General features: G+C 40.4%; 1 protein-coding gene and 1 long non-coding RNA gene across 2 annotated transcripts; both read left to right on the forward strand.

Moving 5' to 3' along the window:
- The first annotated feature begins 5,324 nt into the window (after positions 1 to 5,324).
- TPH2 (tryptophan hydroxylase 2) lies at positions 5,325 to 55,099 on the forward strand. Its single transcript, XM_059472486.1, has 11 exons — positions 5,325 to 5,429; positions 8,217 to 8,369; positions 10,556 to 10,739; positions 10,848 to 10,948; positions 13,830 to 13,897; positions 20,105 to 20,301; positions 22,039 to 22,174; positions 26,630 to 26,756; positions 46,345 to 46,440; positions 54,494 to 54,627; positions 54,720 to 55,099. Exons 1-11 carry the CDS (start codon positions 5,325 to 5,327, stop codon positions 54,892 to 54,894), a joined length of 1,476 nt encoding a protein of 491 aa, XP_059328469.1. The 3' UTR covers positions 54,895 to 55,099.
- A 12,663-nt stretch (positions 55,100 to 67,762) lies between these two features.
- Positions 67,763 to 69,731, forward strand: LOC132073068 (uncharacterized). Its single transcript, XR_009418462.1, has 3 exons — positions 67,763 to 67,872; positions 68,287 to 68,339; positions 69,553 to 69,731. It is a non-coding gene; the product is annotated as an uncharacterized LOC132073068 (long non-coding RNA).
- Positions 69,732 to 72,089: the final 2,358 nt, after the last annotated feature.

Genomic DNA, 72,089 nt, shown 5'->3' on the forward strand with positions numbered 1-72,089 from the left:
GAGAAAATAAAAGGAAGGCAGGAAGGCTCATGGACTGAGGCAATGAAAGTGTAACAGGAAAAGCAAATGCTGCTCCCACAAGGAAAGCACAAAGAGGATTTCATGCACTACTGGCCATCAGCAGGCAGGTGTTGATGCACCTCCTGGAGAGCAAGATCTCACCACAGATTCCTTGGAAAGATAAAGGCCATGATCATGAATGAAATACCATGACCTGCTTCCTCCTCCCTTCCCTGAGCTGTTATTACAGAGCACAATGGCATGTGGTGTGGGATGTGCCTTTGGGTCAGCTGTCCTGGCTGTGACTGCTCTGGGGCTCGTGCCCACCCCTGGGAAGCAGCCAGAGAACCTCAGCACTGTGCAGTGGTCAGCAGCAGCTAAACCCTGCTGTGTTACCACACTGACCCAGGCACAAACCAAACACATCACCATACAGGCTGCTATGAGGAGACTGAACTCCATCCCGGCCTGACCCCTTGGGTGTGATGATTCTTGATGATGAGTGAGATCAGGTTAGGAAAAACTCCTTGCTATATTGAAGAGGACACTTTTTAAGCACCCATCCAGATCTGGTGCAAAAAAGTCGTACTACATACAACTGGTGTGGAGATGTTCTGTTTTGCTTGCCAAAACTCAGTGAGATGCAACACTAGATTTTTTCCAAAGCACTCTTGGTGTATGAATTGGTCCAGATGACCTTTAGGTTCCAACAGTACATGCTACTTTTGGGCATTGGTCTGGAGAGCTTCTACCCACTCCTCTGGCTTTACTGCTCCAGTAAGTGATGCAGGAGAACAAGGAAGTCTTTAAAGTCCAAAAGATTGGGTTCAGGGACTTAATAATTCCTCAAGCAACAAACAGTACTACTATTGCGACCAAAAGTGGCAATCCCAGCTCTTTGTGCTCTGCCCTGGGCTGCTGCACCTTTTATGCCATTGTGATTAACTTGTGCAGCATATGGTGAACCACATAAAGGAGCTGATAAATTTCAGGCCAAAATTATCTTAGCCAGATAGATCATACCACGTTTTATCATCATGTGGTAAATGCCTTGAATGCCTGTATATATGCATACAACAAGTTTGTTAAAATTCCAGATTTGTCATATTGCAAGGCATTTTTAAAAACTTGTCAATAATTGACTAGCTACAGTATCTCCTGTTGGAAGGTATTCTTGTGCTGGATGCCTGTCTAATCCATTTGCAGGATACCTTTGGAGATCCTGCACTCTATCATGCAAACAAGTTTCAGGTGTTAGTGGATTTCCAGTGCAGATAGAGTGATTGCATGCAGCTGGAGACTTTCTGTAACTTCTGACTTCCCTCACATGAGGTCAGCCTTCCCTGGGATTGTGCAGCTGCTTATCTGCAAGCAGCCCTCTCTGCTACAGCATTTGTTTAAATTTTGTAACCATTACAGCATTTGTGAGGTAGGTACAGTCTGGGACTTTACAGCTGGACTCTAAGTGCTCTACTAAATAGTTTAGGTGTGAAGGCAGTTACTTGAGGCTCTCCTGTTCTCTGCACCCTTCCATTTAACTGAACCCACCCCTTTGTATGATTTGTTACTTTCATCTGCACCTGTTTTCCTTATCTCTCTTGTGAGAATGAGAAATTATGCCAAATGCTGCACTACCATCAAGATGAATGACGTGCATTGTTTTGCCTTGGTCTACAGGACTGTCATAAGAGGAAATGAAATTTACTTGACTCAATTTGTTCTCATCAAATCTGTCCTGACTGTTTAATCATCTGTTATCTTCTGGATCGTTACAAATAATTTTGGTACTTCTGTTTTCTCAAACAAATGAAATTAGACTGGTCTGTAATTCTTCAGCCCTTCTTCCTCCCCATCATCTTCTTGGAGATTGACATAATTTTGGCCTTTTCCCAGTCTTTTGTCGCTTGTTCTTCCCCATAGTTCTTAAAACAGTTATTGATGGCAGAGGTTTAATGAGTCTCCTCTGTAAGTGGTTTCTGTGCTCTCATTTGCTATGATCAGACTCATCATGAGTATTCTTCAACATTGTTTCATGCTGTTAAAAGCAAAGAGCTTATCTCTCTGCCCTTGCTATTAGTTATGATAGACATCTGGCCACAGTTGATTCTTTACCAAAGACTGATGTAAAAAAAGTACCTTGAATACTTTTAAGGGCTTTCTTTGTTTTGTCCTTTCATTGTGTTCACTGGTCTGATAGTTCACTTCTTATAGCTGTTGCTGCAGTAAATTTTTTTAAAGTTGCTTTTGATGTCCTATATTAATGACTTTGAATTTTGTACCACAGCTTTCATCTATGTGCTATTCTACCTGTATTTGGTAGCTTGGTCCTTGTTTGCATCTCCTATAAGCTCCTCTTCTGAATTGAAGCTAATGATGAACTAAGGACTTATGCTACTACTAGTAAAAGTGTAGTAGAAGATGGCACTTCCTCTGTAATGAAATAGTTTCCTGATTAAACTATGTTTTCACTGGAACAGGGAAAGAACTGTCTTTCTGCTCTAGGTTCCCTCTTCTTGGTTCTTGTAATAACTGAATTTATTGAAATCCTTTTCCTTTTTTCTCCTGAAGTAGTTTCTGCCTTTTTCTCAGAACCTTTTTTTTGCTGAAAATTGTGAATTTGCTTCATGTTCATTATATCATCTATGTTCCCAGGTATTCCTCGCCAGTTTATCTTTTGGTAGATATCCTTGCCCAATGGTTGATAGTTGGTTAAAATCCCCTCAGTGTTAAAAGAGGATAGTTTTGATGGTTGCTTGAAAATCCATATCTTCATGACTTAAAAATTAAGTGTGCATCGTCATCATAGATTTTTCAGCAGACCTAGATTGCTCAGAGAGTTGGACTTAGGAGTGTGTGTGTGTGTGTATCTCTAGTAAACAGAAAGAGGCTGTACATCTTTCTTTGTTGAAAAGTCTCCTTTGGTTAGTCCACTTGTCAGTTGTTTCACAAAGTCCTTGTTTTACTAACAAAATTGTGATTTGAAAGGGTATTGGGACTTCTATTTTCTGCTTGTGTCAACATCTCTTACATTAATAATCAGCACATCTGTTCTCTGCCCTGCCTTTTTGATCTGAGAGTGAATAATGGTGGTTACATTTTAGATCCTTGTGGAGGCCATCTTTCTCTATGCTTTTTTGATACCTTTTCATAACTTCATTTCTTTCTCTGTTCTGCCCCATGATGACTTGAGAGTTCTTTTTCCTGCTGTAGTGTGCCTTGAGACAAAGACTTGGTGATCTGGGAGAGCCAGGGCTAAATTTGAATCGGTTTTTGGGCAATACTAGCTTCTCTTCCCTGTTAATTTCACCTTCCAGTTAATCAAGCTATGGTAAATGGTACAGTTATTTTTAAGGAAAATATGCTGAAATATGGCAGTTGATATCTCTGGTGGGGATAAAATGACGCAAACATTGAAAACATCTCATAGACTTTCTTCAGATTTCAATTTTCACTTGAGAATTCTGCAAATTTTTAAGCTTAAAAAGTGCATAGCTGAGGACTTCAGGCAACAGTGACTCTGCTATCTCATGAGAGAGAAAAAAAGAAAGTGTGTGTAAAGTAAAGAGGACCTTGCAGTTTCTGAATTCTGATTATAGGTGATGAGGTACCTTTTAGTAACAAGAGAAAGTTTATCCATTTCTTACTGTCAGCATTAACTCTGTTTCCCAAGATGAAATAACACTGCTGAGTGACACTACATGCTCTAGATCAGGTACTTTTGAATAGTTGCTTTAACAAAATTTCTAGTTTAGCAATATACCCAGAGCCATATACCAGAACAAAGAAGAAATAAACATTTTCAGTCCATAAATGTTTTTTAATCTGGTGCTGATATGGCAAAGTCCACCTACCAAGTACAAGTTGCCAAAAAAGAGCTCCCTTCTAGGGGGAAGAATCTCTCTGTGGAACACATGGGCAGACAGCATGGGTAAAACAGCTGGAGTCCTCCTACCTGTTATTAACAGATATTAACACAATGCACCTTTGGTTGTTTTGCATTCAGGAGTCTTGCTGAAGAGGTTGTGGGGGACAAAACCTTTGCTGTGCTCTGGTTACTGCACGGAGGGGCAACAATAACAAGACTCCAGAGCAGCAGGGTCATTGATTCGTGTGACGCCCCAGCTGCAGAGCCAGGATCTAACATCAGATAAAATCATGCTCGGTCCTGCCCGTAGGTGGAAAGGCAGCCCAGTCATGTTTGGTTTTGTCACTGGGGCATTCAGAAAGTGCTAAGCAACCTCCCTCATAAATTGTTCAACTGCAAGAACTGTGTCTGTGTATCTCACGCACAGCAGATAGGAATATCAAAGTCCAAAGACACCAGCTTGCTCTCCTATCATCAAAAGTAATGAGAAAACAGGACAGGGAACATCTCTTGATAACTTAGGATATGAGACTGAGCTAATAATACGTGTGGCCATGTGCAGCCAGCTGTTGCATTCAGCTAGTTTGCCTCTCTTTTGGGAGGCTCAGGGCAAGTCACCGATGGTGCTTTCCAAGGGGAAGTGGTAAGTTTCCCCTGCCTGGCATGTTGGAACTGAGAAAACTGAGCAGGTATTTGAGGGAAACTGACATAGTTCTCCCAATTCAGACGTGCTGTTCAGTGCTACATGCTGTTAGGTAACCTCTGTATTCTAAGGATGTCGTGGAGAGGTTTTGGAAGATGAAAGAAATGAGGAGGAGCTGGGATGGCAGGTGACGGTGGCACGTCACAAAATGAATGTTACAATGAAAGAGAAGTTAGAAATCCTAAATTTTGCAAGTAAATTTGGGAGATAGGGTTCCTTTAACCCTGCAGTCAAGTTATAGTTTCAGCTGTTGCCTTCTGCTCACTTAAACGGAGCGAGATGGATTTCTACACCAGAGCATTTCTCGCTATCTCCGCACAACTCCGCTGTGCTGAAGCTCAGCTCCGGCAGTTCTCTGCCGTGCTGTCCCCACTCTCTCGAACCTGTTGCTCCCGGGGCCGTGAGCCGTGCCGTGCCTTGGTGCCGCGGCGGAGGCGCAGGCTTCCCGGCAGGCGCAGGTGTGAGGGGAGGGCGCAGGAGCAGCCCCAGGGCGGGTGGGGACGGCGGCTCCGCTGGGACCTGCCCGAGCCGCTGCCGGCGTGAGGCGGCGGGGTCGCTCCCCGCGCTGCGCTGTCCCGCCGTCCCGCCCCGGCTGCTGAGGTGAGCGGGGACCGTGGGCGTCCGCCTGCCGGCGGCTCTCGTCACCCGGAGACGGGTCCCCATATCGTGCTTCCATCAGCCCGGCGGGGGCGTATAAAGGCAGCGGGCGCGGCGAGGCGGGCAGAGCGCGGCGCTGCCCCCGCCGCCGCCGGCCCCATGCAGCCCGCCATGATGATGTTCTCCAGCAAGTACTGGGCGCGCCGGGGCTTCTCGCTGGACTCGGCCCTGCCGGAGGAGCGCCCCGCCGCCGGCAGCCTCGCCGTAAGTGCCGGGGCCGGGACGGGCGGGTCGGGTTCCGCCGGGGGCCGGGTTCCGCCGGGGCCGCTGCTGGGCGGGCAGCCGTGCGTGCCCCTCGCTTCACGGACCGGTCAGCGGTCCCTGGGCAGCCGCAGGGGCCCGTGAAACTAACTCTGCTGTCGAATCGGGCCCCGTTCTAAACGTTGCCTTAAAAGTGTCATAAGTAACAGAAAAAGTTTCATGACCGATAGAAACCTTACTGCAGAAATGAACCGTATTGCTACTGGAATAATAGAAAAAAGCATCGGGTCCAGGTCAGATGGTTTTAAATGCTTGGATTTTTGAAAGCCCTTGTACACATCAGCAGGGACTGCCTTTTCAGGGCGCTCGTAGGGCTCACAGCACGGTCTGTGAAGCGTTTTTGGCAAGACACCAATGCCGTGCACCCACTCTGCGCTGGTGCCGGTGGATTTGCTGCTGTGCTCCCGCTTCTGCCGGCGGGCAGGGCTGCAGGGACACGTGGGGACATCGTGCCAGGGCACTGCGTGAGGTGGAATCGCCGTGTAGGAGATGGAAATGGTTCCCTGCAAGGTGATGACATGGGTGCAACAGGTGCTTGGGTGGTTTCAAGCATGGGACAAACTTTTGTGTGCTAACAGGTAAACGGATATGTGATTAAATAAAGCAACCTGCTCTGAATACATGAAATATTTAGGATTATAAAGACTGTGACTCCAATAAAATTTTGCAACAGATGAAGATTTTTATCACTTGGGTAAAACCAGCAGAGTACAGGGGTTTGTACCAGTTTAAAATTGGCCGACTCTCCATAGTAAAATGTGAAATATCCCTATTTCTACATGCTCAGTTTCTATTAAAAACATTGAAGTAAAGGAAATAAATTTGTTTTACTGTATTTATGTTTGAGTTACTTTCTTCACTGAGTTCTACTGTAAATGACTTCTTTTCCTGAGGACTTCCACTTGCTCCAGATAATTAATTTTAATTAGGAAAGTTGTCTGTTAGGCATTGTTTAATTATGAAGTGTACTAAAAGTGTACTAATGAACGTGGCTAATAAAATTCAAGTTCATCCTCTTCTACTGGGCTCATAGCAAATAGGTGTTCATTTTAGTTTTCAAATTCTTGAGAGGGTCTTTCAGTCATCACTTTGGGTAATGCTCTCTTGAGAGTATCAGGGAACCTGTGATGGGCTTGGAAAGTGCTGAGTGCCTTTGTTTTCCAGAGGAACTGACAGTATTGAGATTCTGGAAAAACCACAGATGCTGTAAAAGCAGCACCTTTGTCACTTCATCTGGAGGTTGTGTGCTTGATGTATGTGAAAAGGACTTATCCAAATCCTAGATATTACTGAAGTTAAAACAAAAGTGACCTTCCCCATAACTATCCCTGGGCACGCTTCCTACGATATCAGGTAGGAGCAGACTCATATAAGTTCAATTGCCAGAAAATAAACATGTGTGAAGCCATTCATATATCATTCTGCAGAAAAATTGGCTTTCCAGATTGTTTCCTTGCGTTCTATTAAATGGTGAGAAAAGACCACAGGGACTTAGCATGTCCTGTACCTGTTGTAAATGTGGCTGATTTCACCTGTGCCATGTAAAGAGTGTTAAAGATCTGTTTAAAAAGCTGAAATTTCTGGTTATTTTCTGTAAGCTGCTTTAGAATTTACTGAAGTACAATTTAATCCATTTGAAACATTGAAATAGTATATGTTTTTAATGTATATCTGCATATTTTTTATGGATTATAACAAAGCAGTTAGCATCTCACTGGAGACTTAATTTCTTCAGGAGTAACAGCCTAAGTATTGGAAAATGCAGGGTGCTTTTTGAAAATCATGGTCAATGTTATAAAAATTGTCTATAAAGGCTGTACTGTTGGAATTTCAACAAGATTTAAGCTGATAAAATAACACTTTTTGGAAAATGATGACTAAAATTTCGCTTAAAACAGTCTTGGACTCACAAATTCTAAGAATGTAAGAGTGGCCAAGGATTTTGCAATTTTCTGTGTTTTTTGAGCTCCTCAGCTAACTCATCTTTTTCACAATGAGAGCAATCAGGCATTGGAATAATCTCCTGAAAGAAGGAGTGGATTCCTCAGCACTGGACAGTTATAAGATGTGGCATGACAAGGGTCATCTTGACCAGACCATGCTTTTGCCAAGAAAAGTTGGACCAGCTGATCCTTGAGGTCCCTTCCAACTTGGTAGTCTGTTGCAGTCTAAGCATTTCTGTTATCATTTGTATAATCAGCAGAGGTTTTGTTTTCTAGGATGAATTGCATTACATGATAACGTTAATTGTACTATGATGGAGAATGTGAAATTTTGGCTTTAAATATAACAATGGTCAATACAAAAGTACAGACCAGGGCACATCTTCATAAATTGACTGGTACAGGTTAGGAAGGATAGCATCCCTGTGATTTTGCAGCAATATTCAGGTTTCAATAACTGATCTGCAGGCTTTGCCAGTAATTCAGACTGTCCTCATTTGCTTCACATGTACTTCTAATGATAGCATTGCCCAAATAATGCCATCATATATGTATCCCATTTATGCTTTTTCTTAGGCTTTTAAAATTTTTTTGTATGGCCTCTTATACAATCTTCTCTAGCAGCTGCCTTTAACCTGATTCTGATTTCAAGTAAACACACAACCTTTTCTTTCAAATGAAGCCAGGATGAGTTCTGTTCAGCTATTTTTAAACAAAAATTTCTCTTGTGGGAAATTTCTCTTGCCTATTTTCATCTGAGATGACCTTGTTTTTTATCTGTTTGTAGCTAAACAGATCGAGTTCTGGGAAAAATGAGGAGAAGAAAGGGAATAAGGGAAATGGGAAAGGTGAATCTGCATCTGAAGGTGGAAAGACAGCTGTGGTGTTTTCCTTGAAGAATGAAGTTGGTGGATTGGTGAAAGCTCTCAGACTCTTCCAGGTAATGCTCACAAATCATTTATGCTGGCTGGACTGAGGACAGCTACTGAGGTCAGGCTCTTTGTTGATATCAATCTAATGGACCGTGGCAGGAGGAATAGAGCGCAGCTACACTTGCTCTGCAGAACTAAATAAAAGTAACTTAAAATTTTATGGATCATTGAACAAAGCATTTTGGGCTTGTGAAGGATTTTCTGAAATAAAATTTGACAGTGATGCTGATTTTCACATGGTTCACTTTATGTTTCTGACGTGGTTCTCAACACTGTAAATTAGATTTGAAGTTGTCTGTGCAGGCCACAATGAAAGGAGAAACTCTCAGAGAGCACTTTGGAATCTAATACAATCAGGTGATGCTGGTGGCAGCCTTGGTTGGTCTTGAAATTAGAGAGACCTTTAAGTGTTTGCAGGGTCAGGGTTTTATGTGTTTAACTGGGATGCAAAGTGTGAGGTATTGGTTCCCACATACATCTCCATGCAATCAGTGCTTGTCAGTCAGACTCCTGGTCAGAATGCTTGGAGATGTGTGTGAGCATGATAAAAGTTGTAAGTTGTTCAGTCTGTGCAGTGATGAGAACGTTAGGAGGTGGCTTGGAGCCTGCCTCTCAGGCCAAACCATCAGAGGCATGTAAGTGTGGGACCACTGGGTGCTACCACCCTCACTCACAGCAGCTGCCTCTGGGAGCAGGTTCCCAAGGCTGCTGTAGGTTACACATGTAGATTCTCCAGCCAAGAAAAAGACGAGAGTTTGACCCACAGGAGGGAGCCTGCCAGGAAGCAGGGTGTTTGACAAAAAGAGGGGAAACCTAAGTGAGTCAACAGAAGTTGCAATAGGAGCTGTGTTTTCATGCAGCTGTTCTCTAAGGGTTAAGTGTCCAGGTGCAGCTCTGGCTAAAATGCTGGTATGGGTTCATAGCTGAAATTCTGGATTTAAACATCTGCTTAAACCCCTTCCTGGGAATAAGCATAGAATGCACTCTGGAAGATGTGGCAGGGATCTCCACCCCCATCCATGTAGTCACTGAATGATTTCAGTATTGCAGGAGGGAGTGCAGGGTTTTGTTCTCAACTTAACTTAGGGAAAACAAAATTGAATTTGTTATGTTGCTACGCTGCATACACATTTATGGAGCATGCTAGTGAAAGAGCTATGTCTGTATATCCAGAAGTGTAAAAACAGACACTGCTTGTTGGCTCTGCCAGAGGACACCTCCACCTGCAATGGACATTTATGTAAAATACAGCAGGCAATTGGAAATACAGACATGAATTTCTTCCCATTTGGAAGTCAACAAATGTTTTATTGGCTTCACTGAGTAAGTGCAAGAATAATTGTGAAAAGTAACGGATAGTTTCTGTCTAGCAAGGAAAAGGAAAAATCAGAGTCCATAGGAGGTCACTAATGTTAAGAACAGCCATCTAATCCAACCTCCTGTTTTGAAGCAAGGCTGTCGCTCTAGATCAGGTCAGCCATGGCACATCATGGTTATCTGTCTCTGTCTGATACCCTTGGCAGACCAGTAGTTGCGGTGGGAAAGAGACCCCATAGGAAAATTTTCATGCTAGAAGTATTTACACTGTGATGTTTGTTGCATGATTTGTGTTTGATAGGGACATTGAAATAGAGAATAAATTGAGTTAGATTTTAATTATATTGCTGTTAACAATTGCTGTTATTGATAATTGCATAGTAGATAGGTGAGGATTGATATGTGTGTATTCTCATAAATATATTTTCTTCCTCATGTAGTTAGGTACATCAAGTAGTATGTTTAATAACATCTGTTTAAAGAAGCACATTCAATTGTATTTAACATTATTATTATGCAAATTTCTAATTAAAATTGCATTAGAATTTAATATTTATAGCAAAGATAAATATAAATTTGCATTAAATTAAAAAAAGTGTTATACTGTCCTCTGTAAGAGATTGTTTTTGTAGACAAAATGAAATCGTTACTTGGTTTTCTTCATTAAAAATAATAATTTTATTTTTACTTTCCATGTAAGTTTTTTTTTTTTGTCATCAATATTTAGTATGTGTCACTAACTAATCCTGTAAATAGAAAAAGGGAGTACTTTCAATAATAAGGCCTTTTAATAACTGGAAAAACTTTCCTGAGGAATGTGCCAGTATTGCTCTTCTATGTATGTCTGTATTTCATTTGCTGTTTCATCTTTCCACAGGAAAAACATGTGAGTATGGTTCATATTGAATCACGAAAATCAAAGAGAAGGAATTCAGAGGTGGAAATTTTTGTGGACTGTGACTGCAGTAAGAAAGAATTTAATGAACTGATCCAGTTGCTCAAGTTTCAAACTAATATAGTATCTCTCAATCCACCAGAAAACATCTGGACTGATGAAGAAGGCAAGGCTGTTTGTGTACCACTTGGTTTAGATGCTGACAGATGTTTTGCACAGGTATCTCCATGATCTTACACTCCAGTGCATTCAATTTGCATTCTGTCTCCTGCAGATCTCGATTGTGTCCCTTGGTTCCCCAGGAAGATCTCTGAGTTAGACAAATGCTCTCAGAGAGTTCTGATGTATGGATCTGAGCTGGATGCTGATCACCCTGTAAGTGTAATACAAAATTGTCCTGCAGATGATTTGTTGGGTTATTTGCCAGTCCAGTAAAAAGCCTATTGACTGCTGATTGTTTTCAGAAGATGAGGACTGGTTTCTCTTTGGTAGTTTCAGTGAATTTATTTTCCTTTTCTGTAGAAAGATGCACAAAATTCAGGTCCTCCACTAAACTTATTCGTTGTTTAGCAAATATATCCTTGTACAGCTTGCATTAAAAAAACAAAAGATGTAATTTGTTGATAGAAAGATTTCAAACTTTAGAATTTAGATCTATATGACCTTCAGTTCTGCCAGAAGTAGCTCTTGGGTAAGAATTGCTATTGTCAATCGAGAAGAAAGAATTATGAAGGAATTATTTGGCACTCAGGTGGTAATTACAAGATTAAACAGAGAAACATGTTCCTGTTTTTGGTGAATGCAGCAAATGGGAAGGTGTCTCTCATTGTTTCTCAAAATCTCCTGACTTTGGTGGCAGGAGACAAGCCTGCATGCACAAATGGTATCTGTAGTAGTGTCAAATGCTCAATGAAAAAGACAGAAAAAAGGGGTTTGTCATTGTTTTATTTCTTTTCACTAATGGCTATAAATGTTTAACCTCAGAGTCTTTAGATGGCAGATGATTGCAAGCATTTGTGTTAAAATACTTTCCCTTTCTAAAAATCCAAGTTTCTACCTCGGAATGACTTGACTGAAAGATACTGGTGGTAGACAGTTATATTAATTCCTAAAATAGGCTGGATTAAACTGGTACTGTCAGAAATTTCCAGCTGAAAGGAAGTAGGCAGCGAACTAAGATATCTGACCATAAGACTGTCTTGTAATAGAACCAGATTAAACTCTAGCTGTAGATGTTAGTTTCCTTTGTTTTTTGTTGCACACATTTTGTGCTGTGGTGGGAGCTCAGGCACAGATCCTCACCCCTGTGCACACAAGCCAAATGGAAACCATCACAAAGATCCATGGCAGCCCCACTGCCATGATGTCACCTGTCCACACACCAGCCACAATCATCATCATCATCATCATCATCATCATCATCACCTTGCTGGTTCTCAGCCTCCTCTATCACATGGTAGCCCTTCCCATACTGAGGGCCCATAGTCAGGGAGCACATTCCTGAATCCTGGTTTCTGCCGTGTACCTTTTGATGACAAACTGGGATTTAATTCACATTTTCTCCAAAAGGAAAAGACTGTTGATTATCTTCAACCATTTACCATAATTCGGTTCAAACAGAGGTTGTAGAGACAGCTCATTCCAGCTTTGAGTTTATGGCTCTGACAGGCCATTACATGCTGTTTTATGTTCTGAGCTGGTACCTTTATTAAATACTTGAGCGCTCTGCTGAAAATTTGCCTACCGTTTTACAGAAAACAAAAAAAGACATTTGCATTATATGAATATATATTTTACACTTGGGAGGACTCTTACAAACACAATTTACACACCATTTGTTACCCTATGCAGCATGCTAGGTGTTGGAAATGGGGTAAGACCCTTAAATCTGTGACTGGCCTTTGAAAGGCCACTCCAGTTTCCTGCCCTGTTCCTTAGCAGCAGCATGTATGTGCCAGCGGACCAAAGAGAATTATCCTGTTACAGAACCTGTAAGGATAGCACCAATTCAACAGCTTAGCCTTAACCCACTCCATAATTGTTAATGATTTCAATCTCAGTTTCATTACACTTGACAGGTTTTTAAGTCCCCTGTGCTGTCTTCCATCACTTCCCAGGTCTCTTGAATGGTCTTCAGCTGAGTAACAACATTTGCCTCAATAGGTATTAAGGAGACAAAGAGGCTCCCCCAGATTACAGCAACTTTTTGCAAGTCAAATAAGCTTTTGTGTGCAGGAGTGGAGGTTTGAAGGCTTTCTGTAGTCCTGTGAAATCCTCCCATACTCTGTCCCAGCAGCACAGCTTTGGTTATGGGACAGTAAAATGTCTCCTGAGTTTTATGGAAGCTCATACAAGTATTTCAAATCAAGCAATGTTATCTTTTAATTTGTTTCGGTGTTTTGCATGTCTATGTGAGCACTAAGGAAGAAAGACATTTTAATTTTCAGCATTTTAATTTTCAGGGGGAATCTTAAATGCACTTTCTGGGCTACTAACTGGGTAACATAGATAACTCTAATTCTTTTTTGTCTTCAAGGGGTTGGCAGTTCTACTTTGAAAATAGTTTACTCTTCTTGTAGTTGAAACCTGAAGTATCTTTATATTTTATGGATATAGAAGAGATCTTGTTCCAATTTTGAGTAGCTCAAAGAGCTGTAACTGGTCAGCATTTATGTGTTATACAACTCTTTTTGCTCTTAATATGGAAAAGGTGTGAACCTACTGTAGTCCATGAGGTAGAGCCCTCCCTTTGTAACTCAAACTGGTGCTGGGGGCTGATGGTTCAGTTCCCAATGTGTTGGTTAAGATGGCAACTGCTGAAAAAAGAATCTTCAAAATGAGTTGCATATGATCTTTAGATGCTCGATTCTAGTGAAGAAAGATTATAGAGTGCATGTAGATTATTGTGCTATCCACCTGTGTGTAGATCTCAGTTCAGGTCATAGAAAACATGAGTGAAATAAAATGACAGGAAAAAAGTTTTGCTTTTCAACATCTTGAATGAATGAATGACTGTACTTATGCACAAAACTCTCTTGAAAGAACTCCTGTGGAACTCTGTTGAAGAAAAAAAAAGAAAAAAAAGAAAAAAAGAAAAAAAAGAAAAATCCTTATTTTCTCTTGCAGTCCAGTAGACAGTGTAAATCAAAATACAATGCAATTAAGTACTAAAGAAACATTTCAATGATTTATTTTATAATTCTTACAGCTAATTTTATGTTCTTATTGTAAATTACTCTCTTCTTCCTTGCTTAAGGGATTTAAAGACAATGTCTATCGACAGAGAAGAAAGTACTTTGTGGATGTTGCCATGAGCTATAAATAGTAAGTACTGGCATAATTCTTCCCTATGCTGCTGACTAGTTAGAATTCATGCTCTACTTAATTCTGTAGGATGAAGTTTAACAGTAGACAAACTCATCCTTTAAACTTTGACTAGTTTAGTGTAGGCTATAAATTATGAACCTGATGCTTGGAATCCCCTTTTATTTTTGTTACAGCTACAGGCAAATGAAGCATTTGAAAAGGAAGCACTCTCTCTTTTAGCATTTTATTCCCAGCAGCTTAAACTTCGGAAAATATTTTACGGATATTTGCATGCCTTACTGACAAGCTGATGCACTGCTAAATCACACATATCTAGCATCCCTACATAGTTGGAAGAGCTCACTAAACCCCAAAATAATTATTTTCTTTTGATGCATGTGCTATATTGGGCTGAGGCCAATTGCATGAGGTTCAACAGACCAGGTGCCAGGTCCTGCACTTTGGTCTCAACAACCTGCAGTGCTGCAGGCTGGGAGAAAATTGACTGAAAGCTGCTCAGTGGAAAAGGATCTGGAGGTGCTGGTCAGCAGCATCTGACCATGAGCCAGCAGTGTATCCAGGGGGCCAAGAAGGCCAATGACATCCTGGCCTTTATCAGAAATGCTGTGTTCAGCAGGACCAGGGCAGGGATTCTCCCCGTGTACTCAGCACTGGTGCAGCCACACCTTCAGTGCTGTGTCCAGTTTTTGGCCCCTCACTGTAAAAAGGACACTGAGGTGCTGGAGTGTATCCAGAGAATGGCAATAGAGATGGTGAAGGGGCTGGAACTCAGGTCTGATGAGGAGTGGCTGAGGGAGCTCAAGGAAGACCTTATTACTCTACAAGTGCCTGTAAGAAGGTTGTGTGAGGTGGGGGCTGGCCTCTTCTCTCAGATAATAAGTGACAGGATGAGAAGAAATGGCATCAAGCTGCACAGGGGTTTAGATTGGTTATTAGGAAACTTTTTTATTGAAAGGGTGGTTGGGCATTGGAGTAGGCTGCCCAGGGAAGTAGTGGGATTACTACCCCTGGAAGTGTTCAAAAGGTGTTTGGATGTGGCATTTTGGGACAAGGTTTAGTGGTGAACATAGTAGCATTGGGTTAACAGTTACACTTGGCAATCTTAGAGGTCTTTTCCAACCTTAGAATTTTGTCATTCTATGATTCTACTGGATGCTGCAAAATGCCATTTATCGGTTTTGCCAATATAGCTCTAAATTTCTTTGAATTTAGTCAGTGCATTTCTGTGTAGTTAAGAGAAGCTGGTGGCTTGTCTGCACAAGTACACTGCAAGTGTTTTCTCATTCTGTTTTTTTCCCCCCATTTCAAGTCAGTATTTTCAATCTGCTACAGTCTCTGGAAGTTAGGAAACTTGCTGTTCTACCTACAAACACCTACTGTGTTGCAATTTTCTTGTCACAGAAGCACTCAACTAGTTCTAATCCTACTTTAGGTTTTATTTGCAACAGGTTTAAACCCTCATTCTCAAGGGAAAGAACATATTAATTTCATGCTCTTTTCCATTTTCTTTTCTACACTTCTTTAGGTTTTTCATTTTTTCTCCTTTGAGATTTCTACCTACGTGGTTTAAGAATATGAAACGTGCAATTTTTTTCCCCACTTATAGGAGGCACATCCTGTCAGGAATCAAGTCAAAACTGAATTTCTGAAGGTTTTTCAGTATAGGGCTATTATACAGCCTGCAGGAGGCTGGGAGGACAGAAGGATTAAGTCTGCTTTTGACCATATAATTCTGATTATATTTTTCCTCTACTGTTGTCCCAAGGCAGTCATTAAGCTATGACCAGTCTTACACACGTGTAGGTGCCAGTGTTCTTTCCCCTTTCTGCCCACAGTGGTATTTGTTTAGCTGGGTGCTCACAGCATGCATCCAGCACACTGAGCTGCTGCCTGCTGGGGCAGGTGTTTATTAGTAGAGAAGCTCTCTAGGCTGCCCAGGTAAGCCCTGAGTCTAGCCAGCTTTCAAATAAATTGAGATAGCTTTTTTGTTAGAATGTTTGTTTAAAGCTGATTGATTTATTATCTTTCTTTTAGTCTAATGCTTGCAGTGAAGTCAGTGCTTCTTGTCATTTACTGCAGTGTGAAATGTCAAGTGGATACCTGTGGGTGAGGGCAGGCTGTGTGTGCTCTTAGGCTCTTTCAGTAAGTGGGATAGCTCTCCATTTATCCATGATGGTGGCAGTACTGCTGTGCATTTCACAGCTGCTAACTTGCTGGTAAGATCTTCCTTCCTTCTCCCTCTCAGCTGCCTAAGTGCTGGAAAGGTGATGCAGCTGGCTTACTAAGCAGTAGTTGGTCTTTTGCTTCAAAGTGTGGCCTTTTTTTCCTGAAACCAGAAGAGAAACACCTTTTTGCAAAACAACAGAAAGTAATCCTGCATATTTCCAGAAAATTAAACAAATCAAGGAAAGGAAAACCTTTTCCTTCTTTAGATTTTGAAGGCTTAAAAAAATTTTTGCAGGCATGTTACAAAAATGACACAGTCCAAACCAGAGGTTATTTGAGGACCAGATCTTATACTTCAGCAAAACTTGTCAAATATACTCCTTCATTCCACTCATCTTTTCAAACCTTTAAAAGATTGGAAACTTGTCCTATTATTATAAGAAGAAAGAGAAGAAGAGGCTTCAAATACTCTTAGACAGGCACCAGAAAAACTGGGAGACCAGTGCTTAGGGCAGTTATCTAACATGTGTCAAAATCTCATTCATACTTCAGGTCTCCTGCACTGGTTATCCTCACCCCCAGGGATGTGCTGTGTCTACTGGTCTGTACAGTCAGTCTGTCTCTGGGTATCCATGGAGAGACAGCCCAGGGACACAGCCTCAGTATCTTGTTGCAGCACAGCCCAAACCATGCTGAGGAAAGGCAAATCAGCTCAGGGAAAGCTGTGCTGCTACAGCTGGGCTGTTTCTGCTACCCACACTGGAGAGCTGAGAGTTACTATAGGTGTCTTGACACTACATCAAAGTCTTGTGACACTCTCTTCTGGTGTCTAATGACTATTTACTTATTTCCACAAAAAGAACAGCTCTTTTACAAGGGCTGGCCTCCTTGTGGATAAACATCTCTCAGTGTCTTCCAGGCAAGTGGCTTTCCTAATCACTTACTGAGGCTCGATATGTTTCTGCTTTTCATTTTCCATTGTAAAAAAACCAACAACCCACTTTTGTTTCTTTAAAAAACCCCAGAGATCTGGCTGCAAGGAATTGGCTCCATAAAAAGTTGAGTTGAAAATCCCAGATCAGCATTTCCTTTATGAATTTCTACTGTTCTATAGTGGTAGATACTTTGCTTTGCTTGAACATGAAGGGGTGTCTGTAATGAAGAGAGAGAGAGAAAAGCATTACCAAGTGAACTTGAAGGAGCAGGTGTTTGCTGGAGCTGGCTGTTAAGGCAAAAGACATGTTAATAGAGCACAGCAGTGAAGATCAGCTGTGTGAAATAAATGGACCAAAAAAGCCATAAAAAAACATATTCCTCCCTCCTTCACTTAGCTTCTATCCTAAAGAGAGTGAAAATGCGTTAATCTTGCTAATTAGTCCTTTGAGACTGATTAGGGTTTGAAAAAGTGTTGCGAAAATTAAATCTGTAGGAAACATACGATGTTTAAGAGGGAATTAATAATATGAGTTGATAGCTCATGACCGTGGCAAAATGGAAAGACCCTATTTTAATAAGGAGAAATAAAAATTCAGGTTAGGTTAGCTTGTAGAGTCATCTTAACTACAAGGAAACTGGCTATGCAGATTGGCCATTTCCATGATTTATTGAAATGTATGAGTGCGAGGTGGGTCTTGCATGTTGAAATAAGAAGGTAAGAAACATCAAGTTTGGAGAGGTGAGGGAAAAATGCATAGATCCTCCCACAAGTCTGGCTGTCTTGATTCTCTCTATAAAGAAAGCAGTATCATGATCAGCTGGAAATAAGATCAGCTCTCCCAGGCATGAAACCTATTAAGGAATTAATGTTCAGTGAGCCTTACTTCAGTACTAGTGAATTAATTGGAACAATAACTAAGTTATAAACCTTTTAGTAAGCAGTGAGTAAGCTTCAGATCCTTGATTGTGTTTATGCCTTTCTAGTGACAGGCTAGATAGAAACATGAGCTTTTCAACTGGTAAAACATATCTTCCTGCTTGATGTGCCAGTGCTGACCCATACTGGTAGTATCCACAGTAGAGATCAGGCCTAAGGAGAAGGGATGAGGCTGGGTATTCTGGTAGAAGCAAATGGATGGAGTAGCAACCTGCTGGTATCTGTTGTGTACAGTACAATTCAGAATAGCTGTGCTATGTTTTCCATGCACTGGCAGGCAGCTTAAGGCTGATGAACTGTTAAGGGGGAAGACAGACACTAGACCTGAAGGACTCTCTCCCACTGCAGGATGGGCACAGACCCAGTGCAGCTCCTGTGGATGAGAAATACTTCACTAAAAGTGTTGCAATTCTTGTCATGTCTGCAAAAGTGGCTGACAGGGAACTAGTGCATGTATTGGATATTCAGCAGTCCCTACCAAGTACGAGCACCTCATACAAAGTTGCCTTTGACTGACAGATAACTGCCATGGATCAAAATCCTTTGATATCATGAAAGGCAAGGGGATTAAATGGTAAGTTTTCAATAAAGATGAGGGGACAACCACAATGAATGTAGGGCAGATGATCCTCTCTTGTGCAGGTAGGGACTGCATAGCAGCCATCAAATGTGACATGAGGGCTTATTCCTTGTTACCTCGTACAGTGGAGACAGGATTATGAATTGCGCAGCAGCTGCCAGCAAGAGGCCAGCACTGTGGTTCTCCTGCTGCAATGGAGCTGCCCGTGCCTGATGTGCCTGTTCAGCTGCTGTCTGTGGTGATGAGGGAGCTGTCTGTGGTACTGGGGGAGCTGTCTGTGGTACTGAGAGAGCTGTCTGTGGTGCTGGGGGAGCTGTCTGTGGTACTGGGAAAGCTGTCTGTGGTGCTGAGAGAGCTGTCTGTGGTGCTGGGGGAGCTGTCTGTGGTGCTGGGGGAGCTGTCTGTGGTGCTGAGGGAGCTGTCTGTGGTGCTGAGGGAGCTGTCTGTGGTACTGGGGGAGCTGCAGCACTGGGCAGGGAGTGCCCACATTGCCAGCCCTGTGGCAGGAGAGTGAGAGATAAGGACTGATGGAGCGGAGGCAGATGCTGTGAATCCCTCTGCCAATCTGTATGTTGTTACAGTGCCAGAGAAGATGCCTGAGGAGAAGGCAGACTGCGGAGATTACACATTCTAGATTGTGAATATTAATTCCAGAGGAGCACTAAAACATTTCAAGGGGCAATTAATGACATGAGGTGATGGCCCATGGCATGTCATGGGAAATTCCTTACAGCTAAATACAAGGCAGTGCAAGTTGGAAGGATCTCTTAGCAATGTTCACACTATCAGTCAGTTTTGAATTAACTGTAGCTACTCAAGGCAAATCTTGGCTGTCAGATTTGCAGGTATCCTGGAAGGCTCCTGCTTTCCAATGTCTGTACATCTGTGTAAGCAAGAAGAAGCAGAAGAACAAGGCAGAATCAAAACAAAAGGAGAGATGTATTTAAAGTTTTCCTCTAGGCTGAGCTGCTGGCTCTGAGATGAGCTTTCTCCTAATATAATCCTGCATGAATTCAGGGTTCTAAACATATCTGGATATGTAAGCAACTGTCTAAGCAATAAATACGCATTTTTAAAATTGGATCTGTACATTTCTAAGCATCTATGTAATTGCCTAATCTTGACCCAGCATTTGATGCCGTGTGAATATTATGTATTTTAAAGAATGGATAGAAAATGCAGTCTGTGGAAGGTCTTACTCAATCTACATGTTAGACTGAATCAGGATCTACAGCATTCCACTTGCAAAGGTACCAGTGGCAGTAAGTGGAGAAATATTAGTCTGGTATAGGAGCATGGTATATAAGAAATCCATGTTTCTACTATGACACGTAAAAAGATTAAGAAGCAATGAGATTGCTTAGAGAGAAACTATTCTTAAGGAAATGATAGAATACGTATATTGTAACATGAAGAAATAATTCAATGGAAGAAGCGCCAAGATGTCAATTAAAAATAGTTCAAATAGTTTTAATAGTGTCATTTGCCTTTATTTAAATAATACTTTTTGTGGAAATATTGATATTTACAATCTGCCTACAGTCTGCTTGTATTCGGATGTATTTTGTACTTTTTTTTCCAATAGTGGTCAACCCATTCCAAGAGTGGAGTACACAGCTGAAGAAGTTAAAACTTGGGGAGTGGTATTTAGGGAACTCAGTAAACTCTATCCCACCCATGCTTGTCGTGAATATTTAAAAAACTTTCCTCTGCTGAGCAAGTACTGTGGATACAGAGAAGATAATGTGCCTCAATTGGAAGATGTTTCTATTTTTCTTAAAGGTAAGATTCATATTTGGTTTATCAATTGATATGGTTTCATGAAAACACTTTTTTGTTAGTATGGAGTACAAAGCACATTGAGTGAAAAGACTCAGAGCACCGTCAGTGGCCTTCAGTTTAGACTGAAGTATCATTCTGGTTTTGGTGTTCTCTGTGACAGTGTTTTTGGAGTCAAGACAGTTTTATGTAGATATTTGCAAGTATGAAACGGAGAGAAATTAATCAGCTGCACATGTGAAAGCATGATGTTATCTTGTACAGGGCAAAACCCCTTCGGTTTGGTGGAAAGAAAACCTGAGTTAGTGACAGGTGGGGGCTTCTCATAACTGCACTGGGCATCTCCCAAATATCCAGGCAGGAAAAAGGGGGAGCCAAATGCCAAGATAACTGAATTTAAAGAGGAGGGCAGGTTTGACACACTGTTGTGTAGCCTGATGAATATGAAGCTTTCCTGAGTGCTCGAGACCTCATGAAGCTAATCCTTTTATTTGTATGTGAAAAAGATGTGTTGGACACAGTAGGTGATGTGGTGCTTCTCTTTCATTTTTTAAGGATCAGTGTATTATATGTTTAAGTTCAAAAATAAATTCTTATTTTTAATTTGTAAATTGGAATGTAAATGTAAATTTGTAATGGAAATGCTGCCCATATGGGCAACGTGGTAGACATGGAGATGTTTTTAGCTCTGGAGGAAAAGCCACCAAAGAGTTAATTTAAGAGTTTAATTTCTCCTCAAAGGTCCCTTCAGCTACATATATTTGTTTCTTAAACTTTTTACTCAGGAACTAAAATATTATAAAGGCAGGTGTTTGAAAAAAAAAATAAACCAACTTATGTGCTAGTTAGAGAATAATTAGCCAAGCATTTTATCCAAATATATATATATGGACAAGCTAAAGGAAGTAAAGAATTTATAACGAGAAGCTTACTTTCCTCAGCCTGCACTTCATCCATAATTCTTGTCTGTGAAAACCTGCATTTGCTAATAGGTGACTCATCATTCTTTGAATTTGATTGTGTCCTTCTGGGTCTCTCATGTATTGTGTTACAGTCGCTAAGGAATGATACCAAATTGTACAGATTTTTTCTCCCTAGCTAGAAATTCAAAATCTCACACTTGTTTCAGAAATATGTTTTCAGACTACATAAAACAGGTAGTAGTACCTGTTGCAGAAAAATTTGAAACATTGTCCTGTAAAAACTTTGAAAGAATAAAGAATTAATTTTTGAGAGAAACATACATTTTGAAGTCACTGAATCTGAAACTGTTTCACTCTGGGACTAATCTGAAAAAAGAACACTGTTAAATATTTCAATGAGGATCTTAAATATAAAAATCAGTATTTTATTGACACAAACATACTTGTTTTAATCCTATTCTATTCTGTTAGTTTTTAAACATATTTTGCATATTTTCCAATATGGAAACTTCTCTCCCATTTGGTACCAGACAAAAATTTTTGTTCTTAAAATTTTAAGGACATCACTTATGGTACCTCAGCATTTTTTTCTAGACAAAGATATTCAGACCAACTTTGAAATACCTCAAGCTGTTTTCATTATACATATGCTAGCAATGCAAAATACTTCTTGCATGTAATAATTGAAAATTATGTCTGGTGATCATCAAGATTCTTTGTGTCACGCTTCTGGTAGAATAATTAACAACAGATCTGTCACCAGAAAGTGATACAAAGATCAATGTAATGTGGCCTTTTATTATCTCTCTCCCTTCAGAGAGGTCTGGCTTCACAGTGAGACCAGTTGCTGGATACCTGTCTCCCCGTGACTTTTTAGCTGGCTTAGCCTACCGTGTGTTTCACTGCACGCAGTACATCCGGCACGGCTCTGATCCCCTCTACACACCGGAACCGTAAGTGCTGCCTTTGCTCTAGCACTGAAAAAACATACTCACCACTTTCTGAAAGGAACCAACTCAATCTGGCAAGATTGAAAAGAGGAACCTTTTTACAAAATGTGAAATTCTTCTTATACTGTTGATGACAAAATCCTGCACATCGGCGAGCCAGAATTTAATTCAAAGACTTTTTTGTTGACTTTTTACAAGGGTCTTAAATAACTGGATTATTTATACAGTGGGTCAGAAATACTATTTCAATTAAATTTCAGTGGAAAATGGAGTTTTCACCTAAAAATTTTTAAAAAGTGTCTACAATTTTATTTTCTGCTGGGACAGTTAGAAAGAAGTAGTGAAAAAACCCAAAACCCTGAATATTTTGAAAAAAATCTGCTTTCAGAATTTTAATTTGATCTTCTGTCTTCCCATTTTTATTTATTTGGAGCAGGTTGCACAGCTGAACTTCATTTCTCTCCTATAACACAACACAAGCAAGACATGGAGCACTATTCTCTTACCAAGAGAGAATATTAGATATGTTACAGGGAAATTATGTCAGAAATAAGAAACACTTTAATTATGACTTTTATGGAACAGCATTGCAGCTTTTCCAAAACACAACATTGCAAGTTAGTATGAAATATTTTGGTATATGGTCTTTTGATTAAAAGTGGGGAAAAAGAAGATCAAAGAGATTGTAGCTCTTGTCTTGTGTTATATATGTTGTCCTGTGCAGTAATAGCAGAACAGTACCTGTCATTTAGATAATGTGGAGGTAGTTTTACCAAAGGTATCTTCTGATCCTGTAACCATAGGAGTGACATTTTTTGCAGTGAATCATTCATCAGGCAGTTAGCATGAGATTGTAGCTGTGGTTTATTCCGCTTGGACTACTTGTTTGATTTTTTCCAAATTTACACAAAGGATTAATACATATATATTCAGCTCCAGTACTGTAAACATTTGGACTTGTGCCTAAGTTTGATTTCATGAATTGACTGCCAAAACCATGGAGTAATATTTTTGGACATAAAAGGTTTAATGGCGCTGCATACTAAGCTGTATCTAAAAACGTGGTAGCTTTATTCTGGCAGGAGTCACCAGATGGTGCTGTTAGACACTTCTCTACTTTTCTCCTCAGCATCTGAACGTGGCAAAGAACTTGCCGTGCAGAAATGCTCTGTGGCTAGCTTTGTGTGCGCGTTTCTTTTGGAAAGGAGCTGGTGATCCCTGAAGGAATTCAGTCACTTCTATAATCTCTGTAATTAGAACTTAAATCTCTTAAATTTGTAGGAAAATTGATAGAATGGAAAATTTTGAAAGGAGGGCTTGGATGGAAGGAAGGGCTGAACTTCTTCAGGTCTATTTAAAAACATCTGTAGATATTAAAAAAAAAAATGATGCAAGGGAAGTACCAGGCTTTGCATCGATGATTTCCTCTCTGTGGGAAGCCAGTGTTTCAGGCTGCAGCATGTACCAGTGTTCAACAAAAAAATGATGATGTTTATTAACTTAGTACAAACTAGAAGAACATTTTCATCTACTGATAAGAGATTTAGGTACATAACTCCAACAGGATAAAGGCAATAACATCTTCCAGGAAGCAATTACTTGTATCTGTGCTTTTTGTGATGTTCTCTGGTTCATTGATTTGTGTATTTGAGAGCCCTGCAATTTTCAGGATGCTGCTTATGCTCAGAATTATGCAGTAGATCACAGCTGATCCTTAGTAGTAATGGCAGCTGCTTCTTGGGTAGCCTTTCTGATCATACTGTCTGGGAAGTCGCTGAGTAATAATAACAGTTGAATTAGAATGAAGATTTTTATTCCTTATTTGGGCTGAACTTAAAAATACAGGTTATAGTCTCAACCTACTGGTTCACATTAGTTGAGTAATGTGTACTGACTACCAGGAACTCCATAGGAAAATTTTGACAATGCCTTTTAAAATCTGTTTAGGTTTCTTTACATAACATAGAACACACAGTGTTACCAGAAGTGTAGAGTGAAAGCGTAGTGCTTTTTTAAATCAATGCCAAAATTAAATTGACTTGACTGGGGACAGCTCTTCATCTTCTGCAGTAACTGCAATGCCCTGAGATCTTCTGGTTGATATATGGGGCCATAATGAGCTTTGCTGCCGGTCCTGGCTGGTGAATGCTGCATTTCAATGATATAAACCAGGTAAAAAGGCTCCCTTTGACTTCAGTGGGCTTTCCGTCAGATTTAACACCCGGGCTACAGAGCTAGATACAAATTAGAGAGTTCATTTGGTTTGATCTGTATCACTACCATGTGCATTTTAAAACATATTTCTTCCTGATTTTAATTATGTTTCTACTACATTCACAGAGCTATGTAGATTTCTTCTGCTGTACTAACTAATTTACTTCAAGAAAAATCTTTTGCTGTGAAAAGTGCATTACAAATATCTTATTTTCTCTGAGCAACGTGTGTGAATAAATTAAAGGAACTTAATTATTTTCAGAATAAGACAAAATAAAAGAATCAGCTTTGGTAGTTAAGCAAAGAATTATATTGTTTAGACTATCTATAAAGGACCAGACTGGCAGGGAAGTCTAAAAGACTCCAATGACAATCCCAAGTACTGGTTCATGTTTCTGCCTGAGAGATTTTGTGGTTTTGGGGTTTTTTTGTTCATATTCTTTTTGCTTTAAGCTCCCCTCTTTGTAACTACACATTCAAAATACTACTTTGCATAGCTTTAATGGAAGAATCTACAAACTAAAGGCATGAGAGAAATATCTTCTGCCTCCTCATTCTTTTCCCCTTGCCAAGAGAGACAAGTTAATGGAATTAGGCTTTGTCTGTTCTCATTTTGTCTGCAAGAGTGGACATAACAAAGGCCATGTGTCCCAATGCAGAACTGGGAATAAGTCATCTTTGCTTATTTCTTTCTGGGGCTTGTGGCTTCAGCACAGGAAAATAGAGAGGCAGGCACTAGCTCAGGTGTCACTAGCAGTGATGCTGCTGTAGAAACCTGCCTGCAGATGAGTGTGCTTACCTGGAGCCAGGAACTTGGAGCCAGCTTCATTGTTTGCTTCTGCTTGAACTACTGATACAAAGCTAAGTATAGCTGAACTGGTGGAGTGTAGCACAGATGCTCAGCAATTACTGTCAGCCTGCTTGGTGGAAGTAAGAATTGGTGCGCTGGGCTTCCACAGAATGGGCTTTGTGACCTGTTTTTATGTTGGAAGTTGATGGTAGGAGAAATCAGGTCCCTCCAGTGAATTGCTTGGTGCTGTGAAGTGGTGTGTCTGTCAGACTGCAAACTACATTTCCCAACTGTCCTTTGCATTGTTAGTGACCTAAATCTTGTAGGAGAATACAGAAAAAATTGTTGTGATTGGAATGGAATTAATTAAAGAATTAATTAATTAGCTTTGATGATTATCCAGTCAAGTGATGCAAACCACCAACTTCTATTTACTACTATTATTGGTTCAGACTTCTTGGTGACAATACTGAGTAAGAAGACTTTAAATTATATAGAGGGTTGTTTTTCTGTTCATGATTTATCCGAAATGTCATATTCTGTGACTTTTCAAACAAAAATAGTTTATAAAAGACAAATTGGATGATTTTGGGTAGAAGGCAGAAAACTTGATGTTTTCTCCCTGCCTTTAAAGCATTTGTTTACAGCTTAGGATAAAAACAAAACAAAACAAAAACCAGAGGTATGTCTTGAAAGAGACAAAAGCAAAGGAAATGTCAGATTGGATTTTTAAAGTGAACTTTACTACCAAGTCCATTATTTCCTGTGAACAAATGCAGCAAAACTTTCAAAATTGTTTGAAAGCTTTTGTAGATGATGCATGTGCACTTCCGTTAGCAGTTTTTGGTACACTTATGTCTGCACTTTGTCATGACTAACAATGCACTTACAGATGTGAACAGCTGTTCTTTTTGAAATGATTTGGATTCTCTGCTTTTTCTGAAATCTGCTTGCTGAAAAGTAGACTGCATAACAAAAGTACCCGGTAATTGCAGTAGGATTTCATGACTAAGTGAGAAATTAGGCACACAGAACCCTCTGTAAATACTGCCCCATATTTCTGGGGACAAGTGGCAAAATGTTTGATGTGGAGTGCTACCCAATTACAGAAAGGAATGGACAAGAGGAAGAGGGAATGTGCTGGATTTTGATTTATGTAGACAGAAAAGCTGAAAACTGTACTTGTGGGACAGCTGGCTTTCCTGTGGGCAGTTCAGTCTTCATGTCACCAAGTCTGAAAGATTGTAGTGATCAGGCTCTTCCACTCAATCTGGAAATGATGAGCAAAGCATGGAACAGCTGGGGTTAAATGGTGTATAATCTACCCTGTAAAAACCATGTTTCATTGTAAGGTAGGAGTCAGACCCCTGTAAAATGCCTTATGTTAAATTAATTATGGAATTATTATGGTATTAATTTCTGTAATGACTCTCTTTTCATTTCCATTTCCTTAGGGATACATGCCATGAACTCTTGGGACATGTGCCTCTACTTGCTGATCCCAAATTTGCACAGTTTTCACAAGAGATAGGACTTGCTTCACTGGGAGCATCTGATGAAGATGTTCAGAAGTTAGCCACTGTGAGTCAAAATCTTTTTGTGCCATGGTCTCTCATCTCTCCTCCTTTTTAGCCGATGAACTGATTTGCATTGTCATATTAGAGCTGACTACATTTTCAGGTTCCAGATGACTGTGGTTTGACAATCACAGAGCTTTAGGTGTTTTTAAAAAGACCAAAGCTGATCACACTAAGTAATCTGTTTAAATTTTTATTTTCCATAATCACCAATTTTCAGGGCTAGCTGAGATGAATTTTTTCTGCTTTAAGGTGCTGGAAATGAGTAAGAAAGGTAAACTTGGAAAAAAAACAAACCGTAAAACATTTTGATGTGTGCTCTGATCTCTAGACTGTTAGCTCCTCCACAGGTGGCCACTTTAGCTCTTGGCACTGATATTTCTGTACTCACTGTTCAGTTTTGCAGCTCTTAATTGTATTCCAGTGTGTGATGGATTTTAAGATGACATTGCATCCTTGCCTGCTGCTCCCCTTGGAGAATATGTAGTTACTGAGCCAAGGTTGTGCAGCAGTAGATCTAGATCAAGACCAAGCGCCTCAGCCAGCAGCTGGGAGATGGATTCTCTCTTGCATCAAGTGAGCCACAAGCCAGCAGGCAGTGTGGGCTGTCTGTGTGTTAAAACTGTTAGGTGCTGCTGAGATTGGAGCCTTCATGACCTTTGGGAGAGGAACCCTGTCAAGCTGTGATGACTCTCTGCCCCTGAGCACCTGTCAGCCTTGCTCTATTGCCATATTCCAGTAACTGGGATGTAACTCTTTGCATCCTGACATGGATTAGTGACCACTGGTCTTTACCACTTGCTTTGTTCAGTTGTTTTGACTTACTGTATATTTCCTTTGGTGGTTCCTGTTAAAATGAATGTGGCAAATAATTTAAAGAATGATATTGGATTTAAAAACTCCTTATTTATAATGCTCCACATTTAAACATTTTATCTTCTGAAAAATTCTGTGAGATCGAGCAGGAGAATTGGTTACTTTAAAATCTTGCAGCATACTGCTGCTCTTCTATACAAGTACAGTGGGGATTTAAAGGCTTGGAAAGAATTGTTGGATATGGAGTCAAATTAGGTTCAATTAAACTGCAGAAGTTTTGGTGCACAGTCTTAGAAGAGGCTTGCACTCCTATCTGCTAAAAAAGGTGTTTGTACCCCTTTGTTTGATTTGAATCCTGTTTGATTTGAATCTTCTTGGTCCTTCCAGAAGAAGCCACTAAATTTAATCAAACTGTGTTCAGTCCTTAGTTAGACAGGCTCTGTGTCTTGATCATGGCCAGCTCCTCTCATACAATTCCGTGTGTGTTCCTTGTTTTTCTAATGGATGTCTGTGGAGAAGACACTGTTGTTTGTATGGAGGAATCATGAAAGCTGAGTGCGTATTTCCACATGTACTTGGGTGGGACTCAGTAGGAAACTGACCCACCTTGCCATGCAGTCTCAGGAGAAGCTACCTAACTGGCTGTCCCTGTAAGTATTTTGAGGAAAGTGGTATGCCCAAATATTTCAGCCCAAAATAACCTCGGATGACATGGGCCTGTTGCAGTGGAAAATGTTGGTACTGGCCTGTTTGGGTAGAGATATTAATATAAAGTGGCCTCTGAATATTATATAAATGCTTGTACTCCTCCCCCTCACAGAAGTTCCCAGTTATGACTGACTTGTCATCTGAACAATGAGCTGCTCCTGAATCATAAAGCAAAAAATAAAAGAAGACAGCTGAATCACTTTCCCTTATCACACTGAGAATCTGATATCTGAGTGAAAGCTGATTTCTCCCCCCATGCTGGAAATAGCTCTTTCAGGTGGAAGAAACATTTAGAAAGAGTCTGGCAGTGTTTTTCTTTGTAGGAGCACAATGAGGGGCTGTGCTCCCCTGGGGCAGATGCTTGACAAATGTGGAGATGTTACTTGCCCTAAAATGTGCAATGTAAACAGCCAACTTGAGTGCAAGTAGAAAGAATACCTCTCAGTGGTGAGGGTGAGGAGGCCAAGAAATTCATTCAGCTGGGCACCAAATGTCACCTGAGGTGCCATTGACTAACTTTTGCAGCATTCAGTCCCATTTCCATCCTAGATAAAAACCAGACGCAGCAAGCTGAGAAATGCCAGCCAAGACTCTTAACACAGAAAAGCATTGCAGGTTCCAGAGAGGCGACTTCAAAGTAAATAGAGAAAGGAATGGAGAGAGAGTATGCATATTAATGAGCTTGAATCAATATGCCCAAAGCAAGCTTGCCATTAGCCTGACCTGTTTCAAAAGATAGTGACATTAAGTGCTGAGCCATTACAGGGAGGACAATTGCATTAGGAAGAGAGGAAAACACCTCTTAGGAATTCAGACCAGAAAGAGAAGAATTATTACAGGTGATTTCATAATCTTTTGCTCCATTCTGCTCTCAAAAAGACACCGTGTATCAGCTTTGATAGATCTGCTCTTTGTGCCCTGCCATGAGCTGCAAAGGAAATGCCTGATATTTTTGTCCCTGCAGGGCTGACACACTGGATGTAGAGCAAGCTGGAGCCTAGTGCCTGGGCAGACTAGAAGTGTTTTGTAAATTGCAATTAGTCATGTCTGTGCAGCCCCATGGAGGGTAGGAATTAAATGGGAGAGCATTGCAGGGGCCCTGGTGCTGGCCAGCTGGAGGGAGAAGAGTGGCTGCAGGGGAAAAGAGCCGAAAAGGCAGTATGCAAGTCCCCTTCATCCTCTTGGGGTCTTGTAGTCAGATGTGGGAAAGAATAAAGAAATTGTTTCTGCTTTGTCATGAGAGTGGAATACTGAAAGAGCCGAAAGACTGTCTTTGTAGCGGTTTGTTGAGAGATTCCATTTTCATTTACAATCTTTTAGGAGAGTAAGAAAGAGGAAAGACACAGACAAAAAAAGGTGATGGAGATTATGTTACTGAAACAAAGCAAAATATTTGCACCAGCCACTTCTTTTCATGGGGTGTGATATGATGCAGTTCCTGGTTGAGGAAATACAATATTGGCCATACATGTCTTGGTTCTAATTATTATCATCATTGTTACTCATATCTTGTCCTGTTCTGATTGATTTTCTAAAACTGCTTTTGAGCTGATTTTTCAGCATGTCTGGTCTTTGTATTTTCACATAGTACAGAAATAAAAAGGCTGTCTTTTCTGCTTTCCCATCAACCCATAAACTGTAGAAAGGACTTGACATGAGGTGTTTCAACTAATTTATATAGTATATCATTTACAACATTTAACAGCACATAACATAAGATTTTTTCAGGAAAATTATACCAAAAAAATGCATCTAGATTTACATTTTAGTGTTAACTTGTAATTTGTGGACTTGGGCGCTGTCTTAGTAAAGCTGCAAGTTGCTAAGCAGGAGCCTGCCTATCTTGCTAATGGCAGAAATCACTCCTGACTCCTGCTAAGTTGTTTCAACACAGCTCAGGTTGCCCTTTCAAGATGCAGTATGTATAGGATGTCCTTGTGCAGGTGAAATTCAGTGGGTGGCAGTTCAGAAAAGGAGTTAGCAGAGTGTCTTTTTCATGTGGTTCGTCACCAAATCTTTCCGCCTAAGAATTTGGTCATTAGGGCCTAATTAGGTGCACTAAGTTTTTTCCCAGTCATTTCTCACTGGAAGTTACATTTAAACATTCAGTTCTTTAGAACTGTAAAACTTCCACCTTTTCATCTTTCTTGATAATATTTGATCTCATATTTTAACAGCATGGGACAGTAGAAATCAAGACATTTCTTTAGTTCTGGCTGTCCTTTACACGGAGAACCACAAAAATTGCTTTTAAATTTGAAGGAATTTTATGTGATTAGATCTTGTAAATGTATTTCAGGCTTGTTATGAATCTAAAAATTTACCTTGCCTGGATGGTGACTGAGGCCAACAGTTCATTTCTAAAGCTAAATTTAATTTATCAGTGTATGTATCACAAAAAAATTGTTTTAAAGTTATATACTGGCTTAAAAACAGCATTTAGAACCACCTCTCTGGGTTGTGGTAATTCCTGTGACTTTACCTGCCTGTCTTCCCTCAGAATTTTCTGGTCTTGTTGACATCATTCAAGTCCTTTTCCCACACTGAAGATCTGACACATAATTCAGAACAATTCTCCATTATGTTTGCTGAGGAGATAACCAGAATGGAAGAAACGGGAGCATTTCAGATAAAGGCTGAATAGCATTTGGTAACTTAGGGAAGACTCAACATTCGTGGTCTCACTAGATAGAATAGCCTCTTGTCTTCACAAATAACAGATTAGATTTCCCATAGGGGCTATTTAGTACTGCTAGGCTGAAAGTACATTTTGTGAACTGGCTTGCTGTGCTGTCTTCCTCCATGGATGAGCAAATGGAGCTGAGAGGAAAATCTGAGATTTCGAACATTTCCACTGTACATCTAAAAAATCAAGACTGCCTGTGTGTTTCTCATTTGTAGTTGTGAAATGATTCATAGGGCACTAACCATCATTGTAATTCTGTGACCAGTTCCCCTGCTGAAGCTATTCTGATGTATAAAAACAGTTATGTATTGGCCAACTGAAACCTGGTATAATAACCCAGAAGCTATGGCAGTCACTGAGCATATTGAAATTTAACATTCAAATCTCTGCTTAGTCTTTTCTGTATCCCAGTTGCATGCCCTGTATGTGTGACAGATGCCAAGAGTGGGCACAGTGAGTACCTTAAATCCAGTGATGGCATAATGGAGTTTCTTGCAAAAGTGTTACTTCCAGTCATACCTGTACTTAGTGAATAAAAGAGCAGAAGAGCGGCTGGGATTGAATACAACTTAAAACTGCTTGAGTAAATTTTGATGTGCTTACAGGAGACATATGAAATTACTCTGATTTGGGCTGCATGTCACTTAAGGGAGATGAATCAATTCCCAGGGTAAAAGCTAGGACAATAAAGCTGAAATCAGGTATGATAGATTACATGTAGACAGACATTGTCCTATTATGCTATGATCTGTACTGTTCATCAGTAGGTGGCTTGGACAATGTTTCTGTTCCTGACTTCAACCAGGCAAAACCACATGTATAAAGATGCATTTGGAAATCGCCCAAGTGTGAAACCTGAAACTTTAACAAGGAACAGAAGCAGATGAAATTTTGTGGCTTTCTTGACCATTATAAAGTCAGAGAGGTGTGTTTGAATCAGGAGTAAAGCATAACTTATTAATGAATTACTTTCTTTGGTGAGGTGCTGCTGGTCTCACTGACTGCTGCTCTAAAACCGTTCTGTAATTTGTGGGCTCGCTCTGAAAAATGTTCTAAAGGAATTAATGCAAAGTAATGGTCTCCATTTTTAAGGATTTGTTTCAGCAATGCTTTTCAATAAAGTAGCTGAAGCACTGAATTGAAGTCCTTCCTACGTTATGCATAATCAAAGAGGTGAGCAGAGAAGATAGTACATATGTTACAAAAGAGGACTAAGGGGGAAGAAAAACAACTGTAGATCCCAGGGATCAATATTTAATATTTTAGAATACTGCAGTGGTCTCTTGGAGTGCATTTTTACAGTGATTCTGTCAGACATTTGTGGCCCAAGAAGAAAAATATCAGCAGAGATAGTTAACTAGCTTTAAACTAGCACTCCAGATTGAAGACTTCCATTCCTGGAATTGGGAGCTAATGCTCAATATTTTCTGCAGGATTTGTGGCAGTCTGCTAAGGCCTTTTTTCTGGGTATGGAGAGTCTGTTTCCAGGTTTGTGTCTGTAGGAATTGCTGTGCTGGTCAGGGCCATGGCTGGTGACTGGTGCCCATCATAAACAGCTGCTTAGGGGTGATGGAAGAACAGGATGAGCACATCTGATTATTTTCCAGTGTTTTCCAAGACTCTCACCAATCAGGAACTTGAAGAGCTCTTCTCACAAATGTGGCTTCTATGTATCTAATTATCTTGAAAGGATTTTTGTCCAGAGACAGCTGTTTATGTTTGAAGACACACACATTTTTAGTACCATTTGCAGTAACTTTGCCAATGAACTCTATGGCTCTACTGGTGAGCTGTCTGGTGAGCTGTCTCATTTTGTTGCTTTTTACCTGATTCCTACTAGGTTTTTTGTATATGAAGAGAGAATGGTCAAATCATCCATGGAGGTTTTCTGTATGCCATCATGACTACAGAACATATTTTCTCGCTTAGCTCTCTCTTTTCCTGGATAGGAAACCAATTGTTTGTTTAGTCACTCCTCATGCTATTGAGGATGTTATTCCTCCCCCAAATCCTTTCCAGCTGGAACTGGAAAAGGGAAAGGATACATCAGTCACTAGAGTTTTGATTAGGAGTAGCGCTGTGGAGTCAAGTCAGTTTTGGACGTGCTTGCTGTTGAAGTGGGGACCTTTTGTATGATAGGAAGGCTGGACCTGGTGTTGTAGAGTTGACACAAGTTGTTGCTTAGGATGAAAGAAATAGGCTGGATGCAGAAGGAAAGTAGGATTCAGTGGATCCATCTTGCATCACTGTACAAGGATATGAGTTCCTCCAGTATGTGATCAGAAAGGAGTAGGTCAACATAGGATGCGTTACTCTTGGAAAGAAACATCTCATGCTTTATGCTGAGTCCCTGAAAGCTGAGAAGATGAAAGAGGGCTAACTTGTTGTTACAAGGGTGCTCAGTTGGTCAAGTCAGGAACCTTTTTCTTGAAAGGATCTCATGTTGCCCTGACAGAGAAAATTTTGTGCTCACAAATAACTAGAAACAGTGTTGTTCTGTAAAGTACTAATAAATATGTATCCTTGGACCCAGCCCTGTAATGAGGAAGCTAGATGCAAGAGAGAGCTAATTTGACTTAATTGGGAGCAGGGAAGAAATTAGAAACTTTACTGTAGAAATAATATAGTTCATTTTAGACAGGATGTGATTTATGAAGATCAAGCCCTAAGCAGTTAGAAACGCTAAAGATAAAGGCCCTATTAAAATAACAAATTGCAGCCAGAGACTGGGTTTGCTTTTATTTCTTGTAGCATTTTGTTTCCAAAAGTGGTTAGATCATAATCTGTGAGGTTACTGAACTGCAAATGCAAATTTTCATGCACACAAGTAATATATTTTGACATAGAGGTTAACAAGAGAATGGTGCAAATTTCACACAGCACTGGCTTGCTAATTACGTTTGTTTATTTTCAGAAGCAACTTCATTTTCATTAAGAAATTGCAGATTCTGCAATAGTAATCTTTGCCAGTAGTTCAATAGCTCACACTCCGAACATTTGCTCTGCTACAGTAGTAATGAAAGTGAGCCTGAAAAATAGCTTAGAAAAAATGGTGGAATTTAGGAGTGCATGCATGTGGCGAGCATCTTCCAATTCAGCGTTGGATCCAGTTGAGAAAGGCTGAGGAATGGTTGAAAGGAGTCTATGAATTTTTATAAGATCTTTTGCATATTTGTTTTCTCTTTTGACCTAGAGTTGATAATGTATTAGCAAAAAGATATAAAGTGTCTTTTGTAGAACATATGTAACCAGGAAAAAAGGAAGTCTCCAGCATAAGCTTCCAGTGAGCAACAATAAGACAAACATTTTGAGTAACAACTACTAGCAAATCAATCATAAGTTACAGGAATAAAGGTTTAAATATCAGGGGGAAAGGAGCAATAAAGGAAAGGTTTGTAATATATTGCTGCTGCTGTTCCTGACTTGTCCCTGTGCTTTCACCAGTATGCAGAAGGAAAGTGAGAATCCTGGGCTCTGTGTAGGCATTGTTCACACTGTAACACATTATTTAAGGCATTAGTACAAGACATGGACACCCTCTAGCAGCAGCACACAGGTATATGGGGAAGTAAAGGAGCTCAGCATGTGGCAGCTCATTTCAGCCATGTCTAGGTCTTGCTTAGGACTGAGGGAATGTCTATGCTGTCGGTGCAGCACTGGCATGTGGCTTTACCCATGCTTTCCATGGAGCCAGAGCTGCGGAGGAGTGCTGGGCAAAAGTAGCTTTGGTGATTGCAGGGAGGGTCTCTTAGGAGCAGCTCCCTGAATGCAGCTCTCTGGTTACCTGGCTGGGACCCACAGTGGTGTTGGGATGGGCCAGATCCAGGCTCCCTTAGCTCAGGCATATGTGCATCCTGTGCATTGTGCTGTGCAACCATGGCTGCTGGCCTGCATACCCAACCCTCATTTCAGGGGTCAGTGACCCCATCAGGAGAAGGAAGCTGGGAGATTCTGCACTCAGGTAGAAACCAAAACAGTTATGTGTAATCACAGAGCCAAAGTATCACAGAATGTGTTGGGTTGGGAGGGACCACAATGGATCATCTGGTCCAACCTCCCTGCTCAAGATGGGTCATCCTGGATTACATTGCACAAAGTTGTGTTCCAGATGGTTTTTGAATGTGTCCCATGCAGGGAGACTCCATGACCTCTCTAGGCAATGTGGTTCAGTGCATGGTTAACCCTACAGTGAAGTTCTCCCTCATATTCAGGTGGAACTTCCTGTGCATCAGTTTCTGCCCATTGCCTCTTCTCCTATTGCTGGGCACCACTGAGAGGAGCCTGGAAACCTCCTCTTGACACCCTGCCTTCAGATACTGACAGACATTGATGAGGTCCCATCTCAGCCATTTCCTTTCAAGGCTGAACAGGCCCAGCTCCCTCAGTCTCTCCTCATAACAGAGATGCACTTGAGCCCCTGAGTTATCTTCAAAGCCTTTGCTGAACTTGCTCCAGGAACTCCATCTCTCTCTCTTATGCTGGGAACCCAAAACTGGACACAGCACTCCAGATGCTGCCTCACTGATGTCCTCAAACTATTCTTTTTATTTTCTGGGATATTTCAGTAAGTAATTTTGCTTCCAAAAGGACATTCATACATATAGCTATTATTCATAACCCAAATAGTACCATATGGAAAGAGTCTTAAACTACATACCTGTACAGAGCTGAACAGATGCCAGCTTAATGTTCACAACCACAGGACTGGACATACCTCATGTGTTCAGTCTAATTATCTCACCCAGCATGTTTGAGTGCTTTCTTTGTACGCACAGATTAAAGCATGGAAGTAAGACAAAACATTTCTGGCATCCGTAACTATGCCAGGGGCTTTATTCCTTAATGCTGCAACTTCAGAAGCGGCTCTTATGCCTGTCGTCACCTTTCTATCAAATGGTATCGAAGTGCTGGATGGAATATGGTCCCATAAATTTTTAATTGAGATACTTTTGGGTGATCTACCAAAATAATTTTGCAAGTATAGCTTAATTTTATATTTATAAGTCCAATGTTGCTGCTACAGAGGGCCAGGGGGCAAGTTTGCCATTGCTTTCAATAAGCTAGGTCTGTGAGCTAAATGCTAACCTCATTTCCACATGTACTATCTCTTAGAAGATGTAGAGTTGTACACATGCAAATGAAAGTAGAATTTGCTGCTGTAAAATTAATTTTTATCATTTACTTTCCAAAACATCTTATTTAGAAATGAGGGTTTCTGCGAGGATTGAATTGATTCTGCAGGACGCATGATTTTGCAGTTGTGTCTCTTCCTTTGTCCAAACTTGTGTGGTACAGCATGCAACAAATTCTGTTAGCTACTTCTTAGAGCTAGCAGGCCTTCTGAGCTTATTGCATAAAGGTTTTTGCTTTATTTGTGGATGATTTTTGAAAGTTGAAGCAAGTACTCTAAACCTGAAAGCATTGTTGAAGCCAAAGACAAGGTTACAGAGAATGGCCTTGTGACTGTCAATTTTGGTTGTTTTGGTTTGATTCCAGCTGTGGCTGAAATTGTTGCAGTGCAAGGTCAACAGAATTTCAACATGGTGGTGCTCTTTCAGGCACCTTTGAACAAATCCTGCACTGTCTTATTCTCTTAATTTGCTTTTGCATCAGACATAGCATTAGTTTAGACTGAAGAACCTTGTTGTCAGCTGTAAGTTTTATATATTTTTTACCTTATAGACATTCATAAAGATGGCATCTAATAGCACTAGATAAAGCAGTTTGAGCTCAGTGCTTTTTCAAGACATGCTTGAAAGAGTAGGTATTCACAGATTATGATTATTTCCCTGTAAATTGTACTACTCTTCTTTTTCCCGTAGAGATTTTTGTTCCCTACCTTGAATCAGTGGGCTGTAATTGTAATAATTATATAGTTTGACTACATAAAAGTAGCTAAAATTACAGTTTAACAAGACATTTTCCATCTCTCAAATGTAAACACCTTTATAGGATTAATTTTTCATCTTTGAATAAGCGTATTAGCTTATATACAGATATATACTATATATCTGCAATTAATTTAGGATCTATAACAGCACAGAATTCTTCCATATCCATGGGAATCTGATCACTAGTGACAATTTTGGAGTGATCTTCACATTTGGTAAGTCACTTCCAGACCAAAAACTACTGTAAATTACTTTGACTTTGGTACAGTGAATAGCCACAACCTGCTCACAGGTATTTGCTCAGTATATTTTTTCCACCTTGCTGAATATATGTTCATGTGATTTGCTTTGTGTTTACACACTGATGGCAAGTAAGTCAGTAGTGACTCAGTTGACTACTATGTGGTTATCATAGATTCATTTTATATGCCCTCACCACTGAAAATCAGAGTTCTGCAAGAAGGTGCTCAACTATACTTGAAAAAGATTTTGTTTGGGGCTGTGAAAAACATCTTCAATTTGGATATATTTTTAGTAGCAAAATTAATAGATATTTAAAATTTCCTGAGCTGCTTTTCTTCTTTGATCTGTCTGTCAGCTTGACATGAATAGAACTTACACTTTTGTGCTTATGCCTACTATCTTTTTTGCTTCTTTTTTGCAAAGCAGGTTGAGTTAATGCATTAAGAGTCACAAAAGCTTTTGGGAGTCCCTTAGCATTTATGTGATTAAAAGAACATTGAGTTCAAATGCAGTGTTGCTGTTAGAAACTGTGATGTTTGAAAACAAGTCAGCTATTAAATCAGTTTTCAGTAAATAGGTACAGTAACTTAATTTTATTTTTAAAATGTTTAGAAAATTAATGTGGATGGTAGTAATTTTGGAATGAAATCCTACCTCTTTTTTGCTCTTCAGAAATAAATTTGAAATTAATGACTGTGAAGAAATAATGCATTTTCCCCTTGAAATTAGAATTTTAAAACTTCACTGGTCAGTTGTTCCTGTCTCTTCTCTCAATACATGTTTGCCCCCCCCAGTTACAGAACTTGAAAAAGGTCTGACATCCTTTCAGCCCCAGGAGGCTGCTCCCCTTTCTGAAGATATAGCCTTCCCTCATTAGTAGGTACATTAGGAGTTTTGCAGCAGATCCTATACCCAAGAAGCTCATACCCCTCCTTGGCTAAAATGACATGGGAGGCTCAGTGGCTCTCCTGCATCACTCCCTGCAGCACAACTGTCACAGGCAGTAATTGGGCTGGCAATTAGCGAGGACACAGCCTGCTTCAGGGGATGGCATCGGGAGAAGCCCCACACCAGCCCGGTGCCCTCCCCAGGGGGACGCCTGTTAGAGGGGACACCGGGGCTCTGTCTCTGGGCTGGCCCAGGGTGGCTTCTAAAGAGGCCTCACAGCTCAGAGTAATGAATTCTGACAGTGCACTGGCACAGGGCAGTGGTTCAGTAAACTCTCTGCTTATAAAAAAAGTGAGGGTAGCCTGTGCTGTGATTAGTTGCTTCACCTTTGCGACTTGATAATCTCTGGATTTACTTTGCCAGTCTGTCTAAAGCTTCTCCCAGGATAAGCACAAGAGAATCCTCTGCCAGTTTTCCCCTTTTGTGGTTTCCTTGGAGCATTGCAGCATTTTCAAAAGGATGAACTCTCCCTCCCCATCCTAAAGAGTATTTCATGGAGTGCTGCAAGTTTATGCTTTCTCTTCTGAGTTGCCTGCTTAGCATGCTTGCTGTGGAGTGGAAAATGGCCTTTTTAGAGAAGGACAAAAAATGTTGGGCTGGGGCTGAGGTCTACAAGTAACTGTGGTAAATATGTCCTGAGAACTGAGCTAGGCTTCTGTAGAGCTTCTGGCTCTGGATGCTGGGGGAAGAAAAATGTCTGAGGTGGTTCTTGTGTATTCTCTGGCTATTCTTCTAAGCAAGGCAGTTCACAATTTGGGGCAACAGTCCTAGGGTCATTGGCCCATAAAACGAGTATGCTGTCAGGCAAAGGACTGACAAATGAGCTCTTTGTATGTGTATTTGTTTCAAATTTTCTCTCACTTTTGTGATGCCTCCTGTCACTGTTCAAGTCCCTGGCTCTTTGCTGGAGGAATCATACTCTCCAAGCTGTAGCATAAGCCACAAGGCTGAGGAGAACACTGTGGAGTGCTAGCCCTGGCCCCTGCATCCTAACAAATCAGGGCTGTACTTGCTTTGTTTGTGTTAGTGCCAAGTCCTCATCTGTAAGAGTAGCAGGAAAAAGAGGGGTAAAATAGGAATGGAAAAGCGGTAAAGATAGTCCCTTCTTGCAGCCTGTGAATTTTGAAGGATCTTAATGAACCAATGTGTCATATGAGGCAGCACAGACTGAAGAGTGTGAACAGCTGTGATATGCTCAGCTTTTTATTTTTTAAATTCACTTTTGGAGGACCCCATCTCATGTAGTCCCAGCTAACATGTCAAAACCCCTCACTGTCCCTGTTATGTTACCTGTGTGAAATCTCTGGATGACTGGAATTTGAACCAGCAGCTTGAAAAAGAAATGAGCGAATACTCTCTTCAGCTAAAATAGGAGCACTGATTGTGAATTCATGTTGTATGTTGTAAAATACAGTGGAAAGGAAATGGCTCATTATTGCACATCATTTTTTCTTAATAACTCCACATGAAATTAATAAACCTTAAACCCCCATGTTTTAGAAGTTGTTCTAGATAAGAATCTAATGACAGGGAAGGAGAAATAGGAAGGGCAAAGCATTAGGGCTTCAATGACTTATGGTTAACAATTATCTAAGCAGCAGTTTCTAGTTTCAGTGATCTCATCTTCTTAGCTGCATACTAAGCTTCAGCACTGTTAGTTAATTATGTTGAAAAAACCTAGGAGTTCTTTTTCTGGCAGTGTTGAGCAAGTGTGCTTTTTGTGGCACTGGTTTTTTGCACCATCTCTGTGACCACTAGCTTTGGTTGGAAGGGAATTGCTGCCTTGCCAGGAAACACCAGATTTTCTGCATAAGTTCCTGATTCTTCACCCTCAAAGAGCTCCAGGGATTTTGACTGAGATAAAATGAGTGGGCTGGACAGACATCATCTTTGCACAGAGCAAACCTAAGTTCAGATTATTCTGAAGTAATTCAAACATGGAGTGGGATATTATGTGACTTCAGCTATGTGGGAAGTAACTTTTGCAACAGCAGAAAAATCCCAGAAGTGCTTCATCCTCCTCCTCTCTCTCTGCTTGCTCTTTAGAGCAGCAAGAGGGCCTCCTTAATGTGAGAATGAACAACAGAAATATTCTCTCAAGAGACACAAAATTATTAGTAGGAGTGATCTCCAGGTCTTATTCTGGAAGTCATATTGCACCTGTAAAGTTGGCAGCTGCCATACACATTGTCTTGTCTTGGCTGGGCTCCCCAGTGTTGGAGGTATAGTGTTGCCTTGTTACTTGTGCTGCTTGAGGTCAGTACATTTTCTGCTCCCTAAAAAATGCATGATGGTGATTTTATTTTGGTTACCATTATGAGTTTTTCTGCAGAAACTCCTGAAAAAACAAGCATAATTTCAAAATATTCACAAGGGGTTAAGCCTCCCAGAGCTCACTATAGGCCATGCTTTCTCTGAGTATGTCAAGCCTTGCATTAGAGGAATTTGCACGTAGTGATGCTGTGTGCTGTGACTGTCAGAAATGCGAAGGCTGGTGTGTGTGTCCCAGAGTGCTCTAATGAGCAGCACCACATCTACTCAAACTATTGTTTAGAAAGAGATTGTTCCAAGCATTCACCCTTAGTGAAAGGTCTGAATGCGAAGAAGCGAGATGAGGGGGAAAAGAAGGCTATTGTTAAATATATTCACTTTGTGATCCCTCAAGGAAACCTCATTTCACTGAGCCTAAATGGTTTTCAAAGTGGCAGACTAAAAAAAAAAAATTCTTCAAGAAGGTAAATCTGAAGAATTAAACTTTGTTTTTTTATTTAGAAATGCTGTTGGTTGTGAATAGGGTCACTGCCTTTGTTGGAGGTAAGTGAATCACCTATAATGAGACTTGGCTATCGAATTTTACTCCTCTGCTTTTGATCTATTCACAAGCTCATCATGAGATTTATTTGTTGTTCAAAAATCTCCCTGCATTTCTGCTCAATAATGTTCCCACATGAATAGCTGTCAAATAGCTGCTATTGCTTGAGGTCTGAGCTCCAACACTGGGCTGTATTGGCCAGTTGCCTGGGTTACCTTTGTTACATCTATCTGTTTCTTGTAGTAGAGCATTCCTGATACTAGTCAACACACTGAATTTTGAATAATTCAGTCAAATGTGAAATGCCAGCTGTGTTTTGGTTTATTTTTTTGTGACTATTGATATTTTTGAGATTGAAAAATAAACAACTATTCAAAAATTTATTTGCACCAGCTCTGAATGAAGAAAGAAAGCACAAATGAGAGTCACATATATTTCTGAGTTGGGAGTTGCTTGCAATTTGAGCACCTTTCACAGGGGGAATGAAAACACTTTTATTTCATTAATTCTTAGGATTAATTTCTAACAATGGGATTTTTAAAAGTCTTTCAGTGGTATATAATTATTTATTTATGAGATAATTACAGCTATATGAGAGATTTAATCTCTAGGTGAATATTTTTAGAGCAAAAATACCAAAGGACTCCTAAAGAAAAAGGAATTAATCTCTGCATATTGTGAACATATCACATGCATTTGAATTGAGTGGTACAGTCAAATATCCTTTGAAATCTGACATCCTGTAGAAACAAGGTAAATATATTTTCTTAAGGGTATTTATTTGGCGTTGGTCTTTCAAGTACTTACATATATTAATAGTTCTATTGTCTTCAGGGCAACTAATTTTATATACATATAAAGTGATTGCTTGTGCTATTACACATCAGTTTGGAGCTGTAGGCCCATGATGTTGGCAGTTCATGTAGTGGTGAGTCTTCTGCCCATGTACCAGGACTGCAGTCGTGCAATTACACGAATCTCTCATTCTTCCCCACTTGTGGCACAAGGGAGCACAAGTGAATTAGCTCTTTACATGCTTGGTGTTCTCAGGACTCATCCTGGCAACATTTTCATAAGGTACTTTCAGAAAACAGATAAAATCTCATGCTATACTTTTTGCTGAAAATTGCCAAGTGATGTAAGTATCAGTCTCCAGCTATACCATAAGAAAATGAAGCAAAGTGGAATGGCTTGAAAGGCCTTTTTATGAACAAGTCAGATTTTCTACTGACTCTGGGACACTAGGACTCAACACTATGCACAAGTTTTTTGCACAGATCCCAGGAGGGAGATTCTCAAATGCAAAAGGATGTGGTGTGAGAAGGGATTTTCAAAGGCTTAGAAACCAGACAGGTGAGGAGAATTGAGCCTATCAGACCTTTTTTCCTGCCTTTGAAAATATCGAAGCACCCTCGAATAACAATTTTTTCTGTTAGCTGTCATAGCTGTCACTGATTTTTTCTTTTTCTTATGGTAGTCCAGTTTATAATGCAGGGCAGTATCTGAATACAAAGAGACACTATGTTTACCCTGGAGACCAGGTTTGGAGTTTGCCAGCGCTTGACGTTCTCTATATCTTTCCTATCAATAGCAGGATAACTGATCTGACTCCTTAAATCACATATACACTTGGCCAGACGAGGTACCCCAGTATCTTGTCTGTGACCCAGGCAATTGCAGACGTCTGCAGGACAGCATATGTCGAAAGCCATATTGTGGTATTTTCCTGATATACTGCTTTACTTGCCAATGACTTTTGATTCAAAGGCTCTGAAAGAAGAAATCTGCTATATTAGTATTTTATAGCCCTTAATTGGGTTTTCTTCCATGCATCTGTTGAATAATTTTGAACCCATTAGATAATGTTTCATGAGCATGACTGTAAAGTATCTCATATATTTTTGAATAAATAAGAGAAATATAATTAAATGATACTGAAGACAGTCTTGTGCTCCTGGCACAGTGTTGATTGATGTCACTTGGTATAAAAATTATTTCTAATCTCTCATTTGGCATTTTGATTCTTCATCTCATTTTGCTGATTTGACTAACAGAGCAGCATTTTACTGTAAGGCTCTTTGAGAACTTTAGCATTTATACAACATGGAAAGCCACATTTTCTACTTCAAGAGCCTATCTATAATTGTAGCAAACACATACTTCACCCCAAAGGTGAAGTGGAGCTGAAAGTAAAGTACAGATATTGCTGTGGTTTGTAGAGGAACCAAATATCTGGGGCCACGGTCTAGGGAGTATGCCAGAGACAAGTCCAAGATTTCAAATCAGACCGGGAGAGCCTGGACCATCCTGTTTGTGCCTGCACCAGCCTACATGTAACAGCAGTGTAATAATCAAATTTGTCTTCAGGTGAGGCTTCAAAAGATGTATTCATCTCAACAGCCACTGCTTTGTTCAGTCATTCCCACTCCAGGGCACTTATCCTGTGTGAAATATAGAATATCACAATTGTAGTTTACCATATAAAGAGACGTTTACTGGGGTATCTATATGTCTGGTCAATAAAAAGTGTCGCTTTACAGTTAATATTTAAACTCCTTATCAGTTTGCCTCGATGTTTGTAGGCTTGAGAACACAACTTACCAAAGCCTGCAAACTCTAGTGCACTGAGCCACTTTTGCAGGTGCGAGTAGACCTGTGGGGGGAATCATGTACTGCTGAGTACCGATCTGAAGATGGCAGCATTGGGTGAGCTTTGCACTTTCTTGGCTAAGCAGGGCACTCTTAAATACTAAATTGTAGTTGTTGCATGTGGCAAATTTATAAATCAGCTTCTAATTTGAAAGGCTTTTCTTAATGCTGCAGTTTGATATCACAAGTTAGTAGTAGGCAGACACATTGCCATTTCTGTGTTTTATTTTAGTTAGTTATACTGAGAGTACAAGTCTTATAAATAGTAAAGATTGGCTCTCACCAGCAAGCCCTAGCTCAAAAATATGACTCCCTTTTATTACAGTAACAATTATAATATTTTTTGAACCAATGCAAAAGAAGCTCCCTCTTTAAGTACTGTCTATCCATCAGGGAGGAAGCGGAATCAAGTCCTACCTATCTCGTGGGTACTGCTCACCCTGGACAGCAGGAATTGCTCTCACCAGTGCCACCAGTGTTGGCTCCTCTGCCTTCTGTGCTTTCCAGCCCCCAGAGTGCACATCCTCAGAGTTGTGGAGAACATTTTTGCTCCTTCCCTCTGCTGGCCCTATAGATTGCTAAATGAGCATTTGACTTTCTCCTGGGAGCAGCATGACATTGGTTTGGTCTTCTTCAGCCTAAGAAAGGTTAACAGTAGAGGTGCCCCACATGTGAGCACTAAGTGCAGCTCTTACGGATCTAAAACATACAAACACCAGACTCCTTTTTAGCTGCTGTTGGTTTTAAAAATGTAAATGAGCATGATCACTGTGTTTTATCAGGAGTCTAATCCTGCTGTATGTCTGTCAGAATGTTAATGTTTGTAGCATAAGAACTACTACCTGATAGATTCCTTTATGGAACCCTGAGGGAGAGGGGACAAATTCAAAGATACTAGTGGGATTTAAGTGAGTAGTTAGTTTCTAGCTGTGTCAGCATGTATACAAGCAGGACTGTGGCCTACTGATAGCTGTTCTGGCAAAATACTTAGGCAGGGAAGCGAAATTTGTACTCTCTGTGAGAGGTCTCTCAGCTTCGCTCACTACTTCTGTGATGCCTTTGTCATTTTGTCTTATTGGCTGTTTGTCCCTGAGACAGTATTTTTAGAAACCTGTTGTCTTGCCTACCTTCTAAGTGGTGATAGCAGCTGATGTACTGAAAAATTTATGCCAGCTTGATTTCCCTGAGTCAATATCAAAGCCAGAGGTGGAAATTTGATTTTTTTGGGTTTGTTTCTTTTGTTTTATTTGATGATGTTGTGCTTTCACCTTCCTTTATGGATATCTCTGCATTTGGCTACTGTGATGGAATCAGGCTTGAGATGTTTGAAGTCGCTGCTGTTGGTTCCTTCTTCTCAGCTGACTGAGCAGGTTTGGAGCAGACATGGGGCTCATCAGTTTTTATTCTTTTTTTATTATACCCTTCTGCATAGTGCTATGCTGTATGAATCACTAGCTGTACAGAAACTTTTATGAGGCTAAGCAATTAATAATTTTTGAATTTCTAAAGATTGGTTGAATTTAAAAGAGCTGTTAATTTGGAGTCTTCTATATTTAATATGAAACCCAGTTGGGATTAAGGAGGACGTGAATGGAAAAACACCAACATTGTATTAGGATGTATTCTGAAGTTACTTAAAAAGATTAAAATTTACAACAAAATATTGGGTAATTTCTTATCCTAAATTTATATCTCCTGCAAAGACATATAAATCTTCTAGGTACAGGGGAGTTATGCCTCTTTGTGCAAAGCCTGAAATTGTCAGATGATGTAATAAACACAAACATATATAGGAATATGTACATATATATATATGTGCAATATTTTTGTATAACTTAGATCTCAACTTCCTAAAACCTTCATATGTTTACAATATGGAAGAGTTACCATCTTAATCTCAAATGTTTGATCTAATATCAAAAAGCATGTGATGTGTTGTGAAAAACAAAGTAAAATCCAGTACCATAAGAGCAGAAATTACTGTGATCTTTAGCATTTAGTGGACAGTAGGCTGTCAGTACTTCTTATGGTCTTCCTAACATTTAACTTTGTTAGCTGGGTACAGCAAAATTAGATACAATACTGTAATGTTGATTTAACAGATCTCTTTTTGCAGCTTGTCATCACTTTTACAGGTCAGATACATTACCAGATGGAATGTAGACCTAAAAAACAATGTTATTGTTCAAATGAATTCATTGATCAAGTGAATTCATTTGACTGAATATAATTATCTTTCTGCAATTTAAGAAGCCAAATGCCATATTCATTCTTTATTTATGACAGAATAAAATCTAGTGAAGACTAAGGCCTCAACTCAGGAAGGCTCTTAGGCACATACATATAAGTAAATTAATTTTAATTCAACTTAAGTATGTTTCAGACTTTAAAGTGATATCAGCTTGAGCTTAAAACTAAGTGCTTTGAACTACATCTTAGAGATCTTCAAATGCTCCTAGACAGTCAGACCAACTGCCTTGCAGGATTCTGTTTTGAGGCATCTCATTTATTTCTGAAGGTTTCAAAAACCTCTGTAGGTTACTATCGGTACCTTTGATACCTAAAATGATCTTGCTTGTCTGTTCCTAACTGGCCATTCCTGTGAACTGCTTGTGTACCCAGACAAAGAACAAAATACCAAATTTTTGTGCAAAGCTTCCTTACTGCTGATCATGACATTTACATTACTTAGCAGCAACAATACACGTTATCTGAGATTATGTTCAAAGTAGGTAATTCTAAAGAAGTGGGACAGGCAAGTGAATATGGTATGATTGCTATTGCTGAAGTGCCTGTTTGCAACTATACTATTTGTACTGAATATCTGTATATTTTACAGTGCTATTTCTTTACCATTGAATTTGGCCTTTGCAAGCAAGAAGGACAACTGCGTGCTTATGGGGCAGGACTTCTGTCTTCTATTGGAGAGTTAAAGGTATGTATCTTTAAAGCATAGTAAAATTTTAATCTTAACAAAAAAATAGGTGTATATAAATATATTGACTTTCAAATAACAGTTAAAATTCTCAAGATAAAAAGCTTGTATTTAAAATACGGTATTGACCTAAAAGCTTTGTTTGAAATATCAGCTGGCACTTGAAGCATGAAATGGACTTGTAAGGCCCAAAGTACCAAAGCAACCATAAACTAAAAAACTGATTTCTGTTTGAATTTTTATTTCTTGTCAAAGGGGGCTCAAGGGTTCTAGCAGGTAAGAGTGCCTTGGGCTCTAAAACCTTTGTTTGGATGAGGAGCACGTATTTTTAATACCCACAAAAAAGTGCTAGAAATCAGACATGATTCTGTTCTAAGTAATCCAGTGTACCTGAGTGGATTCATTATTGATATGAAAAGAACAGCATTCATTAAGGTCCTGATATGATTAATCATATTTAAAATTAAGGAATGCATATGAACTCACATTGAACTTGCCTATGTCACAATACATAGAGCCCTATTCTTTTAAGGGTGAAAGTGTTTAACCTTGCATGGTGTGAGTAGTTGAAGTGGATAATTTATTGCCTTTTAATGCCTAGAAAACACGGGGAACGGGCAAAAGGTATTTTGTCACAGCTGTAGTATGTTGGGACATAATACATCTCTCAGCAAGAGGGAAGGGAAGGGTAAAGAGAGGGAGGAGTATCATCTTCAGAGACCCAAATGAACTCTCACTGGCTTTGCAGGTAAACATTTGGACTTAGAAGGCACATATGGAAGAGTAATGAAAACTATTTTGCAGCATTGTTTATTTGAGTTTCCACATCTTCCCACCCTCCAGGGCTGGCTTTCAGTGAGCTACTTGGCAATTTAATAGAAGTATCTCAGTCTCTTTCTGCTATTTGTTTTACCTGTAACTGTGAATATTTGGGGTGAAGCTCATTAGTAAAACTGCTATACTTCCAGTAGTAAAAAATGTTGAAGAAATTTACCTTCTCTAGTGCTTTTTCTTTGATTGCATTAGAGTTGCTCTCAGTTCTGTGCATACTTCAGCCACCGAAACATTCCATATCTGCCTGGCAATATTTTATACTCACAGTGCAAAGTTGTTTGAATGAAAAGAGATGAAGATGCCCCACTTGTTTTCCTTTGGCTCAGCAACATTCAGTGCTAAGCCCCAAACTCTGCAGGATTCTCTAAAGAATCAGACCTTTTATTTAAACTAACAGTTAAGGTTGCTATGTGATGACCCTGAAAATACCTACCATATAATTTACAAAATCTAAGGGCATAAAAAAGAAGAAATGAATAATCAAGAACATAATAAATCTTCTACCATCAATGTCATAAACAAATGCATTATTCTTGTCAAGTGTGCATATTTGGTACCACACATTTGTGACCCCAGACCTGGGTTCTTTGCTCAGCAGTAAACTCAGAGTATAAACACAAAAAATAATCATTTTGAAAAGCAATGCTAAAAGCTAAATAATCTGCACATTAACCGACTGCATTGACCTGCTGCAGTGTTATGGCCAGTTATATATCATAATAATTTTGCTCTAAGTCAATAATATTATATACTTTTCTGTTACACTACATATATATTTTGTAGATATGACGCCAGAAGGGACTACTAGATCATCTGATTTGACCTCTTGTGTATCATAAGGTACTAAATTTCATCAGATCTTGCATATACTGATCTTAAGTTAGAAATTTCAGTTACTGATAAACTAAGCACTTTTGTGCTGTGGGAACAGAACAGCAGCATACCAAAAGCAGACATAGTCTCCATGAAGGGACTGATAAGGTGAAAAATATTGAAAAGTCTGTGGAAATATGCTCCAGGGTAGAAAGCAAGGTAAAAGTTAAGGAAAAAAATTTAAAAAACGACTAAGTTTTCTGATAAAATGACCATGAGAGAAGCCATTTCTGGACTGCAATCCTGGCATGAATGTGCTTCTTGTCAGCAAAATATTATCAGGGAGGTGTTTGGGAAGGAGAATGTCTGGGCACCCATGACTTTGGTGCACAGCCTTGCATCAAGCCATTGTCACTTCCTCCTGTTTTTTGAGAAAACAATCTCCCTTCTAGCTTCTACTGGGAGGGCAATTTTCTTCCTTGACCTGAAGGAAGGTCATGCTAATAGACTGTTGTTGAGATCCCGATTGTAACTGAAATCCTTATTGATGGCAGCAATTGCTCTGAAAATGATGAGAACAATGCTGGCTATTTCAGCATTGGTGAGTGGGGAGGAGGAGACTCAGTGTGCATGGCCATGACATATCCCTGTCATGTGTGCAACACTCATACTTCTCACAGGCGTCAGAGTGAAGACATCCTTTCGGAAATAACTTCTGCCATGCTTTAGATGGGGACGGCTGTGGCCCATCGAAGCTCAAATACTTATGTATCCCTCCCACTAGGAAGGCAGATCTTGAAATGTTGAGTTTTGCTAACTTGAGTTTAGAGTCATAGGTTAGGTTGGAAAAGTTCTCTAAGATGATCAAGTCCAATTTTTAACCCAGCACTGCCACATATGCCACTAGGTTATGCCCTCAAGTGCCATATCCACACATCATTTAAATACTTCCAGGGATGGTAACTCAACCACTTTCCTGGGCAGCCTACTCCAATGTTTGGCAACCATTTTGGTGAAGAAATATTTCTTAATGTCCCATCTAAACCTCCCCTGGCACAACTTGAAGACATTTCCACTTCTCCTGTCACTTTTCACTTGGGACAAGAGACCAACCCCTACCTGGTTACAGTCTCCTGGTAGGTAACTATAGAGAGTGAAAAGGTCTCCCCTGAGATCCCTTTTCTCCAGGCTAAACAAACCCTGTTCCCTCAGCTGCTCCTCATCATTGTGCTCCAGACCCTTCCCCAGCTCCACTACCCTTCTCTGGACACCCTCCAGAGCCTCAATGTCTTTCTTTGTGTGAGAGGCCCAAAACTGGACAAGGACTTAAGGTATGGCGTCACCAGTGCTGAGGGTCACTGCCCTGCTCCTGCTGGCCACGCTATTGCAGATACAGACCAGGATGCCCATTGGCCTTCTTGGTCACTTGGGCATACTGCTGGTTCATGTTCAGCTATTGACTAGCCCCCTCGTGTCCTTTTCTGATGGGCCACTTTCCAGCCACTCCTTGCTGCTTGGGCTTGATGGCACCCAAGTGCAGAACCTGGCACTTGGGCTTGTTGAACCTCAACCACTGGCCTCCGTCCATTGATCCATCCTGTCCAGATCCTCTGCAGAGCCTTCCTGTTCTCCATTAGAACAATGCTCCTGCCCAAATTGGTGTTCTCAGCAAATTTACTGAGGCTGCCCTTGAGACTGCACAGGCATATTTTATTAATGTCCTTTTGCGAGCAAGAAGAAAAGCCTTTCTCCAGCTTCTGTCCCTATCAGCTCTCTTTTCAATGCAGCAATATGCACAGGAAATAAAATGGTGGCCAATTTTATGTATAATTAGTATACATGAGTCTGTTTGCAGGGCAGAAATGGCAAGCAATATTTGGGTTGTTTGGAGGACTGAATGGCTTGTTCAGTCATCCCTGTTTCTGTACTACACTGCTCCACTTCACAAATCTGGTCAACAGTTCCAGTAACAAATTAAAAAAAAAACAGCTAGAGAAATGTGTGCACCAGCCCATCACTATAGGATTCCCATGAAATCTTTTTCCCCACTCAGTATTTAGAGCTAAAACTTCAGATAATGAAAAATGCATCTCCTTATGTGCATGCTATGAAAGCATCAAGTGAAAAAAAAAATTAAAAGCACAACAAAATAAGGAGAAAGAGAAGATTAAAAATGAAGCCTGGGGGGAATAGAATAATACATTAAGTAGTTATAAAATGTTCTGCCCAATATAGTCAGGTTAACTCTAGCTAACACTATTACACAGTATGTATTTGGGACTTAGAGATAAGGTGGAAATAATGTACATTTCAATTATTAAAACTGTTTCTAAAAAGCAGTTCAAATGTCTTTGGAAACTTTAATCCATTTAATTTGTATGATGCTCTCTTGAACTCTTTCATTAAAGGAGTCTCCTTTCAACTTCAGTTGGCTGCAGATCAAGTCATACATCCCTGTTGTATGCTTCTATACCGAACAGAGAGGTAGACTTAAAATCTCTCTATAAATTTTTAAAGTCTAGTACAGTATCCAATTGTACTTTTTAATGATAATTTAAGAAGTGCCAGCATTGGACTTCATAAAAAAAAAAATTAAAATGCAAATTTTGGCTCTGTTTTCTGAAGAGGATGAAGAAGACAACTCCTGGATCCCAGGTGTTAATTTTTAGAATCTTTCAATAGAGAGATTTTCCATATTTTTCTAGAATTTCTATAAAATTACACAATTGAACAAAATTTTCTGGTAATAGAGGACACTGTCAGATTCACAACACATTTTGTAGACAAGCAGGAAAACATTTAAGAGCAGGTTTTTCAAGACTCTATGCACTCCCCCTGGGAAAACAAGATGATAAAATCAGTACTGGCACTCACACAGCTTCTCACCTGTGTTCCTATTCTGCCCTCCTGTACTTCTCAGACAGTGCAGTATTTATAACTCATCTCAAGTTTTCCCCTTGCTAGCTGAAGATTTTACTTTTTGGGTTTTGTTTCATTTATTTTCTTTCTCAAACCTGAAAAGCTCTGAGTTGTATTATTGCAATCCATTTTTATACTCAAAGGAGGAATTACAAGACCAAACTCTTTTTTCATGTGTCAGTGATAGTGGTCACTTAGGAAATGATTCATAGTTGTGCAGTGTAAATGCCTCGTGCCATCTGACATGCCCTAGCATTTCTGACCAGCCATCACTGCAGAAATGTGTAAAAGGCTTCTTTAGATCCTGTGCTGTATCTTCCATTCTCAGTACAATACATCAGGCAGCCTAGGCCTTAAGCACCTGTTGTTAGGCACCTCAATCACTCTTTGAAGCTTTCATCTGGCAGGAAGTGGAGGCATTTCTTTATTGTTATGCTTATTTTCAGTACACGATTGTCTACTTCTTAATCTGTCTGATAGTGCTACTTTTCCTGAGAATCAGTGATGATTCATTTCAAAGTTTCACTCCAAATTTTTATTTCTTGAACTGAAGAAGACTTATCAATAGTATTACTAGCATTAGCAGTACAGTCTGTATGAATGGGCTGTTAGAGACTGTTACCACAGATCCACATGATGGTGAGGTGCCCTATTTTACCAAAAGCTATTTTTCATGAGTGCTAGCCCTAACATCTCATTGGAGGTGGATAACATAGAGGTTTCTCATGGAGAAATACATATTGGGTACTTATTCATTTGAGTTCACTAAAGAACTGAGTGTCCAACCAAACCATAAGTGAGTAGCATGTATTTAAAAAACACAGGCTGGAAGCTGAAAGTTTTTGGACTCACCAGATAATTTTTTTTTGTTGAGATTATGTACTTCAAACTGATGAGATTGCCAAGGACCAGCATTTTACAGCACTGTAAAGTTTCTGATAAATGCTCTGGTCAGCTTTGAGTTGGTGTCTTGACCATTCTAGTTCACATGAGATTATGGTCTCCCTGAAGGTTTGTCTGTAGGCTCATTTCAATTGCTGATCTCTGGCATTACTGGCATCAGAATATCACCTCAGTTGCAGATGTTACAGATGCCAGGCTGTGCAATTTGAAGATGCCATCCAGACTTGCAAAGATGGAAACATTGCTTTGGTAGCCAAGACAATTCCTACTTGATCTAAGAGCCAAAAGAACTTGGAGGGGAGACAGGGATCTTGGGTGCGAATTCACCAGAATTTACATCTTTTTTTTCCTGTAATCCTAAGAATAACTGATCTGTTGTCACCTAATTTTGAAGGCAAGTCTGAATACTTTACCCTTGGTTTCCAGGGCGCACATATGTTGCTGTCCTCATGTTCCACTCTCTGCAGAATTGCTTTGTGAAACAGCAGCTCTGTTCATGTATAACTAAACTGGGATCCAGAAAGAATCAGTCATTTCATATGGATTATCTAAGGAGAATAACTAGAAAGGCTTTCTCAGGGGTCATCCCCTGTGATAGCATCAGCTTTTCCTTCTCTTTAAAGTTTCTCCTTTTATAAAATTAGGGTTCAGTGACTAGAACAGTTGTTCACAATGTTGGATCCACAGGCTGGATCCCTTCTTGATGCTGATAACTTCAGTCCCAATGACTAGACCTGGCCCATCAGAGGCCATTAGTAAGTAGAGAAGTTAATAGCATCCCCCTTTCTGTTGAACCTTTCACAGTACAGCAAAGAATCCATGAGCCAGAAGTAGTCAGTTCCTACGGAATCATGGCCTGTATCATCATCTTCATTCCCTGCAAGGAATCAACCTCACTCAGTCCACTCAGGTTTTGAAACTTTGTGCTTTGGACACCTGAGCCACCAAGTCTCACCTGGAAGCACAAAGGCACCTTAAGAGGAGATTTTTATCTATAGATACCCTCCCAGGGAATCTGTTATAATTCTAAGTGAGAAAAGGCAAATTCATTTTGAGAAAAGGAGGTAAATGCCCTAATTTATAAGCATTCAATGACATGGTTCTGCAAAGAGAAAGTGACAACAGGGATATAGACAGGGGCCTAATAAGGTGAGTCTGTTCCTGCAGTCCTTTTAGAAGAGGATGATGGTTGAGAGACCATTGTTTATATTTGTTTTCAAACCTGTTTGACTAATGGCTGGCTAGAAACAGCAAACCTTGTGAGAAGGAAAATATACATGTACTAAAGAAAGTTAATTCCCTGACATCTTAAGATTCAATGCATTAATTTTTCATGTATTTATTTTTGGAGAGAGAGGAGGTGGGAGGAAGAGGCTCTCGTTCCAGTTTTCTGTCCTGCTATTTGGAGACTTCAGGTTGAGAGTTAGTGTGGTATTTTCAGAGCCTTTCACAGGGATTTAGGAATGAGTATAAGCAAGAGCAAGGATAAAAGTTGTGAATACCTTAAGGTTAATACTTTACTCCACTATAAAGAACATCCATGCAGATGGAAAGTAAAGAAATCAGAGATACCTTCGGACTTCAGGGATCTGCTTCCTCCCTGTCATTTCTTTATGCTTTTCATTCACATCTTCACTCTATATAGGTATCAAGGGACTAAAGAAGGTTGAAAGGTGACCTAAATATGCTCTGCTTTTTTACCTTATACTTCTGTAACAGAGGACTGAGAATGAAAATATGTGTGTTCTAGAAGATAAGATAGATGCAAAAGCCAACCCAAGTATTCAAGTTGAAAGGGGAGTGAGAAAACATTTTCCTGGAAAATGTCTCAGTACCTGATTTTCAGTTCTGAACCTCTCTTTTCTAGTGACTTGTGAAAGTCATATAAAGAGAAAGGCTGATCAGAAATCTCTGCTCTGGGTAGCATTTGCCTTATCTGCCCAATGTCTCTTGTACTTATCTATATCTGTTTAGTTATTTTTTCTTTGCAGTACTATGTGAAGCATTATTGCTCAGGTTGTGTGGCAGAATTGTAATGTATTTCATTGTCTTGCAATACATTGTCATTATTGAATGGGTTTTCAGATATGTAGTTTCACTTTTACTGTCAGCAAAATACTATATGATTTTAACTTGAAAATGTAAAGTACAGATTACATGAATGGTTTAGTCAGACCCAATTTACCCACCAAGATGAAGATGAATTCTGCTAGTTAAATGAGATTTTGGGGACAATATATGTTTGTATTTCTATAGATAATTTTTCAAAAATGGTTATTTGATGATTTTTCTTTTTCCATCTGAACATTTACATCTGTGTATGTTCATGGCAAGTGCATTTCTAACACCCTCTTTATTATTTTATTATTAAGGGGAAAAACCATCTCCCATAGTAAGAGCCTTTTAAAAAACAAATTCTGTTGACTGTTTAAACGGAAAAAATGCTATATGTAAAACAAGATGAGCTACCAATTAGTGGGAAACATATAGGACAGTGATATAAAAGCTGTATATATGAGCAGCTGATGTAGATACACAGCATAATCAAAATCCAGTTTAACAGATCCTGTGGTATATTTTGCAGCATGCTCTCTCTGACAAGGCCAATGTGAAAACATTTGATCCAAAGACAACCTGTTTGCAAGAATGCCTTATCACTACTTTCCAGGAAGTTTACTTTGTTTCAGAGAGTTTTGAAGAGGCCAAAGAAAAGATGAGGTAAATTATTTTCCCTGACTCAAAAATCTAATTTTCTCTCCTTTAGTGGCTGGGAAAAAAAAAGGAAGTTAATTTTCTTTTTTTCCTTTCAGGGACTTCGCCAAATCAATCAATCGTCCCTTCTCTGTGTATTTCAATCCATATACGCAAAGCATTGAGATTCTGAAGGATACCAGGAGTATAGAAAATGTTGTCCAGGACCTCCGCAGTGATCTAAACACTGTATGTGATGCTTTAAGCAAAATGAACAGATATTTAGGGATTTGATATGTTTGGCACTGTGATTTGCTGTCAGTTGCTCTTTCTGTAGCTAGTTACATGAGATGGCTAATTTATCAGAGCCATCAGTTTTCCCTTTACAGCTTGGCCTGTGGCTTGCATTATTGTGTAGCTCTGTCTAACTGTAATGTGCAGACAAACCAAGGCAATGCTAATTTGTAAATGAAACATGGAATGTGGCAGAATGTAATCATCAATTCTTCAGCACAATGTCATGTAAAAGTATGCCATTAAAAAACTTTCCTGGCAACAGTTTGGTTTCCACAAAATGGTTCTCTTCAATATTTAAGAAATGGTGTTGCTGATTTCATTAGACCTGAGTTTATTTCTTCATTATCCCTTCCCTTCCATAAGAATCCGGAAAAAAATTGTTTGCCACATTTTAATTTTCTCTGTAAGAAAACATTATTTCTTTCTCTAATGGTAAAGACATATATCTGTTACAGAACTTTGTCTCTTGTGACTGAACAATACAATTTGTGTACCAGTAGCTACCAGAGATTAGGAAGGATATGTATTGGTACTAAGAGGTCTGTGAAGATTATACATAATGAGAACCCACAACTGAGAAATGTTCAATGTGGCTGAGCAATTGCAAGACACTAAAAAAAGAAACCTCTGACAGTTCATGTAGAAAGGTAGTTGTAGTTCACACGTGTTACCTGTGACAGTCCCGAGAGTGCTTCCTCTGAGATTGCTATCTGGAAATAAGAGATTAAGCACTTGTTTTAACATCACTGTTACATGTGAATCCAAGGTCCTTCTACATCCTTGTATGTCTTCTGCATTCCCTTGTGTCTTGAACTTAATTCCTCTTGTGTTTCAGGCATAGTTTGCCTTCCCTCATTATTCTACACTCAACCTTGACTTGGCCATGCTTGACTGGGTCTACACTGTGCCAGTATCAGAACATATAAAAGGGTGAATAAGGAAGTTGTTATTTAATTATGGCTAAGATGATTTTCAGTTACTAGAGTATTTGTGGAGTGATTAAATCATAGGAACACCCAAGCTGCCTTGCTTGTATCAGACGGATGCAGGTAATGCCTGACTTAATAAACTCTAAGCTGGCAAGCTCTGACAGAAGTACAAGCTCTGTCTGGGGAGCACAGTGCAGAAATATTTGAGCCGGTTCTTATCTGGAAGTAATAATTATGCATGTCTTTCCTTTATCTGGGTTATTCTATTCTCCTATTAGCCAAGATAATGGAGAGTTGACTATATTGTGTGGACCCTTCTTAATGGAAACCACATGGCTTATGCAGATCATGTCAATAAGGGTGAAAGTGTCACAGCTTGTCTACATATATGGAAAATAGGTAACTATTGAAGCTGCTCTCCCAGCTGAAAGAGTCGTGCAGAGACTCTTAAATATTGCTAGCAATTTCAGCATTAAAAAGGCACCACTTGATAGTACCAGCATATCCTTAAATAACAGGCAAGCTATATGGATAATTTTCACAGGGATGTCTGCCACCTCCTCAAAGATAACTGTGAGATAACAGAAAAGGCTTTTTTCTGTGGATGGTCCCTGCTGCATTCTAATGCTGCTGTTAATAGGGTGTAGAAAAATCTACTTTTAGATTCAACAGTGACTGCCCGTTGGTACAAACGAAGAGCTGATGAGTTATCCCATGGGGATCAGCATGCTGGAGGAGTTTTTAACCTCCCAACATTAGTGCTGACTGTTAGCTAGCCCTTAACACAGAGGAATTACTCTCAACCTTAGCAGGAAACTTTCTCCCTCTTTCTTTCCATGGAATCAGATGAACCCCTTGTAGCCCTTTCTGGAGAAAATGGACTGTACTGAGATTTGCTTTAACCAGTCTGAAAAAAATCATTGTGCAAGAAATAGTAACTCTTACTTAGTTCAAGAACTGGCAAGGTATTGTTGCTTGCTTAAGTAAAATAAAGCCACAATAAGCAACAAAGATTCAAAGCTTGCAAAGTTACCAAGGCTTTCCCTTGAATCAGAATTATGCAAGAAAACTTTAAATACTTATAATATCTGGATTTATATTTGACTTTTCTGAATAGCTTAAAATAAGGATTTCATAGCAGTAAAACAATAGAAGCATATCTTTGTTTTGTTTTGTGCTGTTAGCAAGTAAATCTCATTATGGATTAGGGAGAAACCCTTGAAATCCAATAGTCATTCTAGGACTAATGATGGCAAGGAAACTGCCTACAGTGAAGATATAATGTCAATGACACAGAACATTGTCGAAAGATAATGGGCTCCCACTGCTAGCTATATGCTTAATCCAATGATTTTATTTCTATTATATAACATGATTAAAAATAAATTAACTATAATGGGCCAAGGAATAACAGTGATTTAGAGAGACAATCACTCATTGTTCTTACATAGCAAAGCTGCCATTTTACAGGCTGCAGAGCAAACTGGCTTTGGGCTTCAGCCAGTCAGGAGCCAGGACTGGGAAGGAATGCTTTAAAAAGTGCACTGTTGCACTTTTATGAATCACATAGTTTCAGCTTAGCTGAAATTCTTCTCTGTGGTTTTTATTAGCAAATTAAGATCAGCCATGCAGCAATCTCCTTGGATGACAAGCTCATTTAGGCATAATGAGGGAATTATTGACAGTTATCAAATTACACTAACATTTTATTTGGAAAAGGCCATATTTATATATGGTACTTGTTTAGCTTTAGTGAGCTGGACTCTGGAAATTGGACTTCTGGCTTAGTCTCATTTATTTCCTGTGTAATTCTGAACTGATGCTTTATGGGTCTGAGATATATGCACTTGCTTTGCCTGCACAGAGTAAATGGGCCCGAGCTTAATGAATGTAAACGGTTGCAGTGTTTACTACCATGCAAAGCCTAAAATGAAAAACAACACTCGGAGACATGACAGCAAATACAAATACCAAGTTTCATTTGCAGACCAAGACATGGTTCATGCATTTCATTTAATTTGCTCAGTAAAGGGGGTGGAATGCAGAAGGTGTTAACATAAAATATTGCGTTTTCCCTCTCCACTATTCAAGATCTGTTGGGAATCTTGTTTTAAGTTTGGCCCTAAAATGCACTTTCGTGAAATAAGGTATCTTTTCCTTTCCTCTTGTTAGGATATCCTAATGTGATGGAAAAAATTCCAGAAATTTATTGTACTGTAGTAAGTATTTAGTGATGTGCTATAATGGATTATGGAAAAAAGTTTCACGTCTTTGAAAGGAAAGCCTGGCTCAGAGGGCTTAAGATGCTGAAGGCTTTCACCTACAGGCTGCTGGTACAAATCCAGTCCAGTCAGCAGTTACTGAAAGCTATCACCAGCCAGCAGCAGCTTGGCTTCTCTGTGATCAACTGGGAGGCTGTGATTGCATAGTTTGGAGTAGAGAAGACTGAGGGGAGATGCAATAACCTTTTTCAAACAAATAGAAATAGCTGCAAAATGGAAGGGACAAGCTGTTCTCCAGCTTCAAGAATGAATGGACTTAAATTGCAGGAAAGGAGCATTCAGTTATATAACAGTGAAATGTGGGGGACATGGTCTGGGGAGGCTGCAGAGCCTCCATAATTTTTCAAGAGAACAGTTTAGGCTGCTGTCTCTCAGGAGAGAGGCTGGCACACTCAGTCCCATCTTGAGACCAGAGGAGAGGCCATACAATGTCTTGAAGTCCCAGCCTGGAAAAGGCTTCAGACAGCTCAGAAGAGCAGTAATGACCAATAGCCACCACTGTGGAGTATTTATATGTCAACCTCCTTCAGTCTTTGACCAGCCCTAAAGAGTGGCTCTTCATCTTTCTGTCTCTCCTTAGGGAATGAATAGGATCCATGGTCTGAGTGTAGCCCTATATATGATCACTGTGGTGCTCTATTTCAAGTTCATCAGCCATTTGGGAGAGCTCTGTGTGTGACTCACCTGCTAGTTACAGCTGCCAGAGGCAGAAGACCAAGAGTGAGCAACCAACATTTGTCGTTTTTACAAACAAGGTTTAAAGCTGCTCATCTTCATAAGCTCATTCTGTCTGTGCCTGAATTTGTCAGGAACACTGTTTTCCCTTGAACACTCTGGAGAACTTGGAGCTCTTCCAAGCTGCTGAACTTGAGTGCTCCAGCCAGACATCAGCCTTGTGTCTTGGTGGAAGCTGGACACAGAGCAGGATGCTCTCCCTAAGTACCCTGATTGCCAAGGAAAAGAAACCCACTGCTCTAGTCCAGAAGGGAACTTTGGTCTAGCCCCTGCTGTAGTTTCCCAGGGAACTTGGGGATTGCACCTGCTGTCCAGCCTAGTGTCTCATTAAGAGCTAGGTAAGAATCAGTGCAATGCTCTTCTACTCAGGAAACGAGCTTTCTCAGCCTGGAAACTTTTCATCTTGTTTTATCAGAACAGTCTGTGTCTTTTTAGAATTATGACAGCTTCCCTTGTATCTCAGTAGGACCCATGATCATGTTTCCAGATCATTTGTGAAGGGAGTAATTCTGCAATATTTATATAATGGTTATGCTCCGTGGTATCAGTCACTCCAGCTCTGGAGATGTTTCATGGACAAATTCTTGCCTTCTCAGTGAAGAGTTGGACAACAATGACAGATTCCTCTTGCGGGCTTCAAAGTGTGTTTGAGACAGGATTCTAAGAGAAAAGTCTTGGTTATACTAGAAATTATTAGCTATTAAAAATATACATCTCAGGAAATAAGTTACTAGAAATGAGTACCTCCAGTTGTCATACCAAAGGCTGTAGAGATGTCCATGGCATTCTTATTGGCAATTTCCTGTAATTTAAATGATCTTGAAGGCTAAACAATGAAATCCTCAGTTGAAACGCTCTATGAAATCTCTGTTGATATATTTTGTATGTGGTTCTCTAGAAAAGGTACATAGACAAAAAAAATCAGAATTTAGTAATATCTATTCAAAACAACTATATTTACTTTAAAAAGACCCTCCAACACCTTCGAGTAAGAATTCATATTTCCTTGCCAGCTGCTGAGATGTTAAGGTAAGACTGAAAATAAGTGCTGGCATTTACTTGGAATTTGGGCCACATGGGACTATTCAGGTGGAGTAAGTGTGAAATGGGTTATACAGTCCCATATTTTGAGATGCAAGAGGGTGATGGATATTCTGGTGGACATTTTTTTAATGTAATCAGAAATCTCAAATGTCCAGAAAAAATAATGGAGAGGAAGCTGCCATTGCCACACTCCATCTTTGGAGGTAAGGAGTTGAGTTTGTGAAGCAGTAGGAGGGAGATTTCAGTCCACGTTAAACTGGCCCATGACCTGAAACACAACCCAAATGTGCCTACATCACTGGCTCTGTGTGAGCTCCTGTGTGAGTACAATCCTGATAACAGAACAGCAATAAAGCACCCTAGAGCCAAACAGCCCTGTTTTCCCACATGAGAAAATGTGGGTGATTTGAGACCAGCATGACACAAATAAAATCACTTTTATTTCTTATAAAATGTTTTAGAATATGGTACTATTTCATTTTTGATAAGAATTATAAAGAGATATGTTAATTATGAAATGGTTGATGCTCTTTTCTGCCTTGAACTTTTCTAGCTGTCACCAAACTCCCTACCCAGTCTTGCTCCTTTACGTGAAAGTAGAGTAATGCTGAAGATGTGATGCTGCATTTCCCAGGGCTTTACAATTGATGGCTACGCCTAGTGCTACCCTCCTTCAGCACCCTCCTTGCAGTGAATTGCAAACCTCAGAGATGTGAATAAGGTCAGTTAATGGTAAATGAGTTTAAGGTTATACACACAGTGGATTTGCCACTCCAGCAGAATTTCTCAGGAGGAACTATTTGGTTGAGTTCCCTTTTAATGATTACCCCTCTAGATCATTTGAAGGTGGAGTTTTGAAAAAGCAAGCGTCTCTCATCAGATAGGAACCAAAATCTCAACTGCTGCAAAGCCAGCACATGTTCCAAGAGATGTTTTAGTGCCAGCATCAGTCAGTTCAATTGGAATTTGCTCAAAATAGATTTTCTAGTTGCTGAATTGAAAAGCTACATTTTACCTGCAGGTCTCAATCCAGCCACTGTTTTCTGAGACAGATCCATGTCTGCTGGAACAGGAGCTAGTGCTGTTAAGTCAAACATGCAAAGCCTGTTCCTTACTTAATTTGCAGGCATTTTAAAAAAGAAAATGTTGTCTTCAGAATAAAAATGCAGTACACAGAAGGTGAAGAAGCAACACGGGCTGCTGTTTTCTGAGATGTCATTCACTGCTCCTTCCCAATGCTGGTCATCACAGTTCATGCACCCAAGGGAAGACTTGGCCTGAGCTAATTGACAGGGGCAGGAGTTACGAAGCTGTCTTAATCCCAGAGAAGAGTTCCTGCTCTGAGCTGCTCCTGAGGCCTCAGAAGGCCACTGCTTGTCTTCTGTGACTTGTTTATACAGAGTAACTCCTCAGGCTTTGTCTGTGGGTGTCTCTGTAGTGGGATCACTTAACACATACTGTCATATGTACAGGGAAGGTAGTAGAGAGAGGTTGGAAAGTTCCAAGAATTTTATTCCATAGCTCTTCTTTTCAAATAATCTCATACCTGGCTAATGCTTTTTAAAAAAACAAGCAAAATAGAGGCCCACCAGCACCATCCATCTATGCCCCCTTCCCACTGTGGTCCTTGGGCAGGTGCTCTGAAGGGCATCATTCTTCACTGTCCCTTCTCTTCTCTGAGGCCAGTAGTGGATCAGAAGGGCTGTGTGAGCTGTCCCTGCTGTGCCCACCCAGGGTGTTTCCCTGGTGGGACATCGCTGTGCGGAGCTGGGTGGCCTTGTGCAGCTCCATGGGGGAGTTACATGAGCACAGTGTGGTGGTGCACAGCTCTGGGTGGTAAGCCCAGCCTCACTGCTGGAGTGAAGCTTTCCAGGGTACTCAGGGTGCTCAGTGGGGCCAACACAATCTCCCTTGCCCCATTTCAAAGGCAGAACTGCTTTAAATAAGCAGTTGCTTAGGAAGCCTAACACTTGGGACTGTTAAAAAAAAGCCAGTGGTGCCCTCAGACTTATAAAGGGCATGGGCAACTGTGTGGTACCTATAGGCAAATATTGATTTTCTCATCACAATGTCATCACAAAATCTGGCATACAGATGATGTGGGATTCATGTGGATTCAGTTTTGTTACACTGTCTCTCAAAAAACTCAGGAGAAACAAAAGGCGGTCTGTTTGCAGCTGGACAGGCATAGGGACCTCTATTTAATTCTCTGTTTTCTTGCCATTACCTTATTTCCAGTGGGGAGGAAGTGCACTGTACTCATGAATGCTATGTAAAAGCTGGAGCATTTTCACTGAGTGATAGCTTGGTCTGTCAAAGTTAGGAATGAAAACATGGTTAGAGGCAACAAATTAAACCTCAAATGTAATGCCTCTGATTTGCAGAAGGGAAAGGGGAAGTGCTAAGTGAATATAGGAAATTGCAGCATTAGGCATTGTGAGAGCAATTCTTTCCATCCTTGTAGCTAATGGACTGAACAGAAAGTGAACAATTTATTTCATACAATGATTCACCAACACTTTGACAGGGTTTCCAATTCTGAGCTCAGTTTCATGTTCAGCTCCCTGTTTACTAGTGAAATAGTACAATTATCTGTCTACCTCTTACACTTTGTAAGCAGGCAAGGCTGCAAGATCTGAAAAGAATAAAAATAACTGTATAAATCCTGAATGTTTAAGGCTGGAGAGAAGGGAAATGAAGCAAGTGTTATCTTTCCTGCAGTCTATTGGAACATTCCTCCAAAAATAAAGTTAAATTCCCAGGGAAAATAGGTCCAAAAGAAAAATGCCAATGGAACTTGGTTTTCAATTTCTATTTAATGTTTCACCCATCTAGGTTTGTGAAAGGAAATCACAAAATATTTCTCGTTTGAGTCCACTTGTCAAATTGTCGATAGTAAAGTAGCCAGAACTGTTACAGCTGAATTGGTCACATAAAACTCTGGTGAAAAAGGGATGCTTCTCCCAGAGGCATTTAGTAAATGTGCTAAGCTGCTTTACAAGACAGGATGACATTTTTCTGCCTTTAACCCCAGTTTTATTGAGAATAGAAATCACTTGGACTATGAGGAGTTTCAGTTTTTAACCTCAAAATGTTTGTGAGCCAGCCCTGGCTGCATACCTCTTGCTCATGGGATCAATGTGCTTGAATGGAGCAGCCTCCCAGAAGAGCATAATTAGTTACTTGTTAAGTTTGATTATTTATGATCTATCAGTGTTTATCAAGGCTATTTGGAAGAATATTCTGGAGAAATATATTTTCAAAGTCCCAAAATACGAATTCAGTAGAGCTTTTAAAATCCAGTCAGTGAAAAGGGGTTGGTGAAAAAAGATAATGGCCATAAAAATGAGTATAAAAGCTATTAATAAGGATTACAAGGTGAAAGTTTGAGGATTTAGGAGTCTTATTTCAAATTGCATAGGTAAAATAGAAAAAAATTAGACGTCAGTAGCAGCAATTACCTGTTGTAGTCCCTTTGGCCAGATGGTGACGAGACTGTCACTTCATGGAAGAACCTGAGTCTGTGGCTTTTGCTTAGCATAAGATATGAATAGAAAGTTGATGCTAAAAATGCTGTTAGTCTGAGAGCCACTTAAATTGGTGGCAGCAGCAGCAGTTAACATGGGGGCTGAAGTCTGGGATCTGGCTGAGGATGTAAGGTGGGTAGCAGTGGGCAGCTGCCTTTGTTGGGAATGGCATCTCCACCAGTGCTTTCAGAGCCCCTAAAGTGCAGGAATTTCATACTACTGTTTTGCACAGTGTTCCTGGAGACTCAGGAAGGAACTTTGTATAACAGGGAGTGCAGCGAGGCGGCCTTTGTAGGTGGTTCGTCCGGCTAGCTGAAGGTGGCCAGCGGGCAGCTGCAGCGGTGGGGAGTCAACGCCGGTGGCAGGGCCCCAGGGTTGCTCCTACAAACGCCCCTTGGTGGTAGTGGCCTCGGGCTGCATCCGTGCGGACGAGATCGCTGCTAGGAAGACGAGGAAAGAGCCAGACACTCTCTGGGGATTGTCAGGTTTATTGGTGCAGGTCAACCAGGGAGTGATCCCAGCCTGAACCCAACATACACCCAACAGGGAGTGACCAAGAGTAACAAGGTACAGAGAGTTATAAAGGGGGGAGGAATCCAGGGGAGGGGTCCACAAAGGACCAATCAAGGGAGGTGAGGGAGTGAACTTGGACTAACAGACATACAAGGAAAACCAATAGTTACACAGTCAGGGAGGGGCCCCGGCACCACAGCCAATCATAGCCCCCAGAGTGGAGAACTCTCTGGAAAGAAGGGTGGAACAGGGAGTGACTGACTGGGCCCAGGGAGGGAGGAGTATGTTCCCATAATGGGAAGCAAGGGGAGGAGAGCTTACATAACCAGGGGATTGACATAACATAAGGCGGGGGTAACTAAAGCAACAGTATAACTGACATAACAGTGGCGGGAAAAACAGTTGAGGGCAGAACCATTAGAAAACATGGGGGAGCAATTGGATAAACTAACCGAACACACTGCAGCAAGGGAGAAAGTATCTGCTTTTTGGGTATAACAGAAAAGGGACAGACAGTCCTGCATAACAGACAGTCCTCCCCTTTGGTAGGGGAGAGAAATTTAAGATTATCAATAGCAGAAGAGTTCCCTAATCCTAGCCTATTAAGGAAAAGAAAATCCTCATTAAAAAAATCCTTATAAATCCTTAAAAATTCCTTGCAAGTCCTAAGCTGTGAGTACCAGTGTCTATGCACAAGAGGAGTGAGTATCCTCAGTTCCAGGGCTCCCTCAATGACACTGGGCAAGAGGGGAGAGAGGTGTTGCGTTAAATGTCTGCTGAGTCTCTGTGTGAGTTTTCTGCTGTTCTTTCTGGAAGCGCTGTCTGGGTCTGGGTTTGCTGGGCAAGCCAGCAGTGCTGGCTTCATGGGTGAGATTTGCACTGCACAATAATCTGCTCCCTGCAAAACAGAGAAATGCAGTACTCTTCTTGAATTACAGGATTGAATATGGGGCAACAGGAACAAATTTGAATTAGGTGTTTACTACAGGGTGAAAAGGAACGTAACCTGTGAATGTTTTTCTCTGTAAAGTTAGTCCTGGGAACAGCTCCTGCAAATGTAACATTAGTTTGTGCCTCCATTCAGTTGGTTGGCTCTCACTCTGTATCTTTCTGACTTTATCAGGTTCCAGGCAAAGCTTGGCAGTTGTCTGAATTTAAGTGAAATCAGCCATTTGGTTAGCTCTGAAATAAATCACATATATGGAGGAGCAGGAGAAATCTGCCCAAAGAAATCTGTGGTAGTCCTTGGCAGTAACTCTTTGAGGCTAGAAGCATATATTATGGTGACTCTGAAGCTGTCTGGGCAGAATTTGCACAAAACCATTCCTGTGACTTAGGAGCTACAGCAGATTTCTCTGGATTCCCTTGAATTCCTGAGTGTCGGCTTTCTACTGGGCATGGTATAAAGGCCAGAAATCACAAACTGGGGAAAAAATGTTTTCCCTGTCTTGGTAAGCAACTGGTGCAAACAGCAAACTTCCCTTTTCAGCATCAGCAAGTTCAAGAGACTGACTGCTCCACTTCCCTGGCACTCTCACCTCAGAAGCTGGTGTAGACAGCACTTGTTTTCTGTGATTCCCTGTAGCAACCTTATTTTCAGTTGCCTGGAGCATGGTGCAAGGTGACTTGTGTTTCCTTTTCAAAAGATGGTTTCATTTTGGTACTGCAGAAAGGGCTTTTCTTTCTCACAGATTTGTGAAAACGTTGTTTGGTAAGATACCAGTACATGTACTTTCACACATTTGCCTAAGTGCTTCATTCTTGGACATTTCACAGTTCTGGGACGTGTAAAATCCTCAACAAAAACTAATCTATTTTAGTCTTTTTAGAAGATTAAAGCAAACAAACAAGCTGATATTTTGCTGATCTCTTTTCCTTCAGTGTTTAAATTGCCATTTGCCCTAATTAATCTTGTGTGTGGTTCCTTGGCTAGGCAGTATATTTTTTCACTGTGTGTATGTATGTACATGTAAAATAAAAAGAGGCCATATTATTTTCTGAGTAGATTTTTCCATGTTCTCCTATGTCTCAGTTGCTGTGCAGGGTTCTAAGAAGCTGCATGCATGGTTCTCATGCAGAAAACAGAGCAAACATAATGTAACTAACTCATATTGACTACCAGATGCCTCAAAGTGTTCAGGACTTGTAGTAAAATACAGTTTTCTTTGGTCTGTCTCCACTCTGCCTTCTGATGCTTTTCCCTTTGATGCCCTGTGACCTCACTGCAAATGCGATGCCTTCTGCTCAGTGCTCTTGGACAGATGGACGGTGGTGCCAACAAGGAATCTCAAGAGCCAGCCCACTAGACTGTGCTTGTCATTCCTCAGAAGGATGGTAACTGATTAGCTAAAGCTAATGGTTTCTGACAAGTAGTTAACTAGACTTAAAGAAATACTGTCTCTGTGAAACCAGAGTCTTCAGACAGATATTTAAAACTGCATTTCTCTGTCAGATGCAAGTGTTGGTGACTGTTCTTTGCCAGCTGATCGTGTCATAATTACAATTGCTGTCCTAGCCCAGAGAAAAGGCTCAGCTCATTGGTCCAAGTATTGATTAACTGGTGCAGTCAAGATTACTTTACTTCACAGAAGAGTGATAACCAATAATAGTGTTACAATTACAGCCTGGAAAGTACAGTGATGAGAGGCTAGATTGGAACTTCAATAGATAAGGAGAGAGGCATTGTTTATATAATCCTGAAGATCTTAGAGAGCTCTATGTTAAAGGAGGTAATTAACCTGAGGGAACCACTGATGACAGAGAGTGGCTCATGTCCTTGGGTTGTGTCCAGGGAGCTCTCCCCATGGGAATCCTCAGAGGAAAATATTTAGCTGACTGAACAGGGCTGATGCATGTGTGAAGGTGTAAGGAGCCTGTATTTTGTTATTGTGAAACCATCAAATACAACCATAACTGCACAAAGGGTGGGTGGCCTTTTAATTCCTGCTCCCTGTCTGGTCTGCTTGGGCAGGAGTGGGCAGGAGAGGCTGCAGCTCGAGGTGGTGCCAGGACATTTCTCTTCTTTCCTCCTTCTCATGTGGATGTGGGAAAACTTAAATTTATTTGAAACAAAATTTTGTGTGGAACAGTAAAATTTTGCAGAAGAAAACAGCAAGTTAGAGCTCATTAATTCTATAGGGCTGGTGCTAGTTTATTCCTAAGAGTGCACTGCAGCTTTGAGTTGAGAGTCTAACAACCCCTTCAGCTTAGCAAGGAAATCCTGTGAAAATTCTCCCACTGTGAAAAAGTTCAGAAGAATTTTCTTAGTGCTTTGTGTGTTAAAGCCCGAAGTCCAAAGGCCAGGTCACTTTGTCCTGCTCTGAGATAGTTCAAATCTCTTGGATAAGCAGGGCTCCCAGAAAGCCAGAGATGGAACCTCATTCTCCTGAAGTTCTGGAGGTGATGAAGCAGGATATACAGCAAGGATATGGCTTTATTGATTAAAAAATTATTATCCGAAGTCAGTAAGTTCATATATCCTCAATCTGTTTGACCCCATTATTTAGACTTCAGCTAATTTCAAAAGTCTGTTCCAAAGCCAGTCTGTTCCAAAACACAGTTTTTGGAACAAGGCAGTCCCTCTGCTGTTCATGGATCACATGGCAGGAATGTGACTGCTCCCACTGAATAGCAACTGCCTGTGGGCAGTGTGTGTGTGCTTATATTCCCTCCTACAGCCCACACTTCCACAGAGGGCCATATTGGTTTATGTAAATTCATGCTAATCTCAATCTCTCTACATGTGGGCATATTTCACCCATCTGATAAGGATCAAGGGACACACCCCTTGCTATATACTTTATATTCAAACAACCTGGGGTTAATTTGGAGAACAGGAGAACAGCTTTTAATTCCCCTTCTCAGGGTATTAAACTACCAACATTAACTTTCTGTGCTCAGCTCTTGGGGTCTGCAAGGAAATGGTGTGAGCAAATTTGATAGCAGGTATATTGGCATGTGAATGTAAATTAGGTAGAGAGCTGTAGGCAAAACGAATATCAGGCTAAGATGTGTGGTGATTTACAAAGGAAAAAATTGAACCAAATTAAGCTCAAGCTAATTTTTTTCTTCTCATTGTGTTGATAGTTTGAGTGTTTGGTCTGTGTCTGTATGTGGGCAGATTGTTTGGAAATAGTAGATGATGAGTTCTTTTGTTAATGAAAATGTGGAGGCCTCTTTTGTCCCACTCTTAAATGTAAAATCTTTGCCTGTGCAAGTCTTACCATTGATTAGATTTATTTCTCTCAACGCTCTCTTTTTCCTTCCTTACCAACTCTCCCTCAAATTCTGCAAAAAGATTTAGGCCTTCAGTTTCACCAATTTGGGTGCCTAATCCAGTGATGTTCTTTTTATTTACAGACTAGGTGTTGACTAGAGAAATGTGGGTAAACAATAATCTGCCCAACACACAGGTACTGTTTTGCATGCCTCCTCTTTACTGCTGCTGCTCTTTAGAACTTCATGACAAAAGCTTTGTTAGATTTTATGGGGTATTTGTAAAAGTCAAGAGATTCCAGAGAATTTTACCTTTCTATTCAAGCTAAGGTAAAATATATCAAAGCTTGCAGCCCTTTTCAGCAAAATCATTGCAAGCAGGTCCTGCCCTTTCTTAAATTGGTATGGTGACAGCTTGAGCTCATCCTCTGAGTGCCACTGTGACAGTCTCATCACCTGGGGAGAGTAGTGTCTTACAGACAGGCAGATCCCAAGCCATTTTAGTAATTATAGGTGAAAACTAACAGCTTGCCAGTGCAGATTCCTGAGTGCCCAAGGCATGTACTTACAGTAGGAGCCTTCCCAGCACAACTGCTGCATTCAGTGCTTCTGCAGCAGCTTGTCCAGGGGGCCCCTGGGGAGAGCATCTTGTAAATAGAATAATCAGGAGATAATAATTGTAATGGACAGTAGTTTTGCAAGATCCTGACCAGCTGGAGTAGAAAGACCCCATGCTAGCTAATACAGTTACATGATTGTCAGGTGCTGGCTGAGCAGCTAACCAGGCCTTTCAGTTGTAAACCAAAGTAATGTTCCTGCTACTCAAAGACTGTGTATAATGTTTCTTGATTGCTTCTACCAATAAATTTTCGTCTTCCATCAGCCTAATCTTGCTGGCCATTGCTTTCATGAGGCAGTGAAGTTCCAATCTCATTATGGAACAGGGAAAGACATACTTAATATCAACAGCATTGACATCAGGCTGTCAATTTTCTGTTCATGTAAGAGCTAAAGTGGCAGCCCATTTGTAGGAGAACAGCTGTTTCTTCAACAGGACTTTCCCTGAACTTACTCATCAATGTCAAAACAGAGGATGCAAAAGTGTAGTTTAAGTGAAGTGTAGACACCTAAGTCAAAAAGCATGGAAAATGCCACCTCCTTTCAAATTTACCCACTGAAGGTGTTTGAATTCCCTAAGGGTCCTAAGGCTTGACTCTGGTATTTTCCAATGCCTAAATCTCTGGAAAAACCCAGAAGTCTCATTATTAGGACTAGGAAATTGCTTAGGTTCAAATGGGGTTTCCAGTCAGGCTTCTCCCTTAGCAAGTCTCCTGAAAGTCATGAATGACTTGATTGGAACAGGAGTACCAACTTCACAAAATTAGGAATGTGTTCCTTTTTAAAACTCAGGTGCAGAAAAATCTCCCTCCTCCTCTGAATACAGTGGCAGTCTGGAAGCAGAATTGACCAAAGGTGTAAGAAGTTTTCTGCCTAAAGGAGGAGAACCCAGCTCTGCGTATCTGGGCTGGGGATCCCAGCCACCAATCTCTGCCCTGCACTTGGGCTCTGTGGATTAAGAACTGGAGGGAGCAAGTTGAATTCTGATGTATGGACAGAGTTACTTGAATTTTACTTCTGCTTGACCTTAACTATCACTGTTTAGAGTGAATATTCCTCCCAGAAGTACAGTGGGAATTTGAATTAACATGGACATTATCTTTCCCTGATTAAAAAAATTAAAAATTTCTGGATGTTCTAACTGCAATGTGTCCATCAGCAACATTTGACAAGTTAACAAGGCTGACATGACTGCATCAGAGCACCAAACCTAAGTTTCTGTTAAAACAAGTGAATTTCTAACCATTTTGTTTGCCAAGATAATCTCCCCATATTCTAACATAATGTTGTCTGAGTCTGCAGACAGCCTCATCAGAAAAGGGTGAACCTTTCCAGACCATTCATCTCAGTGGAGTATCAACCTCTCACTCAACTGGTTTCACTCAGTATCCGTGCCACTTGTATTGCTGGGTGTTTTATCTGAAGGTTTAGAGGGCATGCAGGGTGGGAAAGAAGAGCAATGCCATGGAAAGGAAGACCATCCATGCAGCCATCCTCCGCATGTGGTTGATGGATTAAGCCCCTCTGGTGACAGTAGAACAAATGGGGGCTGGAGCTCTGACCAGTTCATCCATCACAACCTCCCCTCAGAGCAGCCCCTTCACATATTCCACTGCTGTTAAAGGTAGAAATCTTTCCCCAACATCAGCTGAGTTCATCCTTCCTGCAATCTGGGATGGTTGTCTCTTGCCCTTCTGCCTTGTCCCACTCTTTCTGCTGCTGTAATTTGAGCCATCATAGAAACTGGCATCAGTGAGTATTGTGAATACCCTGAGTGCTGTTAACCAGAGATGTTGGTAGTGACACCCAGCAGCTCCCTGGAGGCTCAAGTCTTCAGTCTTCCCTGTATCCAAAGAGCAGTCTGCATTTGCCAGTGTCTCCATCACAGTGGCTCTTTTCCTGCCCAGGTTCTTCTACAGAAAAATTCCCCTTCCCCACTCTCCTCTGAGTTTTCCCTCACCTTTTTCCTGAGGGTTTTCAATACATAGCAGTCAGACAGTCTTCTCCATGTCACTTGAATGGGACCCTTTGCTTTTATTTTCCACTTTTTTCTAAGCTGTTCACTCAGTCTATACCCAGAATTATATAAGTGGCTACACTAATCTAGTCTCTTCTCTAATGCTTCAGGTGGAGAATATTGTAACTTTGTGTGCTCCAGCTTTGGTACTTTGTTCTGGATGCATGACAGAGAAAAATTCAAGGCTATGCTACAAACTGTTTTTCTTCTTTTAAGGCTAACGACCAAACCCCATGATTTTTTCCTCCTCTCCCTCTGTGCTGTAGCTTTTTCACACCTCTCCACTGAAGAACTCCTTCAGAAGCACTAAAAGGAGTTCCTACTTCTTTGGATAAGAGGTTGTTAAAAAGGCACAGGACTGTGAGGGGGAGATGGGGCTATGGAGTTGAGCAAGGCTGAGTCAAAGCAGAGGAAGAGGCAGCATCAGCTGAAGTCAAGGAGAGGTAAGGGCCTGGAGGAATAGGGAAGTGAGGGCTGTTGGAGCCTGTCCTTCATTGACCCAATAAATAACCCACATGGCAATAACAATAAATAATTTTATGAGGAGTTAGATATGCTTTTAAGGGGTAGGGGGTGTAACTGCAAATTGAGGAGGAAAGCAGCTGAGATGGGTTTCCCTGTTGCCGTCTGTCCTCTATTTGGCAGCAGCTCATTTGTGAAAAAAGCAGTGAAGAGTAGTTTATGATGCTAAGATATTTCAGTGACTTACACTCAGTGAAAATCCTTGATGTTTCTCCTTTAGCTAGGTTTTTCTGCTCAGAGCTGAAAGAATTTCCCTGTCTTAAATCCTATTTTGTTAAACCTGGCAATCAGTAAAATCACAAGTTCCTTAAGAAAATCCTCTAGGCTTGTAAAGGGATGTGTTCATTACCCCTGTAATTAGCAGGAAGACTTCATCTTGACAGGGTACTCAGTCCCCTCTAGTTACCTTCCTCACAGCTCCTTAATCACTAGGTGCCATTTAGATTGTAGATTGGCTCTGTTTAATATGTGTTGTAGGAAACTCTGATTATATTTCACAGTGAAATGCTGAAAGAGCTGGGCCATAAATATTTCCATCAACCTCTATCACTTCCACCCCCCAGACTCCACTTCTGCAATACAGGTAACCCCTCAAAATGCAGTTTGGGTTTTGCTTTCGGTGGCGCTGATCCTTATGTGAGGAAAGGTTACCTTGGGAACAAGGTTAAATGATAGGCTTATGGACCTACTCTCTTGTTTCCCCTTTATTTTATGATGGAAATGTAAGATGTTGTGAATGGTTCATCATAACATATGCCAGCAGAAGTATGCCAAAAATAGCAATCTGAAG

Source organism: Ammospiza nelsoni, chromosome 5, assembly GCF_027579445.1.
Source record: "Ammospiza nelsoni isolate bAmmNel1 chromosome 5, bAmmNel1.pri, whole genome shotgun sequence".
NCBI lineage: Eukaryota > Metazoa > Chordata > Aves > Passeriformes > Passerellidae > Ammospiza > Ammospiza nelsoni.

What these genes read in the sequence shown, in the direction of transcription:
- TPH2 (XM_059472486.1), top strand. Translation starts at nt 5,325, where the DNA reads ATGCAGCCCGCCATGATGATGTTCTCCAGCAAGTACTGGGCGCGCCGG. An exon ending in GTTGCCATGAGCTATAAATA is followed by an intron (nt 13,898 to 20,104) that starts GTAAGTACTGGC and finishes TTTTTCCAATAG; the next exon opens with TGGTCAACCCATTCCAAGAG. An exon ending in GAGGCCAAAGAAAAGATGAG is followed by an intron (nt 54,628 to 54,719) that starts GTAAATTATTTT and finishes TTTTCCTTTCAG; the next exon opens with GGACTTCGCCAAATCAATCA.